Source organism: Daldinia vernicosa, assembly GCF_022497035.1.
Source record: "Daldinia vernicosa strain CBS 139.73 unplaced genomic scaffold F5Y00scaffold_89, whole genome shotgun sequence".
NCBI lineage: Eukaryota > Fungi > Ascomycota > Sordariomycetes > Xylariales > Hypoxylaceae > Daldinia > Daldinia vernicosa.
The window spans coordinates 7,981-71,059 of record NW_025954005.1 but is presented as its reverse complement, the minus strand read 5'-3'; the positions used below and the strand labels follow the sequence as shown (position 1 = coordinate 71,059).

The 63,079-nt window shown below is 45.9% G+C and overlaps 18 protein-coding genes across 18 annotated transcripts; 10 read left to right on the top strand and 8 right to left on the bottom strand.

Moving 5' to 3' along the window:
- Positions 1-2,832: 2,832 nt before the first annotated feature.
- Positions 2,833-4,922, bottom strand: F5Y00DRAFT_213711 (putative sodium/phosphate symporter). Its single transcript, XM_048005549.1, has 2 exons — positions 4,667-4,922; positions 2,833-4,579 (listed from the first exon to the last, which is right to left on the bottom strand). Exons 1-2 carry the CDS (start codon positions 4,743-4,745, stop codon positions 2,859-2,861), a joined length of 1,800 nt encoding a protein of 599 aa, XP_047859929.1. The 5' UTR covers positions 4,746-4,922; the 3' UTR covers positions 2,833-2,858.
- Positions 4,923-8,582: 3,660 nt separating this feature from the next.
- F5Y00DRAFT_249779 (uncharacterized protein) lies at positions 8,583-10,887 on the top strand. Its single transcript, XM_048009646.1, has 2 exons — positions 8,583-10,144; positions 10,196-10,887. The coding sequence occupies exons 1-2, from the start codon at positions 8,866-8,868 to the stop codon at positions 10,207-10,209; spliced, it is 1,293 nt and encodes a 430-aa protein (XP_047859928.1). The 5' UTR covers positions 8,583-8,865; the 3' UTR covers positions 10,210-10,887.
- F5Y00DRAFT_213662 (uncharacterized protein) lies at positions 10,194-12,003 on the bottom strand. Its single transcript, XM_048005547.1, has one exon. The coding sequence runs from the start codon at positions 11,577-11,579 to the stop codon at positions 10,683-10,685; it is 897 nt and encodes a 298-aa protein (XP_047859927.1). The 5' UTR covers positions 11,580-12,003; the 3' UTR covers positions 10,194-10,682.
- A 1-nt stretch (position 12,004) lies between these two features.
- On the bottom strand, positions 12,005-15,984 carry F5Y00DRAFT_213697 (putative copper-transporting P-type ATPase). The gene is made up of 2 exons (XM_048005548.1): positions 15,694-15,984; positions 12,005-15,639 (listed from the first exon to the last, which is right to left on the bottom strand). Exons 1-2 carry the CDS (start codon positions 15,798-15,800, stop codon positions 12,228-12,230), a joined length of 3,519 nt encoding a protein of 1,172 aa, XP_047859926.1. The 5' UTR covers positions 15,801-15,984; the 3' UTR covers positions 12,005-12,227.
- Positions 15,985-18,103: 2,119 nt separating this feature from the next.
- Positions 18,104-19,508, top strand: F5Y00DRAFT_213638 (uncharacterized protein). Its single transcript, XM_048005545.1, has 2 exons — positions 18,104-18,271; positions 18,331-19,508. The coding sequence occupies exons 1-2, from the start codon at positions 18,239-18,241 to the stop codon at positions 19,219-19,221; spliced, it is 924 nt and encodes a 307-aa protein (XP_047859925.1). The 5' UTR covers positions 18,104-18,238; the 3' UTR covers positions 19,222-19,508.
- A 536-nt stretch (positions 19,509-20,044) lies between these two features.
- F5Y00DRAFT_213644 (regulator of G protein signaling superfamily) lies at positions 20,045-21,620 on the bottom strand. The gene is made up of 3 exons (XM_048005546.1): positions 21,147-21,620; positions 20,406-21,093; positions 20,045-20,346 (listed from the first exon to the last, which is right to left on the bottom strand). Exons 1-3 carry the CDS (start codon positions 21,329-21,331, stop codon positions 20,110-20,112), a joined length of 1,110 nt encoding a protein of 369 aa, XP_047859924.1. The 5' UTR covers positions 21,332-21,620; the 3' UTR covers positions 20,045-20,109.
- A 659-nt stretch (positions 21,621-22,279) lies between these two features.
- Positions 22,280-23,271, top strand: F5Y00DRAFT_249772 (ribosomal protein L31e). Its single transcript, XM_048009645.1, has 4 exons — positions 22,280-22,421; positions 22,492-22,580; positions 22,662-22,736; positions 22,847-23,271. Exons 2-4 carry the CDS (start codon positions 22,494-22,496, stop codon positions 23,048-23,050), a joined length of 366 nt encoding a protein of 121 aa, XP_047859923.1. The 5' UTR covers positions 22,280-22,421; positions 22,492-22,493; the 3' UTR covers positions 23,051-23,271.
- On the bottom strand, positions 23,272-24,583 carry F5Y00DRAFT_249770 (ubiquitin-conjugating enzyme). Its single transcript, XM_048009644.1, has 3 exons — positions 24,070-24,583; positions 23,673-24,005; positions 23,272-23,618 (listed from the first exon to the last, which is right to left on the bottom strand). Exons 1-3 carry the CDS (start codon positions 24,174-24,176, stop codon positions 23,516-23,518), a joined length of 543 nt encoding a protein of 180 aa, XP_047859922.1. The 5' UTR covers positions 24,177-24,583; the 3' UTR covers positions 23,272-23,515.
- A 373-nt stretch (positions 24,584-24,956) lies between these two features.
- On the top strand, positions 24,957-27,235 carry F5Y00DRAFT_213610 (Pkinase-domain-containing protein). Its single transcript, XM_048005544.1, has 2 exons — positions 24,957-25,224; positions 25,285-27,235. Exons 1-2 carry the CDS (start codon positions 25,139-25,141, stop codon positions 26,819-26,821), a joined length of 1,623 nt encoding a protein of 540 aa, XP_047859921.1. The 5' UTR covers positions 24,957-25,138; the 3' UTR covers positions 26,822-27,235.
- Positions 27,236-27,595: 360 nt separating this feature from the next.
- F5Y00DRAFT_256379 (uncharacterized protein) lies at positions 27,596-29,270 on the bottom strand (the record flags this gene model as incomplete). Its single annotated transcript, XM_048010399.1, has 4 exons — positions 27,596-27,635; positions 28,006-28,267; positions 28,489-28,981; positions 29,106-29,270. The coding sequence occupies 4 exons, from the start codon at positions 29,268-29,270 to the stop codon at positions 27,596-27,598; spliced, it is 960 nt and encodes a 319-aa protein (XP_047859920.1).
- Positions 29,271-31,538: 2,268 nt separating this feature from the next.
- F5Y00DRAFT_249768 (DUF155-domain-containing protein) lies at positions 31,539-34,033 on the top strand. Its single transcript, XM_048009643.1, has 2 exons — positions 31,539-33,266; positions 33,321-34,033. The coding sequence occupies exons 1-2, from the start codon at positions 31,979-31,981 to the stop codon at positions 33,773-33,775; spliced, it is 1,743 nt and encodes a 580-aa protein (XP_047859919.1). The 5' UTR covers positions 31,539-31,978; the 3' UTR covers positions 33,776-34,033.
- Positions 33,954-35,811, bottom strand: F5Y00DRAFT_213546 (NAD(P)-binding protein). The gene has a single exon (XM_048005542.1). The coding sequence runs from the start codon at positions 35,397-35,399 to the stop codon at positions 34,077-34,079; it is 1,323 nt and encodes a 440-aa protein (XP_047859918.1). The 5' UTR covers positions 35,400-35,811; the 3' UTR covers positions 33,954-34,076.
- Positions 35,812-36,794: 983 nt separating this feature from the next.
- F5Y00DRAFT_274557 (MFS general substrate transporter) lies at positions 36,795-38,655 on the top strand (the record flags this gene model as incomplete). The annotated part of the gene is made up of 4 exons (XM_048013378.1): positions 36,795-37,220; positions 37,280-38,153; positions 38,255-38,360; positions 38,424-38,655. The coding sequence occupies 4 exons, from the start codon at positions 36,795-36,797 to the stop codon at positions 38,653-38,655; spliced, it is 1,638 nt and encodes a 545-aa protein (XP_047859917.1).
- A 704-nt stretch (positions 38,656-39,359) lies between these two features.
- On the top strand, positions 39,360-39,953 carry F5Y00DRAFT_267009 (uncharacterized protein; the record flags this gene model as incomplete). The annotated part of the gene is made up of 1 exon (XM_048012015.1): positions 39,360-39,953. The coding sequence occupies one exon, from the start codon at positions 39,360-39,362 to the stop codon at positions 39,951-39,953; it is 594 nt and encodes a 197-aa protein (XP_047859916.1).
- Positions 39,954-41,101: 1,148 nt separating this feature from the next.
- On the top strand, positions 41,102-43,591 carry F5Y00DRAFT_274555 (uncharacterized protein; the record flags this gene model as incomplete). Its single annotated transcript, XM_048013377.1, has 2 exons — positions 41,102-41,357; positions 41,448-43,591. The coding sequence occupies 2 exons, from the start codon at positions 41,102-41,104 to the stop codon at positions 43,481-43,483; spliced, it is 2,292 nt and encodes a 763-aa protein (XP_047859915.1). The 3' UTR covers positions 43,484-43,591.
- Positions 43,592-44,328: 737 nt separating this feature from the next.
- F5Y00DRAFT_267007 (uncharacterized protein) lies at positions 44,329-45,145 on the top strand (the record flags this gene model as incomplete). Its single annotated transcript, XM_048012014.1, has 4 exons — positions 44,329-44,409; positions 44,467-44,589; positions 44,646-44,747; positions 44,801-45,145. 4 exons carry the CDS (start codon positions 44,329-44,331, stop codon positions 45,143-45,145), a joined length of 651 nt encoding a protein of 216 aa, XP_047859914.1.
- Positions 45,146-47,146: 2,001 nt separating this feature from the next.
- On the top strand, positions 47,147-48,844 carry F5Y00DRAFT_256374 (XLF-domain-containing protein; the record flags this gene model as incomplete). The annotated part of the gene is made up of 2 exons (XM_048010398.1): positions 47,147-48,084; positions 48,253-48,844. 2 exons carry the CDS (start codon positions 47,147-47,149, stop codon positions 48,842-48,844), a joined length of 1,530 nt encoding a protein of 509 aa, XP_047859913.1.
- Positions 48,845-60,027: 11,183 nt separating this feature from the next.
- Positions 60,028-62,082, bottom strand: F5Y00DRAFT_213494 (uncharacterized protein). The gene is made up of 2 exons (XM_048005541.1): positions 60,956-62,082; positions 60,028-60,813 (listed from the first exon to the last, which is right to left on the bottom strand). The coding sequence occupies exons 1-2, from the start codon at positions 61,931-61,933 to the stop codon at positions 60,085-60,087; spliced, it is 1,707 nt and encodes a 568-aa protein (XP_047859912.1). The 5' UTR covers positions 61,934-62,082; the 3' UTR covers positions 60,028-60,084.
- Between the last annotated feature and the right edge of the window lie 997 nt (positions 62,083-63,079).

The window sequence follows — 63,079 nt, the reverse complement described above, 5'->3', positions numbered from 1 at the left end:
AATAAAATTTTTAATTATTTATAATTATTTAATTAATTATTAATTAATATTAAAAAAATAAAATTTATATATAAAAAACAATATTTAAAAATAAAAATATTTTTAAAAAATAATATATTAATTATTATATAAAAAAAAATTAATTATATAATTAATTATTTTATAAAAATATATAAATATTAATTAAAATTAATAAATTTTATTATTATATTAAATAATTTTACGTATAAATTAATTAATAAAAATTATTTATTAATAATATTTTAATAATAATATTAAAAACTTTTTAAAACATAAATTAATAATTTAAAAATTTATTATAATTTTAAAAATAAATATTTATAACTTTTTAATTAATTAATATATTATTTTTAATTAACCGTTTATTTTATATTATTTAATAAATTATAATAAATTTCTTTTTATTAAAAAAAAATTATAATATAATTAATAAATTTTCGTAAATTTATAATAATAACCTCGTTTTATAAATAAAAATATATTTACGTTAATAATTTATAAAACATATAATAAATATAATAAAATAAATATAACGTAAATTTTATTTATAAAATATTTTTAAAAAAATTTTAACATAATATAATTATTATAATTATAAAAAATTAATAATTATTATTATCGTTTATTAAATAGTTTTATTTTTTTTAAAAAAATTATATAAAATTATTAAAAATTAATATTATTATTAATTTAATTATTAAAAAACGTAATAAATTATTAACTTTTAAATTTAACGTTTTTTTTATTAAAAAACTATTATTATTATACGTTTTTATTTATATATATAATAAAAAAATTTAAAAATTAATTATTTTTATTAAGAGCAACATTAATCGTGTAGTATGCCCATTGCTACCCGTACAGTATGCGCGGTACGTACCCGGCTTTTTTCGGCCCCTTTTTAACGTTTACCTTAATAACTTTACGAATCCTCATCCAAATCATATATAAATTATATCAGAATTTAAAAAAGGAAATCGCCAAAATTACAATCTAGAGTGCACGTGATTCGGCCCCGGATTGGCTGTGTTATTAAAGAAGTAAGCATTTATATATATAAAGTGACTTTTTTACTAGTATTTATTAGTTTATTTTAGCGTATTTTATATATATAGCCCTATCTTTACGAAATAAATTGGTAAAAATCAGGGGTCTTTTTTATAATTTAGGCCATCCAGTTAATTATATTCCACAGTTTTTTCGGAATTATTTGGAGCTATATTCGTAAAGTTATTATAGATATAAGGTGTTGGGATTACAAGGGATAAAAGCCACTAAAAGGAGGCCTGGAACAGCCACTATAGTTAAAATTCATACTTTCAGCCGCATCCGGGTCAATATTGGTCCGAATCACGTGCACCCTGGACCGTAATTTTGCTAATTTCTTTATCTAAATTACGGTGTGAATTATATATAAATCGGACCAAGATTCGTAAAGTTATTAAGGGAAACGTTAAAAGGGATACGAGGAGCGATTTAAAGCTACCGGGTACGTACCCCGTTTTACTGCACGGGTAGCAATGGGTATATTACACGATTAATGTTGCTTTTTATTAATACATTTAATTATAAACGTTTAAATTTTATTATTATAATTTTTAATAATAATATATTTTTTATAAATTTTATTAATAATTATTCCGTTATTTTTAATTTTTTTTATTATTTTTATTTTATTAACGTTATATATATATTTAAAAAATATATTAATAATATAAAAAGTTTTAAATTAATTAAAAAAAAATATTAATATTATTAATTATAATACCGTTAACGCGTTTATAATTAATTAAATAAATTTTAATTATTTTAATATTAAAATAACAAATTATAAATTATATATATTAATATATATTAAAAATAAAAAATTAATAATTATAAATTAATAACTTTTTAATAATATTTTTAAATTAATATAAAAGTAACGTATAATTAATACGGTTTAACGTAATAACTTATTAAATTAAATTATTTTTTTAATATTTAAATAATTTTTAATAACTTTTTAAATATTTTTTTTATATTTAATAACTTAATATTTAATTCGTAAAATAATATTATAAAATAAAATATTTTTTAAACATTTATCGTAAAAATATATTTTTAAAAATATCATTTATCGTTATAATATAACGTAATTAAATTAAAAAAATAAACATTTTAAAATCGTTAAAAAATAAAGAATTTAATAATAAGTTTTATTTTTTAATTAATTTAAAATTGATATAATTATATAATAATTTATATGTGGACCTTATCGTAAATACGTCGCGTTTTTAAAATGGCCTTAATACGGATGGCCTTAATAACGGTGTTTTAACTTATAGATATCTAAGTAGGTTATAAAGTACCAATCTCACCTTGAGAAGCTATAAACACGTTTAAAAGGCAGCTACCTTCATAATCAACCCCTCAACAACGCATTAAATATATCTCCCCTTACCGGAAACGCGCCGAATTGGGTTTTTAACCACGTATTTAGGCGGCCCAAATAGCGCAATATAAACCCATAAACATCCTGACTCTTTCAACCAAGCTGGACTACGATCACTTCACAGGCACCAAAGACATAATATGTTCGAGCATGTCAAATTATGGAATTTAGCTGTATATTCTTAGGCATCCTAGGAAGGAAATCTCTTGTAGACACGACCCGTCCATGCAGGTCTTCGTTCAGCCTATCCGTTCATATAAACATAAAAGTAACCCGGTACTTTTTCCCATCCGTGCTCTATTTGGTATCTGCCATGCTACATTCGTACAACAAAAATATCACTAATATATAAAAGAAAATATCCAGGAACCGCTTTCGATCAAGAGCCTCAACAGTATTATGTTTATGCTGACGTGATGAAGTGAGGCGCGTTGATAAATAGGCCCATGAGTACACCACCCATGGTACCGGCGATAGGAATTGTGGCGATCCACGACAGGAGCAGCAGACCGACACGCTGGAAGTTGACGGCTTTAATGGTACCGTTGCAGAGACCGACGCCAACGGTGGCGCCCGTGATACACATCGAGGTAGACACGGGAAGAGAGTATTGGGAGAAGACGAGCACCGTGATGGCAGCACCCATCTCCATAGAGCAACCTCGGCTAGGAGAGTGATACGTGATCTTGTTGCCCATAACCTTCATGATGTTGTAGCCGTACGTGATAAGGCCGATGGAGATCATCGCAGACAGGACAGCGAGTTGCCAAATAGGAACCTGCGCGGTAGACTCGGAAGCCTTACCGGTCTTCCACGCGGAGTAGATGACGGCCCAGGGTCCAACAGAGTTTCCAATATCATTAGCACCGTGAGCGAACGAGGCAGTACAGGCAGTGAGGACCTGGATAAAAGAATATGTGTGTTCGACCTCGTTGGGGTACTTCTTTGCATGGGCGTAGACGCGCTGCATGCGCTTACCCTCGGGGGTGCCAGAGATACCGGACTGCGCGGCGTGGATATCGTAGTGGAGACCATAGAGCAGACCACTGGTGATAACCGCGGGAATGCGCTTCATGAGGATCTTCATATTGTGGAGTTCGTAAATCTCGCCAGCACCCATAGGGTTGTCACGGAGAGTGCGCATAGCCCAGCCCATAGGTCCGCGGCTCTTTAGGAGCTTCTCGTGTAGCTTACCCTCACTATCCGCAACGATTTCCTTGTAAGTGGTTTGCCTAGCCTCGATCGTAGCGAGCCTCTTCTCGTTCTCCTCATTAGAGCTCGAAGTAGCCGGGTGGTCGGAGACGGATTCGGAACGGGTGGAAGCGTGCTCTTCTTCCTCGTCTTGGATGACGGCATAGTTAGGAACGTTGGCAATATCCGAACTCTCGGGAGCCGGGCGTTTGAAGAGGAGGGGGCCCTGGACAAACATCCACCATTTGACCGTGTGATCCCGCTTGATAACCTTTGCGTGCACGAAGGGGACGAAGAAAAGGGCCGATAGGAGGGCGACACCACCACCACAACCCATAGTGACAGCAGCTACGTACCAACCGGGCTTCTTGTTCAAGTTGAGGTTGGGAGAACCCTTGTACACGATGGAAAGCGTGCAGACGGTGGCGGCAACGAGGAAGAAGAAAGGGGAGGAGTAGACAGCCCAGGGAATCGGGTTCTTGCGAATGTGAACGACGAGCTTGATGAGCATGAAGAATGCGGCACCGAAGCCTCCAGCGATGACGGGAGCCATTCCAAGACCGGCAAAGATGGCACCAAGACCCTTACCGTTGTTCCAACCCCACTGGACGTGCGAAGCGCCGACGGTTGCGACACCGACACCGGCGACGGCGGAGATGAGAGAGTAGGTTGATGACACGTGAGCCGAGTGTCGCGTGCACCACATAACCCAAGACGAAGCGGCAGCCAAGGCACAAGTGAAAGCGAGCATCTGAACGCCGGCGTTTCCGCCGAAAGCTGTGTAGGGGATGATACCATTCTTGATGGTATCGGCCGTGCGGGCACCGACTGTGATAGCTCCGAGCATTTCGAATACGGTACCGAATATCATGGCTTGTCTGTACGAGATGGATCTCGACGAGACACTGGTAGCCCAGGAGTTTGCAACATCATCTAAAGAAGAAACTGTTAACGCCTGAAGAGCTTTCTCGGATACACGCGTAGAGACGAATTTGATTGGTCGGATAAGAGATTACTTACTGGCACCATTGTTGAAGGCATCAAGCATGGCAAACAGAGTGCCAATGGCGAAGATGTAAGTGTACTGGTCGAGTTCCATTTTGACACGCGCGGACAGAGGCCGTCAATGTCGGTATCGATGTCGAAGATCGAAGGTCGATGGTCGATGGTCGATTTCTCCTTGATAACAAGTCGCTGTTTATCGAGAGAGAGGTAGAAAGAGAGACAAAGGGTGATAGGGAGAATATATAGGTCCTACCCGAGCCTATCTCCACAACGTATCAAGGTCGTTCAAAGCTACCTCATATGGCCTTACCGAGGGGCACCGAATCCTGACCAACACAGGGTTTACCTTGTATTGTTCACACTTCGCAAAACCATGATTTGTGATTTGGCCAGGAAAGCCACTTTCACGAGCGCGGCCTGTCGGCCGTTTTCCCATCCACATCTAGGCCTACCCGGCTGGGCAAGGCTTGTATCTCTTGCCAATGTCGAGGCAGAATTGGCTTACTTGGCGCATCTTGGCGACACAAGATAGGATTTCAATATCCGTGATAATATGCAAATCTGTAAGGGTTGATAGACCGGCGACTCTAGTTCGCGGCGAGTTCGCGGCTGAGGCTCTTGGCGGGGCACAAGACTCCAACGGACCCCAGGGCTCGCGTGAGCCAATGGAAGGCCTCAGAGGACCCCACGTGTGAAGATCTGCCGTTGTGAACGGTTCCCATGGAGTACGGGGGACCCCGTCTGCCCAGACGCCCGGAAAGCTACTGGCAAGGGGTCCTCGAGTTAAATGACAAGTCGGGCCAGCTGCTGATATCAACATCAAACGACAACAATTGCCTTCCCGCAATGGAATAATTCTAGAACAGAAATAAGAAGTTCAGCGCTCGTCACACGTCCAATGATATGCTTTCTTCGAAAGTACGCAGCACACACCTACGCGACGGAAGCACGTGTGACAGAAAATGCCTTGATCGAAGTTTACATATGCTTCTAGGACCTCGGTATGTATTTTAAGATTGATCAACTTGACGTTCTACGAGTGATACGTTAGTGAAATTATATGTTACCCACGTTTTCGTGCTCTTATCGATGTATTATACTTACCGCACACAATAGGGACAAAATTTCATCCCCCCTTAGTTGTTTAGCCCGAGAACTAGACAGATACTAGCGCTGAGCTATTATGCAGAGATGTCGCATTCAGTACCGTAACAAGCTTTAGCTTGGCACTTGGTATCTCATACGATAATGCTTAGCTGATGGTGTCGTAGCTTGTCAAGGCATTGGAGAACCGACGACGTACATCAAATTCTGACTCGAAAGGGACTTCGGTCACGAGGGCGTGGGGGGTGGTTATTCTGCGATTAAGCCACAGGACTTCATCCGAGCCACTAGAAATATCTCTTCGTCAATATTCGGAGGGTTATCCCGGATTCAGGCGGACTGCTCGGTCTGCTCGCTTAAGTAAAATCATAGTAAGGTAACGTTATACTATTAGTTAACTACTTGTTTATACTATTAATAAATTTTAATTTTTTGACTTACATATGAGATAGTGGTGTGGCGGTTTACTATATTAGTGTAACATGAGATGGGATCGTGAGAAATCAACAACACTAACCTAGTGAAATCATAGCAGTGCAGTTGTAAAGATGTCGCACGGCCACGTGCTCGTCCAAAGTCCAAGTTGCCAAGAGCCGTAGCTGTTGAGCTTATCCTTTTAGTAAGGTGCGACCGAGCCGCCAGGGCCGCTTGTAAGGTGGATATCGCGATGGTCTTGTTTGGGGCCAAGTCTGGGCGGTCCCGCATTGGCTTTTTTTAGGCCCGATCTTGGAGAAGGAGGGAAGTTTCATTACGCACGACCTTTAGATAAAATTGAGATAAACTTTCACGGCTCGGGTATGTATTTCCTATTTCAACTCCTATCGGCACTTAAATGGTAGTTCCTATGTAGGAAGTTTTTTTTTATTAAGATAGAAACGCGCATCTGTTGAATTTCAGGGATCAACTCCACTTAGGATGAAACTATTTATATTTCAAGTCAATCAATATTTCAGTTTGTGAGGATGTGAGAAACACGTGGGAACATAACTCTATTAAACTCTAAGAAGCCATATATCCTTCTGAGGCTAGATGGTCACAAGCTCTTTAACGCAAATATCTTAATAGTCTATTCGTACAGGTCTAACATAATCCATTTGGCGTCTAGTTGTCTCGAACTTCGACCTTCAAACGACGAAAAGCCTTTCAACCCAAAAATAACAATTAGCTCGTTAACCTAAATATACAGTACTCTTATGCTCATCCAGGATATATCTATTCACCACCCATATAACCCAGCAGAACGAGCGGGGATTTAATAACTCACACCGGCTGGTCTAGCATAGTCAATCATTATGGCTGTTGCTGAATTCGAAGACCTGAAAATTCTACGAATAGCCCTTAACATCATCTTATCTATGTCATATCTTCGACCTTTACGGGGGAATGGAATTAAAGTGGCCTTAAAAGTTTGTTGGGGTCGTGGTTTATATCACGTATCTCTTAGTCAAATTTACTCAACATGTTCTCCAGGGACATTTTCAGTCGCAGAAAGAAAACATGTATCCGTACGTTACTAATAAATGAAGTTGTCGCGACAATAAGACCCCTTATGGCACACATTAATAATCCTTGGGCTCCCACGCTGAATTTGATACACTACAAGAATTAACGAGCGTAAGACTTAAAGCTTTCCGGATATACGAAAAGACCTACGAAAGCTACATTCATAAAGACTTCCATTGCTCATTTTTCAAAACATCGTTAATATCATAATAGCAATTATGGTATTCATTTGACCTAATCTATCTGAAAATTCCAAGACTAGTACAATATATCTCTACCGCTTCGATATCCTAAAGAATGAAAAATTCTTCTATACCCATACTGTATACATAACCCGCCAACTCCTCACATACGATCGTGTTGATGGTTGTAAAGACACTCTTGTGGGGTCTGCGGTGGTACACACACTGGCTATTAGACAAGCTGTCTAATACTAGTTTATCGTATAGCACGATTGCGTAGTATGAGCAACCGGAAACAGTACAGATTACAATCAAACAGTTAATGAATGCATGTTTACCTGTAATTATAATTTTCAGTCGTGCTCATTGATCGTTGTTGCTTAGTTATAAGGGGTGTCTTGCTAACCACATGAGTTACCCGATGATATTCATAGCCTATATTTAGACTAGTGTCCTGGAATTGGGGTTTAGGAACCCGTTGCCGTTTGTATGTGTTGATTCAAATGAAGTTTGCGTTGATGTTCGAGAAGACGACCGTCGTGCTTGAGATACGAAACTTGGCAGGCGATATTTATCCAGGTTGCTGGCGTTATGGAATGAAAATGGCCACTTAAATCTTGAAGATGTGAGCGAACTTGATGAATTCGATGTTGCTGATCGTGGCATTTTCTCGTTCTCTTGTTTTTGTTTTCTTTTTAATAGTTTGAAGTTGATAGAACTACTCTTGACGGCGTGATATGTATAACGAACGATATGCCTTGACTGGGAGTGGTTCTGGTGGAGGAGGGATGGTTGAAAAAATTCACAAATTCTAGAATAAGCGCGGAGGTGCGGAAGTATATAAATGGGGTGTTGCATGCTGACAGAACTGTTGTCATAGGCGTGATATGTGGTCAGCTTTGGGCCGTAAAATCATCATCTGGAGACGCATTGTGAGACGATCGGGAGGGAGAGAGGCGACAAGGGCCTGTTATTGGCTGGAAAAGATATTTGCATCGGTTGTAGCGCCACAGCTGATCGCTTGCTTAGCCCCCAATATAGGCCAATCATTGTATGCCACACTCGTATTAACATGGTAAAGCAAAATAGACTCGCATATGCAGTGCGTCCCGTATGCTACTATAATCTGCAAGAATAAAAGAGCGGAATGAAGAGAGGGGTAAAATCTCGAGGATACAAGCATAGTACGCCTATAGCCTGCTTCTACTATACAGGAAGGCAATTCTACATAGAGGTAAGATAGAGGTAAGATGATGTGAGGCATAGTAAGGGGTCTCGGAAGTAGACTCTGAGGCTCTGCAGAAAGCAAAAAGAAAAATTCGAAAGATGCAATGGTATGTCCTATTGGATACTTAGGAGTTGCTATGTAGCCCCCTCGCCCGAAGACGTCGTTATTGTAATATTCGCAACCCAATAGTTGACAATATGGCGTCTTTTCAAGTTGGATTTTATGCCATAATTATCTTGTTGACGTGTAAAGTCATCCTAATTATACTTGAAGTTTTGTTTAATAATACGCGGAAGCCAAACGCCAGGTTCTTAGTCGTATTTGGATATGTATCGGCATTCCTAGCCCTACTACTCGGCTGCGTGTCCTTCGTAGGGTTGCGAGCAAAGGGGCCAGACGAACCTGGCCAGTGTGAAAATGCTGATGCTGATATAGTTGGCGATGGTGTTCGCGCGGCCGCCTGGACACAAGTTGGAATATTATTTTTTATCACTCTTACGGGAATATTCCATTACTATAAGACGGCTGTGAAAGAGATTGGTGGCGGGTTAATTATCACTCACGTGTCTTTGGCCATTGCGCTTCTTGTTCCATTGGCTCGTCGAGAACTCTCCCCTATTGACGCAATACTGGGGTCTTTGATCCTCGATGCGCAAGGAAATTCCCTCTCTATTCAACTAGTAACGAAGGAAACTCTAGCAGCTCGATGGCAAGTGGCAATAGTTTTAATAGCTCAGTTGCTTGGCCTGATTATAGAAGGTATCCTGGTGGGTAACTTCATTACAAATTTGCGTCCTACTAGAGACTGCGACTGCTTCTCTGCCTTCTGGTGGGCGTGGCTGAGTAACTGTCCGTCGGCGTCTCCGAACGAAATCGAACCTTTCTGGATTTATTTCGGTTATCGGTTTATCAACATTATTCACGGGGGCTACTTCGCCATCACGCGGACAGGGATTTATGACGATGCTGAGAAGTGGGATAGAGAAAACCCATGTGACCCTTGTGATAAATGTCGCGAAGGAACACCGCGGAGTCTTTCCTGCCAATGTCATCTCTGCGAAAAATGCCGTTATTGCAAAGTATGCAAGAGGAGGGAGCGCTGTCATCAGCATCAACCTATCGTACCGATACAGAACGACTCTTTCAACGCTATAATTCTACGAAACGGCGATATCTGCCGGGATTGCTACAGATGCGAAAAGTGTGGACACAGCGACCTTGACGCCGGCTACTCAGTACTGCTAGCTGGCGAACGATACTCTGAAAATTCAGTAACAGTCAGCATAAACTTCTTAGAAAGCAGCGTCCTCGCACTCCTTAGTATGGTCTCAGCCGAAGTCACGATGAATATTAATATGGTACAAAAAACATCACCTTTATATGCTGTTGGCCAGGTTACGGCTTTAGTTATAGCCGGCGGAACGGCTGCTCGAGCACTTTGGGTTTTCTTATACATGTTTGACGGGCGGGCAACACGTGAGTCATATAGCACCTAGGCAGCACCTCAGTGAGACTAACAATTCTTAGATTCAGCATATTAGGCCAAAGGAATACATTCCAAAGAAACAGTTTATTATGATATGTTCATAGCCACCAAGCCCATACGAAGATTTACGACATGAAACGCAACTTAACGAAGCTAAATTAGAAAAGGTCAGGGGGGATAAAAAGGTTGGTGTTTACACGAATATACTTTAGCACAACGGATGCGTATACAATTACATAGCTAGCTCAGAAAGACACGGATATACGATGTTGATATATATACCATCACACCTGGTAGCTCAATATCCTATCCTAACCAGGTAGTTAGGATAGCCTATTTAAGCTACGGCTGAGGTTTACTAAAGGCCCAATCGAATAGTACCAAGATTTGATAGGCCCTAATTGTCTTAGCTATGAGATAAAGAATAAACATGGAGTGGGAATTATGCAATACTTCGGACCAGAGCGATGCTACCTATACCCATGCCTATATACCAAAACCATATCTTCAAACTAGGCACCTACATCTCTACTCATTCTTCCCCCCCGTCACAGCCTCAACACCCTTAACAACCAACCACCTAGCCATCATAGTATGAAACCACCTCCCAACCCACCCCTCCAACAGCGTCGCCTTCCCCCCCTCCTTCTCCCTCCACATAACCGTCTCATTCACAAACCTAACCTCCCCCTCCCCTTCATCCTTCCCCTTCCCCTTCCCCTCTCGTTCCCTCTCCCTCTCATTCCTCCTCCCCCTCCCCGCACGATCAACATCAACAACATCAAACCCAACAACCAGCGCCCCCCCAACAACCGGCCCCGTCCACCCCTCCGGCGGCGCCAAATCCAACACCACCCGCCCCTTGCTCCGGCTGCGGCTCCTCACAACGTACACGCCGCACACGCGGTCCCCCGGCCGGAAGCGGCACGCGGCGAGGTACTCCGCGTCGAAAGTGCGCCTGTACGCCTCCGGATCCGGGAGCGACGAGGCCATGCGCGCCAGCAGCAGCGCCTGCGGCGTCCACGAGAACGCCGTCATAGTAGCGCTGAGATACGAATCCAGCAGGCCGCTCAGATTACCCTTCTTGGAGATGAATTCCGGCCGAAGCGACGACACCGGGACCAGGGCCGAAGTCACGCGCTCCCGCGCCACGACGTACTGCTCCGGATGATGCCGGACGTCAGACGGGAGCGCATCCTTGTCGCTGGCGCCTTCGGCCGAAGAAGCGGAGGACAAGGAATCTGGCGGTGAGATGAGTGCCGAAGCAGCGGTGTGCCGCGCAAGCGAGCGCTGGAGATAGACGATATAAGCAGCGGGGATAGCGACGGGGGCGAGCGCGATGAGGACTCGGATCGGAGTACTATTTGGCCCGCTGAGGCCCCCGAAGGGAGAGCTGGGGAAACTGGATAATCCCATTCTCGCCATTGTGAGTCACCCTGGCTATGTTATGTACGTATAACGTGTATGTAACTATGACTGATATAGACAGACACACTGATGTAGATCAAGTATATATAGGTATATATATATAGTCGGGAAAACCAGTTATCAAAATGTTTTATGAAGGTCTGTTCGATACTGATATTGCTAGGTTAGGTAGCAACGAGGAAAAAAAAAAACAAGACCTAGTACAGAATGCGGCTGCAATGCGGCTCTAGGGCTGAATCGATCGATATCTTCTTCATGCATCCAGGAACCCCCGCGCCGAATTTGCTGGCCAAGCATTAAAACACTTACGATAGCAGCACAGAATCAAGAAAATAACAGGGACTACCCGTGCGTAATATGCTGGTACTAACACACATCAGGCCTAGCCGACATAATTAGTCACAGGTACCGCAAAAGTTAGCTTGAGCACCTATTCCGTCCCGGCTTTGAGAATTTCATTGTTTAAATAATATCCTAATTTATTTATAAACATGGGGAACAATACTGGGAACAGCGAATATATATAGGTAGGTGTATGTATAGAGTAGAACGCTCCTCAACGCCATAATGCAATGCGTCCGTTGAAAATCCAAACGCGATCCGAATAACCCAAAAGGTATTTTAGCGCCGTATGCAAAAAGGCCACTATGCCTCGGGACGGTCCAACGTGTCCAATGGCACGTATCCTTCGTCTTTCCTCGACCTTCTACCCAGCACCCCTCCCGCAAGGTCCTGGACTCTAGTGACAATACCATCTAAGCCCCAACCGCGGCCGCGCTTCTTAAGCCCACCCTTATCCGCAAGCAAAGCTTCCTCCATCCATTGAGGCCGCTTCCAGAACTTCAGAAGTAGCGAGCTAACCACAACACTAACGCTACTGCAAGCCATGGCGGCACCCGCGGCCATAGGGTGAAGATGCCATCCTATGGGAAGAAACAGACCCATGGCGAAAGGTAGGCCGACGAGGTTGTACATACAAGCCCAAGTAAGGTTGAGTTTAATACGCGTGAAGATGGTACGGGCAAGGTGGAGGGCGGCAGGGATATCCATAAGGTCGTTTGGTCGCATGAGGACGACGTCCGCAGCTTCCATGGCTACGTCTGTACCGCTAGACATGGCGATACCAACATCGGCAGTGGCCAATGCGGGTGAATCGTTGATACCGTCACCAACCATGGCGACACATTCACCCTTGTCTTGAATTTCTTGGATGATGCTTTGTTTCTGGTCTGGAGATACGCCAGCATACACGTTGTCGTGCGAGATGCCGACAGACGATGCAACAGCCAACGCAGTAGATAGTTGATCACCGGTAACAATAGCGGTCTTGATTCCCATGCTGTGTAAAACCGCAATGGCCGCCGCAGCCCCTTCCTTGATAGTGTCTGCTAGGCAGAGATGACCGGCGTATTTACCATCGATAGCGATAAAGACGTTTGTCGTTCCGGCAGAAGAAGCTTTCGACTTATTTGCCTTGGAATTAATTTCTTCCGAAGCCTCAACTGCGTCTTCTGGTACCTCGACCTTGTTTTCTCGCAAGAAACGAACACTCCCGACAAGCACTTGATAACGGGTACGCTCGGCACTGGCGGGTTCGACACGCGCACTGATACCTCGCCCGACGACGGCTTTGAACTCACCAATGCTACCATCAATAGCTGCCTCAGGATCCAAGCCGAGATCGTTCCGTGCCGCTGCTAAGATGGCCTTACCAACTGGATGTTCGCTTCCCATTTCGGCCAGACCCACAATCGTCCACCAAAGACGTCGTCGCCACTCCTTGTCCTGCCAGCCGGATGGCATCTTGATGCTCGCAACACTCATCTTGCCATACGTAAGGGTTCCCGTCTTGTCAAGGACGACTTGAGTAATCTTAGTCGTAGCCTCTAAAGCAGCACCGCCCTTGACCAAAATACCGTTTTCTGCACCCACACCTGTACCCACCATAACCGCGGTAGGAGTAGCTAGACCGAGCGCGCACGGGCAGGCAAATACAATCACGGATATGCAAAGTTTGACGCAGACCATCAGCTTGCCACCGCTTTCAGCTTGTAAGAAAATCTTCGGTGGGTTGGTAAGAACGTGACTGAGAACCATCCACGTGCTGAATGTTAGAAAACCAAGAATCAGGATGGTGGGTACGAAGTAGCCGGCGAGAGTGTCGGCTAACCGCTGAATGGGGGCCCTGGTGGTCTGCGCGTCCTGCACGAGCTTGACAATTTGGCTCAGCTGCGTATCCCGGCCTGCTCTGGTCACGCGGAAATCGACTCGACCATGCCCGTTGACAGTGCCACCTATCACGTTGCTGCCCTTTCGTTTCTGGACTGGAATAGCCTCTCCGGTAACCATACTCTCATCTACGTAGGTTTCACCTCGTACGATAGTTCCATCGGCGGGAATCTTATCTCCCGGGCGGATGATCACAATATCGCCAACTGAAATTAGTTCGGTAGGAATAACCTTTGCCTCCTCTGCGTTACCATCGCGGGTTGGGGTCTCCGGCTTTTTCGATTTAGCCATGTCCCAACCTTCTGCTGCCTTCTCGGCAGCAATTGGATCGGCATATATGGTGGCCATGGATGGAGCTAGGGACATGAGCCGTGAGAGGGCCTTTGAAGTCTGACCCTTTGCGCGGTTCTCTAGGAATCGACCGAGTGTGATAAACGTGATAAGCATAGTACTGGTATCGAAAATAGTGCTCGGTCGATTATGCGGCGGAAATAGGAGGGATACAGCCATGGCGAAAACGCTAAAGAAAAAGGCTGCGGATGTACCTAGAACAACAAGGACATCCATAGTTGGGGACTTGTGCTTGATGGATTTGAAAGCCGAAACGTAAAAGCGCTTGCCTATGCCGAATTGGATGGGTATCGTTAAAATCAAGCAGATAACATCGCCGAGGAAGAGACCGGGAAGTAGTACTAAGCCACCGAAATCCAAGATAGGAATCATCATAGGGAAAACCATGCCGATAAAGAATACTGGGACGGCAAAGGATAGTGAGACCTGGAATGCTCTTCTCCACTCTTGAATCTCTCTCGTCTTTGCCAGAGACTCTAACTGCGCATTGTTATCATCATTGTCGGCGACTAAAGCATTAAATCCTAGCTTTTCCACTTCTTCTACAAGCAAGCGCAATCCCGTCAGGCTTGGCTGATGAGATACGGTTAGCCTAGACGTGGACGTGCTCAGCTTAGCCGAGCTAACACCGGGAAGAGCGAGCAGCGTATCCTCGATGGTTTTAGCAGCCGCAGCGTCCGGATCGCCGTAGATCTTGAACTGAGCCGTCGAAGAACCCCCCGAGTGATCTGACATATCGGCTAACGTTGATAGGACATTGGCGCCGAAACCTCTATCTTCAATGATTTCTGCTATCTTTTCCGGGGTCAATTTTAGGATATCGTGTGTAATAACGGCGCGCTCTGCTAGCAAACTGATGTTAAACCGCAGTACATCCTCAACACCAGCAAATCCTTTCTCAATGGCAGAGGTGCAAGCACCACATGTCATACCCTCAATCGCAACTGTAGTCGTAGCGAGAGTTGATGCTGCTTCCGAACTGGCCAATCCCGATTTCTTAACCGGTTTTGATTCTTCGCTCGAGACTAGAGTCGCGCCGAATCCTCGATCTTCGATGATTTCTATAATTTGATCGGGTGGTAGGAGAGAAGCATCGTGTTCTACGACGGCTCTTTCCGAGAGTAGTGAAATGCTGAAGTGTTTTACTCCTGTCACATCCGCGAATCCGCCTTCAATAGCCGACGTACACGCCCCACAAGTCATACCCTCGACAGCAATTGTCGTGACGGTCGTTGTCGGTTCATCTTTGCTGCCCTCGGCCTCGAATCTCGGTGTTTGCAATGGAGTTGGTAAATCGGTCGATAGAACCTCCGCTTCGAACCCGCGATCTTCGATTATTTCTTGTACGGTCTCGGCAGGGACTCGTTGTGGATCGTGCATTACTACCGCGCGCTCCATCACCAGACTCACCGACACGCTGCCAACCCCGTCGACACCTTTGAAGCCCGCTTCAACGGCCGAAGTACAAGCGCCACAGCTAGACGAGTGTAAGCTAATAGAACAATTAGACAAAGGGGCATGGGGTTCATACGTCATGCCACCAACTCTCAAAGTGGTGGTTGCCCATCGAGGTACTGGACTCAGCAAGGAAGATCCAGTTGATCCCCTCGCTGGAACTCTGATATTTTCTGGAGCCATATTTGATGAGCGCGATTGGACGGTGTTTCGAAAGGGGCTGACAAAGGCGCAAACTGTGTCGCTGGTCCGTCTATTATACGCTTCGCAAGTTTTCTATACAATGGCCGGCATGATAATATTGCTGTTCGACGATCCTCGTTGGATAAAGAACTTGCGAGAAAACAGGGTTAATTGGCAAGGCCTCGGCGCCAGGCGGAGGGGAGCAAGTTATATTAAATTCGGGATATGTAGGTGTGTGTATGTATTGCAGGTCACAACTGGCAAATGGCGAAAGAAGAAGAAACGAAGCCGGAATGTCGAACGATGCGATCCTTTTTTGGGTTTAAGAGCGTTTGTAAGCTTCCGGGGGTTAGGGAAATGCAACTTGAGTCAGTTAGTACCTAGGTAGGTAGGGACTTCGTACCTAACGGTACCTACATACAGTGGGAAAATATGAAGCGCCCTAGGACCAATCGGGTGGTTCATTGCATAGTAAATTGATGGAGCTAACCGTATAGGGAGATTATTGGTGTTTGACCGAACGCATATATAGCACAGTGCGACATGATGAACTGGACGGTGATTCAATACAATTACGAAGTGTGCCACGTCGAATTCATAACCTTCCCAACTCGGCAACTTCAGCAATCCTTAATGGGATCTCGGCTATAATATTTTAGATCTAAACACGTCCTCCAATGATTATTAAATGCTTACGGCTTGTCTGTTCTATACATATATTAAAAAATACAAACGTAAACATATTAAAAATTAATAACTTAAAGTAAAAAAAAAAGAAAATTAACAGCATTATAAAAAATAAAAATAAGTAAATATCTTTTAAAAATAACTATACTAAGATTTATTAAGTTTAATAAACCATTAATTAATATTTAATTTATTATTAAAAAATTTTAACGTTTATAAAAATGCGAATACTTAAACGAAGGTTAAAAAATATAAATATTTAAATTAATTTAAATATTTAATAAAATTTAAACGTTGTTACGTGTTAACGTTAAAAAATATAAACGTTAAAAATATTTTAAACGTTAAAAAAAATAAACGTTAAAACCTTTTATACGTTTAAAAGGTATAAATTATAAATAAACTATTATATACAAGGTATAAGACATGCAAAAAATAGATATATTCTTATATCGCATACTACTATTAGGTGTCGCATACTATTACTATTACACATACTTGGAATAAGATCATTTTTACTACTGTTACTTTTACAATTAAATCACGGTATTACAGCTTACGGCTTATTCAAATAGACTACGAGGCATTACAATACTGCTTGCTTTGTTCGTAATTTCAATTGATATGTCTCTCTTTCCTTCTTAATCTGTAAGGTCTTAAACGTTGAAAAGTCCTCTAACGTTAAAACTTTCCAGCGTTGGAGGCCTTAAGCGTTGAAAATATTTCAAGCGTTTAAACGGTTTAGACGCTTAAATTTGATTAAATGTATATATTTACTAACGTGTAGTAATACTAGCGTTTACTCACATATGACTATCGAATAATCATTGACTATATTCAACTATTGGTAAACTGTTTATTAAACCCTGCAAGTCCCCCTATGGAAATGCCGGCCCCCGGTAAGTTCGGACCGGGCGGAGTATGTAGAGCCTCTTTTAGATGTATAACCACTAAAATTAGGTATGCACACTACTAGGTACTGAATATTATCCGGCTGTCGTATGTAGTAAATTGTAATTACGAGACCACCTACCATTAACTCCGCGCAAGAACGGAGGATTTGACACTCCTATTTTCAACGGATACTTGAATTCACTATAGGCTACTTACGTGCTGACCAATTTTGGGCAATGACTACATAAACACACAGTATTTGTCATTTTTCTGGGCATAAATATTGTTAACATAAGTAGAGACTTGATTTGGTTCTACATATGGAGGATACAACAAATACATGTATTGTTGCAAATGAAATATGTACCTAAGGTATCTAAGTACTTGTCTAGTGCGGAGCGATAGGCAGCTAAGTCAAATGCCCCGCTATGACAATGGGGGCCTTAGCGCACCGTGGAATTGGAAGCTCAAACGTTCATGATACAATACAAGGTGCCTCATTAACAAATCAAGACTGCCCTAAACATCAAACAATAGGAATTCCCGTCTTACAGTCCCGCCGTCTTTTACTTTTACTAGACAACTAGACAGGTCTCTTTCTCCTTAGCTGGGTTCATGGGATCTGGTCGTTTCGGTTTACCCTCACCATATCCAGTCATTGTAATCATTCGAAACGAACAAAAGCAGGGATCTCCACAGTCTACTCTCCAGGCCGTGAATCTATCGTTGTTTCATCCTATACGGCAAGGCCAGCCGATCCGAAAGCTTAGCTATCTGGCCGTAGCTCCCTACCATTCAGTCTTGTGAGAGACTGACGTCGTTGTTATCGCCAGCGTAACGGCGAGGTTACCTTCATCATGGAGCAGACCAAGGCTTTAAACGCTCTAGAGGTAAGAATCTCTCGTATCTCTTCCCTATCCACGTACGCAGTAGCTAACTAGAGCCGTAGCCTTATCTAGCTCTCACCAAGTCCGCAGCCGCACCCCGAGCAGCAGCCGATCTAGTCACCCAAGCCACATCCAACCCAAACACCTACGTCTTCGCCGAGCTACTCCAAGCGCCTCAGATCCAGTCCCTCAGCCAGTCCCCAGAGTACGCACCGTACCTCTCGCTCCTCGAGATATTCTCCTTCGGCACATTCTCCGGCTACACGCAGCTCGCCGGAAAACTCCCCCAACTCAACGATGCCCAAACCCTCAAGCTACGACAACTCTCCCTCCTAACCCTCGCCCGCGACCCTCACAACCTAAGCTACGCAACCCTACAACAAAGCCTCGGGCTTCCCGACTCCCGCGCCGTCGAGTACCTAGTAATCTCCGCGATCTACGCAGGTCTCATCGAAGCGCAGCTCGACCCGCGACACCAGACCGTGCACGTATCCAGCGTCTCCCCGCTACGGGATCTAGCGCCCAACTCGCTCCCGTCTATGCTCACGGCCCTAGTCACGTGGTCCGATAGATGCACGTCCACGCTCGCCGACCTAGAAGCCCAAGTCGCGCAGATCAAATACGAGGCCAAGAAGCGACATGACGAGAAGACGGCTTGGGAGACGCGCGAGGCGAAACTTATCGAGGAGCAGCGTAAAGCAGACTTGGTGTCTCCCCCGCAAGGAGGCGCACACGGCCGCGGACAAGGCCGGTATCTAGATTCCGCAGTGGCGCGACTACGTGGTGGCCAGCGCAACGGCAAGCGTGGAAGTGGTAGCCTAGATGGGGCGCATGATTCGGACGAGGCCATGGATCTAGATGAGGAGGAACCTGATGAAGGAGAAATCGTCGGCGCAGGAGCGAGTGCGTCAAGTGCTGGGAAGAAGCAGCGGGCGAGTCGTCGAAGAATTTAGGAGGGTTACGGGAGGGTTAACGATTGATACTCATGGGATATTAGTTACGAGTTGATGAGTAGTGGCGTACGCTTTTTGACGAACGCTAGGTTCTAGCTACGACTAGGGGATTCTCCTTAATGGGGCTGACTGGACTTGCAGAAGAGAAGTCTCACGATGTCACGGGCCAAAGAAAAGTAAAAAGAATATCATATAGATCATGGTAGTGCCGGTAACAGACGAACTACTCGTGCCAAAAAAGGGATACCAGAATAAACCAAGCTTACGAACTATGTTTGTGACAACTAACGAAACTGGATATACGGAAATCATGTGTAGAATCAATGGCAACCTGACCAACCATGAGGTTCGACAGTCTTGACTGCTTAGCTACTTGTAGTATTGTACACAACGCTCAGCAAATCGATTAGCGAGGCAAAATGCCCGTGACAAAAGCGTGGAGACTTGTCCGTAGCCTCTGATTAAATAAATCCATTACTGGATAAAAGACGAAGAGAAAATATTCCTCCAGCAGTATGCTCAACCGAGCAATGTCGCCGAACCAAATAAAGAACCTAAGACACGACGAATCCATACGCCACGTGCCGCGCCCTGCCCCCTTTTTCCTCCTTCACACATTTATGATGGGCACGTCTCTTCCGGAAATGACAAGAACAAAAAAGAAAACTGGAACGATAGCTTGCTTGTGCTTGATGGTATCACACTCCTCTCCCACTCTAACCGTGGCAGAGTATTATTCAAGACTTAGAAGTATCTAAGTCTTTGTAAACCCGGGGCTCGAAACTCCTGGAAACAAAATGGGGTCATGACGTCGTAAAATGCAGTGCACCAATGGCAGAAAGAGAAACCGAATGCTTTTGCTGAAACAGATGATGGTATTATTCAGGTTTATAACCTATGACCGGGCACGAAGATGAAAAGCACGCACAATGCTGCATCAACTAATGCCGTCACGGCTAGAACCATAAGGGAACGCTGGATCAGCAGCTTGCGAACATACGGCTCTCTAATGCGGGTAAACTGCAACGGCGTCAACTCGCTAAAGCCTGCAAGTGCCATGATAGGATCCAAAGAGTACTGATAGGATGCGAGGAAATAAACGCCAATTGTAAATGGCAGGATTTCCTATGATTAAGGTTAGATAAATATCCAAGTTAGGTTTAATTCAAGTATGGAATACATACCCAGCATCGCTCCAGACGGGAACGGTCGAGGAAGATTAAGTTGAATCCTGTCCAGAAAGCTCCGAACAGAGCGACAAGACCAATAATCAATCTCGCAATGAGAGTAGGAGGAACTAGATTGCCAAAGGCACGAGCACGCAGGAAGCCCGGGAACGCATCTCGTTCCATCGCCTGGAACACATAATCCTTGGCGACGTCAAAAATCTCGGGATCGTCACGGTTCTCTTCCTCGATAGCTTGGGTAATCTCTGCCGCAATAGAACCGTCCAAGGTAATCTCGCGCTCGGCGCCGGGGAGCAGGAACGTGTAGAGGATCTTTTCCGCAGACGCTCGGATGTCCCGTCGGGCCACACTATGCTCGGGCGAATTCGAGTCGGTGATCTGATGTGGCGTGCTGGAGCTAAGCTGGGTGCTAGCTCGGGCTCTTCGCTCCTGGCTGCTAGCCGGGGAGTCGTGGATGCCACCGGGTATGGGTTGCTCACGCAGATAAGTGGAGATATGTGCATCCCGCTCCCTTCCCTGTTCGTCACCAAACCTAGCAGGTCCCGAAAAGTCGCCCATTGCTTCCAAGACTCTAGAAGATCGCTTAGATTCCTCCGTCTCTAGGTCAGGTGTGCCCACAAGGACGGACCGCCTAAGCTCCCGAACGTAGTGACGGCAAAGCGACATATGCTGCGCTACATCCAGCCTGTTTTTCTTTATCAGCAAATTAATCCTGACTATCCTCAAAATGCACCATACCAGAAATCTAAGTAATCAACGGAACGTTGCTGATCTCGCATGTAGATATAGAAGGAGAACAAATCGACGGGCGGATGTGTGCGACGACATAGCACCTCGAAGAGGGTAGGCAACCGATTTCGTACCGTAGCGTCGGGAGATAGGGACGGCTGATGCGCCTCCTCCAGAGTACCACTGTACGCCATCTTGAAGAATTCTTGCTCGGCAATTGCAAGAATTCGGAATAATTGACGGGAAGGTCAACGCCAAAATGCGTTTGTAGAATGATTATGAGCTGAGCTCTCCCTTGAAGGGGAGGCTGCAATCGTGTCTATTGTCGTCGCGTAAAGTATGATCGCAATGATGAGAAAAGCAGGATTGATTGAGGCAATTGTCGACTTGCAAACTCATCAGTTACTTGATCCGAAAGAATTATGTCGCTTCGGGTTGCTGTATACAATCGAAACGAGTGAAATTGCGCTCGGCGCAGGGTGATGACGACTGTATAGAATTGTCGAAAGGAGAGAGAGCGACGTGGACCGAACGTGGACGTTGGCGTTAGGCGAGAAACCGAAAACTGGAAACTGGGCAATCCACTGGAAAAGGTAGTGTAGAATGATTGTCGGCCGTAGTTGCTGGGTTTGACGCCTGGGCCACTGTGATTGCTTGAAAATGAGAAGTAGCTCGTAACTTTCAAATTAAAGGGCCAGGGGTTGAGAAAACTCGTGGCACAGAGGTAGGTAGTAATCAGCCACACTAATTCTTACCACAAAGGACATTAGATAGGTGCACAAAGGATCGTGAAGTTTTATTAAGAAAGAAAACTTGAAGGAATGAATACCTATATTTGGCAATTGAAATCTGTAAATAATGTATGTCAGCGTAGCTGCCTTACAGCTTGTAGCTACCATTTGTTGCTATCACGACGGGAGCTGTCACCCCTTAGGCTCTACCGGTTTTGGCTTAGATTCTTGAGATCAATGCAGGCGGATTACGTAGGTGCGAACCTTAGTACATGTACCTTAGGAGGTACCTAATGTGACCCATAAAATCTCTCACAGCTGTGAACCTCTGTTCAGGTCACACAGGTTTCACAAGCCACACTCCATCAGCCTGCAAATGCAGCACTAGCCACACACAAATCCCACAACCCTAAGCTTGATTGGTTCGGCTAGCAAATTGTTCCTTCTGCCCTCAGTTTCCCACATCAAGGTCTTGAATTTTCAATTTCGCATAGCTAAACAACATCAAACATCACGACCGAACTTTTTCGACCAACACCCAGACATTAATCCAGTAAGAACTCCGCGCGCCAACCATTCCCTTCGACTACAGAAATAATTCTAATCACGGTTCCTTAATTCAGAAATGTCGTCGAAAGGAAAGAAGCCCGCCACCAAGTCGGCCATCGAGCAGGTCGTGTCCCGCGAGTACACCATCCACCTCCACAAGAGAGTACGTCTACCGCGCGTTCAAACCGAGCGCTATTCGATGCAGAATTTTTATCGAAGGATTAAATGCTGATGGATTGAGTAGCTGCATGGTATTACTTTCAAGAAGCGGGCTCCTCGGGCCATCAAGGAGATCAAGGAGTTTGCGCAGAAGGCTATGGTACGACGAACCACCCATCCACACTTCTACTCCCAATCAATCCAATCCAATCCACCATATACCTCAACATAATTACAAGAGGACATCGGCCTGGCTAACCATATTTTTAGCAAACCTCCGACGTCCGCCTCGACCCTCAACTGAACAAGAAGGTCTGGGAGCAAGGTGTCAAGGGTGTTCCGTACAGAATTCGTGTCCGAATTAGCCGAAGACGAAACGACGAAGAGGATGCCAAGGAGAAGCTCTACAGCTACGTTCAAGCCGTCAATGTTAAGAACCCCAAGGGTCTGGTGACGGCCGTGGTCGAGGAGTAAGGGAAAGCAAAGGAAAAACATCGTTTCGTTGAGATACCGGCTGGGTTCAAGAAGGGCATGGTTTCGGAGTTACCTTCTGGCTTCATGACATTAAGATAAGATTCACTAGTTGATGAATCAAGAACCGTGAACAATATTTACTTATTTTTGTGACCCTCCCGCTCGCTAGTTGGAGATGCTATAATAGCATTTACCAACGGGTTTCTCACGTTATACGGACATATCATGATGCGTAAAGGCAATATCAAACGTTGGCAATTTGTGCAATGCTGCCGCATGTCATAATAAAAGGAAGTGCTATCTCCAGCCTGGAACCGCCTGTAAATGCAATGCATACGAGAAGCCGAGACAGCTGAGCCTCGTTACACAAACCGTGCAAGCGCTGACTCCATTCTCCATGTTGGTTGACCCTCAACCACCCAGATATATGAAAGTTTGAGGAACGAAAGGTATAATAAAGACCATCTAATCGTCGTCTACATCACGGTGACGACCCAGCACTTTCCTCTTGAATTCCTCTGCATCCTTGTCCCATAATTCAGCAGCCTCGCCATTTAATGGGGAAGAGCTATAATTGAGTCAGATTAGTCAAACCTCATAAGTTCAACGAAGAACAGCTTACTTATTCGGCTCTCCGAGCAGACTCTGCAGACTTAGCAGAACGGTCTGAACGTTGTACGCGGCGGTCCACTTGTCCTTTAGAATATCCAGGCAAATGCGGCCGGAGAAGTCTACGTTGGGGTGGTAGATAGGTGTCTTGAACAACACTGTCGGGGGTGCATAAGGATAATTGGTCGGGAAAGAGAATGATAGCTTGAAGGTAAGACCAGCATACGGAGTATCGTCAGGGCCCTCGATCGTCGCGGACCAGGACATCAGGTTTCCATCCGCCGACGGGAAGGCCGAAACACCAGGGGCAGGCGAGGTCATCAACTGCATAAGTTCTGTCTGCAATCTACGATTTATTAGTACAAGGTACGACCAACAAGTGCAAATTAGAGGCGATCACTACGGCATACCTTTTCGTCACACTCTGTGCATCTGGGCCTTTCCGTGTGCCGCCGAGCTTGGCCGCTTGGACACTACCAGGTGCAGAATTTTGGCTATCTTCGGCTGCGTAGTCCATCTTGGCTAATGATTAATCTTGCCCGTTGATAAGAAGGTCAAGCGAATTTCCAGGTAGGTAGATATTAGAGAATGCGACGGGATGGATAAAGGCCGAGTCAAGCTACTCGATTCGGCAGTACCCCTAGTCAATGGATTGCGGTAAGAGAGGAAATAGACGAAGCGAGTCGAACTGGAATGTAGTGGCTGTTAGCGATGAAAGATATGAAGTGCACCACACCCAATTGATAAAAGTTCCAGTAAGAGACAGAAAGAAACTCGAGGTTGAGGAATGCTATTTACGAACCTCTTTGATACTATGTTTCTTAGGAAATGGAACAATAGGAAAATGACGAAGATGCAAAATTTAGAACAGAAAAAGTAAGTGAGGCAGGATCTACGAAGTAATTGTGAATTTGTAAACAACGTTGGCCGCTTGTCCCCGCCAGCCGAACTCCTATGGCAACCGCGACGGGTCTACCTATTGACCCCTGTCAAGGTAGCGCCGTAGCGCCGTATCGTCTTATCTGGTAAGGTTATTAAACCCGAAAAGTCACCATTAAGGCAACAGCAGCAGCTCTGGCCATGACGACAGGGGTTTTAATGGCCTCTGCGGGGTGCATTGCCCGCTAAAAGACCTTTGCAGCCAATGAACGTTTGTCTTCGCGAGACAACCTCAAACAAAAACATCTAAACACTCCCGCTTGACTCAACCTCTAATTAGTAAATTAGTATTTCAACGCGACAAGACGCGTTTATAAGTTATCATGGTATGTTTTCAAATTTCCTCCTTCTCGAACCTGAATCTCAATTTATTGGTTTATTGCATCCCGCGTTGTTGAACCACATGTCCATATTTGATGTTCAGTCGCTACATGTCCATGCATGATTCGCTTAGCGGTTTACACACTTACATGTAGTTTCATCTGAGCAAATCATTTCGTCTAGAAGTTACCAAATAGGAGTTATCTTTACTAAAACAAAATGCTGCAGTCTCAATTAGACCCTCTACCGGATGACCTTCCCTTTCGATTCATATCCAAGACGATTGGAAGAGGAGCATATGCATCGTGAGTTCACTTACACCTTATTCCGTCTCCACTCACTCCGATTACTGACTAATATCTCAGAATCAAAAAGGCCATACCTTTGGATGCCCAATCACCAGTCTTTGCGGTCAAGTTAATTCATAAAGGTTATGCAGTTAAGCATGGCCGCATCTCAGCTAAACAGATTGCTATGGAAGTGTCCTTACATTCTCACATCGGCCAACACCCGAATATAATTGAATGGTTTGCGACAGGCGAAGACCATATCTGGAGATGGATAGCAATGGAGTATGCCGAAGGAGGCGACCTCTTTGACAAGATTGAGGCGGATGTAGGCGTCACGGAAGATATCGCCCAAGTCTATTTCCACCAGCTCATCAGTGGCGTGAGCTTTATGCACTCGAAAGGTGTTGCACATCGAGATTTGAAGCCGGAAAACATACTAATGTCAGACAACGGAAACTTAAAACTGGCAGATTTTGGCATGGCGACAATGTTTGAATACAAGGGCCAAAGAAAGCTCAGCACGACGATGTGCGGCAGTCCGCCGTACGTTGCCCCTGAGGTACTAGCGAGCGGCCGAGTAGACAAGAAGTCTAGTGAAGTAACTAAATACTCGGCCGAACTAGTAGATATCTGGTCGTGTGGTGTCATCTTGTTCGTCCTCCTCGTAGGAAACACACCGTGGGATGAGCCAACCTCGCAGAGCTGGGAGTACCAAGAATACAAGAAGACGAACGGCCGAAGTACGGATAGTTTATGGGAACGAATACCTGCAGAGGCCCACTCGTTGCTCAGGGGTATGATGAGTATCGAACCGAAGAAGCGATTTACGTTTGCTCAGATACGACAACACCCTTGGTACACCCGCCACAACAGATTCCTAACCGCGGATGGTCAGATCAACGATCCCATAAATCTAGCAACGAAAATGCTTGAGAACCTACACATAGACTTTAGCCAACAGGCTCCTTCATCACAGCGCCAATCTCAATCACAAGATAGTATGGATATAGATGGCGGCTCATCTCATAAGACATCCTCTACACAACCAGAAACACCAATTAACGATGTTCTATTCGACTGGGAGAGACCGGTTCTCCGTACCTTAACCGCGTCTTCCACACAACCTATCTCCCGAACAGACGCAACATTGCCAACGCAATCTAGTAATTTCTTCGACGCCTTGGCCGAGGAACCCTCCATGAGCCAGTTCTCGCAGACGCGCGGGGTGCCACTCAGCCTAACACAGCACGCACAGCGCTTCAAGGACATCGTCCCTGCGCATTCATTTACTCGCTTCTTTTCGCATATGCCGCCGCAGCTACTTGTCCAGATGCTCAGCGATGCATTGCACAATCTCAACGTGCCACTACCGTCGGGGCCGCCATATGTCGGCCAGGGTGATCACGTGTCCACTTATAAAGTTAGGACGGTGGACGATCGCAAGCAGGGACTTCACGGGGAGATCCTAGTCGACAAGTACTTTTTACCAGAGTCCCAGGAGCTGCTCGAAGTGCGATTCGTCAAGCTCAAAGGTGACCCGCTCGAGTGGAGACGTTTCTTCAAGAAAATAGTTCTACTATGCAAGGACGGCGTCTACAAACCGGAGGACTAGAAGGACCGGTCGGTTCACCCAAATATTTGATTTGGGGTTATGTAATATGATGGTCGTCTCGGATTAACAGGACAGAACGGAAAGGGTGGAATAATAACCGGAGTAGGTCTGCTATATATCTTTTTCGTGCATAGGGATACGGAAAATTATATAGCGGTTAGTGTTAGGGGGCTTGCTTATTGATAGACTCAGCTTAGGTAGGTATAGGTTTTGCTAGAGCTGGATGCGACGTTGTTATTGTATTCTTATATACTCTCTTGTATGCTAGGGGTTAGTCGCGTTGCTTTCTGCGAGATAGTTGCAAGCATAATAGGGGATCTTATCACTGGATGTGCCAACCAGGTAGCATGATGCAGAACAAGCCTCTTCATACTATAAAGAATTTATGATTAGTTTAAACACCGAGTGATCTGCCTTATATAGTACTAGTCCTCAGCTCAATCTTAAGAGGTAGGTAGTTAGAGGATGATTCTGTAGTTACCTATTAGCACTTCAGGAAATGACTCGGGAAGTTTCAAGAACCAATTAGTAACATACTCTACTATTCCTCCATATTCTTCTGCAGTCCCCAGAAAAGGGTATAGTTGTGCCCTCAAACCAAACCCTTGCACATAGACCAAGTAGCCTCATTAATTATTTCCCAAAGTAGGTATATTTTCTATGGAGCTACGTTATTCTAATAGCTTATTTTGCTTAATTTATGGCTTTCTATTATGCTTTAAGGACCCTTATAGCCTCTTATTCATTATAAAATGAATGTAATCTTACGATTTACTAGCCATCATAGAAGGAATAATACCACGTATTATAGACTCTAGCCTCACCACAGTTAGGCAGCTTAAGGCGAAAACGTACACTTCCATTCACAATCAAAAGATATTATGGGGCATCCATAGTAGGCGTGAAAGCTTTCTTGGTCTTATCTAGGGCGCGAGAAGATCTAATTACCTAACGAGATGACGACCACACGGACAAACCGCGCGTATTATTGATTAAGTCTTAACGCAGGTTCCCAGGTAATTCCATCCTGGATCAGTTTCCCGACCGCCGCAACACCGAAAACAAACGATATCTAATATCCTCACCCAACAAGGGAGAATACGCAAAACGACTAATACCGGACCTAGATCCATCCAGGCGGGCAATTAGGGTCTTGGTTCTGGCCATGCTGCTGGTACTCGTACTCGTTCCGCTCATCATCCAAGCGTTCGTAACCGCCATGCTGATAGCCGAGCCAGCGATCCCAGGCGCCTCGGATGGCGCCCATGCCTCGCTGGACGAGGGTTCGAGTCGCGTTGCGCCCGCGCTGGAAGGAGTGCCAGCCGTGGGGGTAGCAGTTGTGCCACTGGGTGGTGTTGGTGTACCGGACAACGCCTGTGTAGGTGCCGTCGTGTAGGAAGGTTACGCGGTCCATCATGAGGGTGGATTCATCAATAGGTTGAGTTACTGTGAGGTAAGGAGGTTGGTTAGTGCTTCTTGGAGAGGGTTTGTGGGGAGTTAGGTAAGTAGGTGAGTGGATAAGTAGGTAGGAGTGTAAGTATGTAAGACACGTAGGTACTCATAAATATTGAAGGGTAAGGATTTTATGATAACTTGAACGGGAAGGTTTTATCCATAAGGGATAAATGAGAGGTGGGAGGGAAGAGGTAACTGGAAAATTAACTTACAAGGTAGCTCATACTCATCAGCACCAAGAGGGTACTCCATCACCGGTCCAGCGGCGTCGCCGTAGTTAAGCGGTCTTTGGAAACCCAAGCGGCGCGGCCAAGCCGCACCAAGAGATCGGTCGTCAGTTCGCACGTCGAAGCCTATATCGTGAACTGCAGCTTGAATAGCTAGCCAAATCTCACGACGCGTATACATACGAACAGGGCCATGTAAGGATGTGCAAAAGACGAAAGGGGGGATCTGGTTAGCAGGATTCTCTCGATTGTACTGCGCGATCATGTTTTGCATCATAGATGGCTGTCCGCCGCCCAGTTGTTCGGTGAACGGGTTGTGATGGTGCTGCGCAGGGCCAGGGTCGTCGCGAGGATCTTGATAAGCCGAGTCCTGAGAGACCGGGGGCTTGGTAGATTCAGGAACGTTACTGGTGCAAGTGGCCGTAATAAGGGGCCCCAGAAGAGCGTTGAGTGCTCCGAATTCACCAACCTCAGAGTCCTGGGGACGGGATTGTGGTTAGTATTGTGCGAGTCTCTAAGACCACAGGGAGGTTTCTGGTATGAGTGGCTATTCTAGAAAGGAAAAACATAACACTGATAATATTGTTAAATTAGAAACTTACCTGTTTGAACATGACGATAAGATCGAAAGTGGGCGCCGGCTGGCTTTCTGCCATAGTAGCGACAGTGTCATCGCCTTCCGGCTGGCTCATCATCGCCATCGATCCGGAGACACAAATAGCGACGAAAGCCGCCAAGGTGGCAGCGAGATAGTTCGAGAGCAGCATCTTAGATACCGGGATTGTAAAACGATTACCAAAGTGAGCGTTGTTGTAGATCTCTCTTGGAAGCTTGGGGAGAAGCTAGAAATCCTTGAGGTTTCGTTGCACTTTGAGAGGTTGTTGCAAACTGGAAAAAAAAAAAGAAACTCCAAGATGGGAAGAGGATGGTGGGAAATAAATAGGTAACAAACTAGGAAGGGCACCTGGCGAATTTTTTCTGTGCTTAGTCGCTCTACTGCTCAGCAACCTAATGATATGATGCGATTGTTTTGGCACCTGGGGCTCCTTCTCCGCCTGCTCTAAGGTATCTATCTCTTAGGGCCCCTGTGGACGCATATGCGGCTATAAAGACGTCTCTAAAGAGGTTGAGGAGGGTATCCGGAGCTTGAGGGAGATGCGGGTATGCTGGATAGTGACAAGGCATTCCTTGAGACATCCCAGGGGTCTTTAGGTCCTATGCTACGTTATTTGCTTACGATAGGAGGGGATATTACTGGCTTGATCAAGAGAGAGGAGACGACAACAACGATCACGATGAAGATGGTGGTGGCGGTGTGGTTGTTTGTAATCCGTTCTTAAGGGATTTCATGTATCATAGGGCCAACTTGGTTAGTCTCAACATGACATAGGACTATGGACTTATTGACGATTCACTGGGAATTAACATGAAAGGGACATATAAAGAAATACAGTGGCCGTCTAAGATAGTTTCTCATTATTCAGAGTACAGCGTTCGTGATCTTCAGTGCTTGTGGAAATCTATATCTGGCATCTATTTTCACTGGCAAGGTAGCCCCTAGGACTAGGCGAATCTGTGTGGCTGAGCTTGGATTTGCTTGCATCTTACCCTATGCTTATTCTGGTGAAAGTTGTCACAGTATTGCGGTTCCTAGAAGGCCATTAGATCTATGAGTAGATACATTATACGGAGTCATGCTGTGCATAAATACGTTGTAACCCGTGACGAGGCCATGATGAATGCTGGTGGCTGTTAATGGCATGGTGATGGGAGGATGTTGAAAGGGAAGGATTCCACCCAGTCTGAGAGAATAGCAGATATAAATATTAGCGTGTGAGTTTCACAGGACTTGTCGACCGTCTTGGTAACTATGCCTGACGGATATTTCTACAATAAGCAAATTCATAGCTAAGAGCCTCATTGTTATGGTCAGAAAGAGGGACAGTCAACCAGCTCCATAAGGCCAACAATATTAACCTTATTTATACCTCCTCTTTTTAACCGTTTAGCCCTTACACTATGCTATCAGTCAGGCACAGCGACATAGTGTCACGAATGTGCTGTAGTGATTTCACTAGTACCCAGTGAAGTTTGTGTATCACGGCTATCTATATCACGTACGAACTGCAACAGTCGTTCTACGTGGTGCGCACCGAAGCTACAATCACAAGAAGTACTAGTAACGTGATGTGTACCTAATCTAATAGGTCTAGGCGTGAGGCAAGTATGAGTGCCTCTTAACATTTAGCGTAGTTATGCTGTTGAAACTAAATATGGTTCGTTGAAGCAAAGTCAAGCATATTCTAACTACTGGTTTTGGTATACTTCAAAGATCGTTCTGGAAGGCGGAGGAGCTGTTTTGAACATAAAGGTTAAGCAAAGGTTGAATATCAGATTGTGATATTTGCTCCAGGCAATAAATTTTATAATACCTAACGCTATAGCAGGGGGCATTCTCCGTTTCCTCCAGTGGGCATTAGTCCAGAATATATTTGTAGCAATGAGTAGAATGCTGATGGGCAAATTAGGTAATGTCCGAAAGGCGTGTGAGGATAGGTAATCTATGTAAATGGTTATGCCTATTATACTCATTATCTGGTTAGAAACTATGACTGGAAGTTCGACTATTGTACCGCAGAGGGGAGGGAGATCACTTATGAGATATTTTGATTCAAATGATATTGGAAATGCATGATATGATGTTGGAGTCTGAAGAACTTAACGGTGTCCTCGACATGAATTTCAGGTAGACTTAGGTAGACCCTTAAATAATATCTTCGTTCGATTTATCTTTCCCGTATATAAATCTGAAGTAATAAAAATTTATTATGGTAAGGCATTCACCATATTTATAACATAGGTATTTATCAAATCTAAAACTACGGCTCCTGACTCCTTTTCCTTTTTCAGGGAGAAAATAAATAGGGGTAAATGCTTAGTCATCCTATGTATGATGACCCATCAGCCCATAGAAAAATGTTTATCGATAAGTTCGGCAGCTTATCCGAGCTTTGAATCTTCCGCCAAACCGATACGTCATGAAAAGCTTCGATTATTTCCATCATTTTCACCCTTCTTGTTTATCATCTTTGTCTGGTTCTAAAGGTCCACCACACTAGGGTTTCATCTATTCATACTTGCGCGTCCTATTCGTTTCTTAGTTATTTTTGCTGTAGTAATACTTGGGAAGCCATAGCAACATTGCTCCGACCTCAAACCCAATTCGACGACCAAATATTTACGTTAACCAATCTTTGTGTCAAACAGCTATACCCCTGAATAAGACCATCTTGTCGAATATCGTACACCGATGCAGATACAAACACCGATACCGCGATAGCATTGAAAGGTCAATTGTGAACGAGTTCTTGAAGTCGAACTCGCCAAGAGTAGCTGTTGCGACAAGAATTCGAGTTGTACACTCAAAGACGCATATCACCAGATATACGCACATATAGCGATTCGCTAAACAAACATGGCGGCAAAAGGAGATTCCGTTCGTGGGGCACCCGGTCGTTCGCCAATGCGCTTCATCTCCGTCGATAACGTCTTACAATATAATTCCGAAATACCATCTGGCCAACCCCGTGTCCCTCCACAACGAGGCCCCCGTAGCATTCCCGGTGTACGACGCGTGAGCGGAGGTGGCCTTCCTAATCTTGCGTCGCGCACGGGGCAACACAATATGCCGTCACGGACCACTAGAATCAGTGAGAAGCTGGTTCTGCTGCCTGAGACGGCTGACGATTTAGAAGGACCTGACGAAGAAATCGAATCTGCTTTTCGCGAGGACGAGACAAGACCATTGAAGGATGAAGAACTTGACGTTTTGAGGAAAAGGGGTGGGCTGCGTGGGAAGAGTTATGCCGAACGATTACCTAAATTTGAAAGGACGGAGAAGTTGTCGAGGCTCACGGCCTACTGTACTGCACAGTCTTTTAAAATGAAGTCGACTTCGGAATTTCTTCGCAAGAAGCACGATGCTAAAACAAAGCTCTACGATGACTGTCTATATACTGTATACCATCTCCCGCTACTACCTGGTGTGGACGGTTGCCGCGTGAGGAGTCGACCGATACTCAAGACCCCCGGCACGGGCAAGACGGTTTTAGATCTCGAAATCGAACGGAGCGAACGAAGAGATGAACATATGGGCTATTACGATGAATATTCGTACAATGAACAAAGCGGAAGTCCCAGCCAGGGGAATGGTAGTTACCAATCTGTGTCCGAGGATAGGGGTCAGGATACCGAAAACAACCATTCCCAAGACTACCAATCCCTGAATCCTGTCAATAGGCTCGCACCTGATGCTAAGCAATTTGCCGAGATGTTTGTTTTCTCATACGGTGTTGTTGTATTTTGGAACTTCACCGAAGCGCAGGAAAAGGCTATTCTAGCAGATATCACATTTGCAGAGACTGAGAGTGGGACACCGCTAGTCGCGCGACCTCTTGACCAGAGCGATGTCGAGACGGAAGAGTTTCATTTCGAATACAATGCGGACGTAAAGAGGCCGCGTATTTTCAACGATATGATCACGTTACTGCCGCGGTCGGATCATATGGTCAAACTTACCATCAGCCACGCTATCGCACAGAGCACCAAACTCTGCTTCTTTGAAGAACGGATGTCCGAAACCATGCTAAACGCACAGGATGTACCGAAGCGGTTAGCTCTTACTGGAGAGTTGAATATGACGAGGACTGAGATTGTGAAGATTCTCGGCCGGCTGTTTAAGAGCCGTGTTGACATCAACCTCTGTAAGTCACATGAACCCTTTAGATTGTATAACTAGGACTAACTGATCCCACTAGCATCGAACATTCTTGACGTTCCTAATTTCTTTTGGGACTCTGAACCTACTTTACACCCACTTTATGTTGCTATCCGTGAATATCTAGAGATTGACTTGCGTACGAAGGTACTCAACGAACGATGTCGCGTCTTCCTCGACCTTGCCGAGATATTATCAGACTCTGTCGCCGACGCAAAGATGAGTGCCATAACGTGGATTATTATTATTCTCATTATCGTCAGTATTCTTGTCACCGTCACTGAAGTCGGTTTGCGGTTCGGGATACTTTCTAAAGGGCGAGGTGAAAATAATGACGTGTCAAATCCCCAAAACGCCCTCGGCGAAGGGTGGATTGCCGTTAGATCCAATGCTACACTCGAGCAACTAAGGCAATGGGGCGTGAACTTGAACGAGGAAGAGAAGGCCGCCGTGTGCGGTGCGGATTACATCGGGACAACGTTCGCGGGCGTCTAATTATTTTTTACTCGTGGTTTTCTCCTACAGCACACGAGGTGGTGGAAAATAGGCGCAGGGGAGTAATGATTTCGATACCCATACACAGGGCCTATGGCGCATTTGTCTCTTAGCATTGGAAGTATGTCTGCATCACCTGCATCACCTTTCAATGTGAATTAACAGTATTTTGATAGCCGAGGCCCAAAACCCTCACTAATTCCCTGTTATATCAGGTGCTTCAAATCTATTCTGAATCGTCTATAAATTGTGAGACATTTATTATATGATACTAATTAACTTAGTTATATAGCCGTTCCCTTCACGGTATGTTCAATACGTCGTCGACGTTGACTACTTGTCCTGTAGCAATGGACCGATTCGCGGCGATACCGGTTAGAATGGACAACGCACCATCAACATGGCTCGCAGCTCGCATATACTCATCAGTCGTGGGCTCGCCGAAGAGGTCATTAAGAAGCACAGTATCACCGCCACCATGAGCACCAACACCATCCGAAATCTCAATCTCCTGCGGTTTCTCAAACAACTTGCGCAGCGTGATCGTCCGCTTTTCCAACGACCCTTCCGCCGCTTGATCGCCCCCCGAGTTCACATAACTATTCTCCACAACTTCCATCTCCAAACGTCCCCCGGTCCCGTTAAAACTCACCCTAAACCCCTCCCACGGCGCATACGCCGTCAGCGAATACGTTAGCACGGCGCCGTTGCGGTACCGCACGAGCAAATTCATCGTGTCCTCGATACTAATCCCGTCTCCGAACACGCTCTGGTCCCGGTAATACGCGTCCTCGTGCTCCGCGTCGAGATACATGGCTTTGAGCTGCGGGTGGTCTTCCAGGTGCAGCGCAAACGGGTCCCGTCTAGAGTTTTCGTTGCCGTGCGCGCGCGCGTAAAACGCAGATGGAGCGACGCCGCGGAGCTCGGCGTTCTCGCGCCCGTAGAACTTCAGGTCGCCTTGGGCGTAGACGGTCTGCGGCCGCGTGCGCAGCCAGAAGTTCACTAGGTCGAAGTGGTGCGTGCTCTTGTGCACGAGCAGCCCGCCGCTGTTGCGCTTGTCCCGGTGCCAGCGCCGGAAGTAGTCCGCGCCGTGGGAGGTGTTCAGCATCCACTCGAAGTGCACGCTGGTGACGGTGCCGATGGCGCCGGAGCGCAGCAGCTCGTAGACCTTGGTGTTGTGCGGCGCGTACCGATAGTTGAAGGTGACGCGCACGCGGCGGCCCGGGTTCCGCTCTACGGCGTCGATGATGGCGCGGCAGCGCGGGGCGTCGATCGTCATGGGTTTCTCGGTGACGACGTTGCAGCCGAGGTCGAGGGCTTTGGTGATGTAGATGTTGTGGGTGCGGTCGATCGTGGTGACGATGACCTCGTCGGGCTGGGTCTCGCGGATCATGCGCTCGAAGTCGGCGGCGGGGAACGTGGGAACCGCGCCGTGGCCGAAGGCTTCGAGCTTCGCGTTGGCGAAGTTCATGCGCGTCTGGTTCGTGTCGCATATGCCGACGATACACGATGTTTTGGCGTAGTCTTTTGCAATGGCTGTGTAGAAGAATATCGCGCGGCCGCCGGTGCCTACGATGGCGTACTTTTTCCGTGAGGGGCGGAGGGGTGCGGTTATATCGACCATTGTGGTGGTGTGTGTGTGCGTTCGCCCTGAGAGAGATGCGTTGGATGCCAAGATCTCCCTTGAGCTGTAAGTAGTATGAAAGTTGTTTTTAAGACGGATGTGTAAGTCTTGAGCGATGAGCTTAATGGTGAAGACTTCACTGAGGCTAGAGGCGATAACCTTAGATATAGCTATTTGTAATAACTTTCATATTATTCACCGGCTGTGTGAAGAACTTGATATTTCTCGAGAGGGGGATGTTCTATCACCACTTCACTCGAGCCGTTATCGCTGTCGGGAAAATACCCTGCGAAGTACACATCTGACGGGTTGGAGAAGGTTGGGGTAATGTTTCCACTGCCCCTCCCTAGAAGTTAGGGGTTGATAACTCGCTGTAGTCTTCTTGGTTGAGACTTGGCAGTTGGCCGGTCTAGTTGAAAAGGGGATGCCGTATAGCGAGCGAGGTCTTCTCTCACATGGCTATTTGAACATGAAAGCAGCGCTGCTAGACTATTTCTAGCTACAGAGTCTCAAGCCTACATGTCTCTAGTTAGCAAGATATCTGCCGAGGATGGTGGATGGGGTTTAAGCAGCAGCGGGGATAATCCATGAGTTGGATTTCTTCATTTAGCCGTATCTGGGGTTTGTCTCCGCCTCCACTGGACTCGCGATGCGGGGATTCTGGGGTCGAACTGATATGTTATAGGAAACGAGCTGTCCTTGTCCAATGGCGCGTTATTGGTCTCCATTCTCGGTTACCCCCAGCGGAATCCTTTCAAGCCAACTGCTGTCTTGATTTAAGTTGGAAGACGATACAATAGTCTATTCCGGGTAAACGTACCTTTGACCTTGACGAATCTTATATTTCCACTAATAGGAGCCTGTACCGACACTTACCAGCTACACCGTTAAACGGTGCTCTGTTGATTTCTGATAGATGTCCCGTTTGATATCCAGCTAAATGATGTGGTTGTAATACTGATCATTGTGTAACGGCAAGTATGTTCATAGGTTCTCTCGTAGTTATGAGTAAAAACGATAAGATTACTCTCGAGTATAGGCATATGATAGGTATTAGCCTGTTGCGATGTGCGGATTATCATTCAATAAGGTTCCCGTCTGAAAGAATGGCATGTATTGACATGTGTTGACATATGAGGTAGGCATCCCGGAAACACTTACACGCCCAGCCTACCGATGTTCCCCTAACAAGGATCTCCGCAACCCCAACCTGCCGTCTTCCCAGGTGTCTGGAATCACCCTTCGTATGAGGAGTTATATATGACCACCACCCTTGTCTGGGAAGTGATCACCAGCTTTATAACCAGCTACATCCCGTCGTCAATGAAATTATCTTTATATTCCCTCGCGCAGATGTTAGCTTGCTGAGTGTTCTGGTAATTGGATTTAGACGATATGGCAGACAATACGCCGAAAAAAGTATTAGCAGCGACTGATGCCGCCGACGCCATAACGCCCGTCGAAGGAACCACTGAGCGTGTCCACGCCGTCAGCTTGCGAGCGGATAAAGCTGCCCAGTTTATCGCCGAGCATGGCGAGGTCACCTTCACGTACGAAGAGGAACGCGAGGTTCTCCGACGTATCGACCTACGGATTCTCCCTCTCATCCTCGGCGCCTACTTCTTCCAGCAGTTAGACAAGTCTTCCCTTTCATACGTGTCTATATTCGGTATTATGGAAGATGCCCATCTTAAGTCGATAGAATACTCATGGCTTGGGTCTGTCTTGTATCTTGCGCAGCTCATCTTCCAGCCTCTTGCCGCTTTTCTGCTGGTGAAGCTTCCTACTGGAAAGGTGATCGGGACAGCGGTAGTCTGTTGGGTATGTGGTATAGTTATATATTTACGAAGTATACATGTATACTAATGTCTGTTCTATAGGGCGCCTGTGCAGCAATTATGGCGGCGTGCACTAACTTCGGCTCGCTTTTAGCCATGCGTTTCCTCCTCGGCTCGTTCGAAGCTATGATCGCTCCTTCGTGCTTAGCAGTGACACAAATGTGGTGGAGGCGATCCGAGCAGACGCTCCGTGCTTCCTACTGGAATGCCATGAACGGTGTGACATTCATCATTGGTAGTTTAGTAACGTATGGTCTCGGCCATGTCGCCAGTAAGAAGATATACCGCTATCAGACAATATTCATCTTCTGCGGTGCTCTTACTGTCCTCTTTGGAATCACTTTCCTCATATTCATGCCCGACTCGCCTATGGAGGCCAAGTACCTGAGCGAGCGCGAGCGTAGCATTGCCGTCCAACGTTTGCGCGCTAACCAGATGGGTGTCGCGAGTCGGCAATGGAAATGGGATCATGTTATTGAAACGTTTACGGACCTCAAGACTTTACTATGGTTTATCCTGATCGTCGCAATATCAATTGCGAGCGGAGGTATTAGCACATTTGGGAATCTTATCCTAAAGGACTTCGGCTTTACCAGCTTCACCGCAATTCTCTTCAGTATGCCAACGGGAGCAATCCAGGTTGCCATTATTATCGGATCGGCCTGGGTCGCTACTAGGATAGGGCGAAAAGGAATTGTTATCACGGGGCTCAGCTGTCTCCCGACAATTGGAACGATCCTCATGTTGACAGTGCCCCGAAATGAGAAGAACAAAGGAGTTCTATTGCTAGGCTACTATCTAGTTCAGTGCTTAGGGGCCATTACTCCTATGGTCTATGCATGGTCTGCCCAGAATACAGGAGGTGACACTAAGAAAAAGACCAGTTCGGCAATGGTGTTTATGGGAATGTGTACTGGTTAGTTGAATGCACAAAGCTGGCGGCCTTCAGCTCTTTCACCTTCGATCCATCTCTTTGTTATCAGGGTTACCTTGTTATAGTATCTAACTCTCAATTAGGAAACGTCATTGGCCCCCTTTTATACAACACAAAGGATGCTCCGTTATACCGCCCTGGTCTCATCGCCAATCTGGTCATGTTTGTCACGGTTGGCATTCTTGGATTGTGCGTCACTACGATCCCACATCCCTACACTATGCTTTAATTCCTGACTAACTAATGAGGTAGACTCATTCCGATGTACCTCATGTTCTTAAATAAATGGCATGCTAAGAGAAGAGAAGATCTCGGAAAGCAGGGAAATATTATCGATGAGTCTATGGTGAGAAGGAAAGATATGCAGGGTAGCAAGACTGTCGAGCTTGAGCAGAACGAACAGGCAACCAGGAATATTGAGGATGACAACGGCTTAAACGATCTGCCAGATCTAAAGAATGAGGATTTCATCTATGTATATTGACTTACACCGGTAAATTTTCGTTAGGTAGATATTTAGAACATTGACGAATCCGCACGGAAATTATCGTCCAAGAGCTTGCGGAAGGAAGAAAACATTGGCAATTGTGAATTGTTTCCTTGGTTATTGAATTCAAAATTGTCATAACAAATAATAATAACATTGATAGCAATCTATCTCGTCTCGCTCTCCACGTAATGATAACCGATTAAAAACAAGCTCTTTATCTAGTAAGATATTTTTATACTAACTTTGTTTTTATTATTGTTGTTGAGCATCAATTTCTACAAGAGAAAGAATAAGTACAATAGGCTATTTTGCAAGATAATCTGATTGTACATATTCCATGGTTTCTTTACCTAATACTTGTGACCGGCTCGCAGTGAACACAAAGATGCAGCATCTGGATAAAAGTAAACCTACGTCCATGCATCGTAGAAGTTACAGGAATAATTCATAGTCTTTCTCGAACCACATTCCTTAAGTATACTAATATCAGATCAGACTGTGGCAGGAACCACATTTTACTGGGAACTATCAATCTCAATTTGATACTAATAAAACTCACTTTAGATACAAGAACTATCAAACAAAAACCCGAAATCCACTATTTGGGCACGTATCTAGAAGATAGGTGTAATAGAGAGAATAACAAGGAAAGCAAAAAAAAAAAAAAAGAAAAAAAAAAAACCGACGATTGAGCAAAAATGTGTTACGTTTACATAGTACGCAGATATATCTGCAATCACCAGGAGATCTCTCCGGAAGCGCAGCAAAGCGGCTTTTGTCTACTCGACCCGGAAGTTTGCAATTCAGCAGAGCTAGGGAGATACCGTGTCTGCTATGTCACACTAAACCAGTACTGCGGACGGTGCCAGGGTGTCGCTAGCAGCATGGCTAATCACGCAGGGCAATGGAAACCCGGCACTCGGCGGCCCCAGGCCTCGATGAAAGAGAGAACTAAGCAGAGTGGATTATTGAAAGGACTGAGGGAGAGCTCTAACACGCCGGTCCACTCACCCAGCCCCAGGCGCGTGAGCCATCTCAACAATATGATACAGCGGAACCTAAAGGCAGCGCTCCAGCGCAGAGAAATCTACGTGCCTCAGACATACGCTGATATCCTGAGGTACATCGAGTCTCTTCCGCGGTGGCTCAACCGCAAAGGGCTGATTGCCTTAATGGAGCCCCGTTTCGCGCAGATATTTGACGAGGAGCTGCAGAATAGCCTGCGTCCCACGCTCAAAGCCGTGAACTGCGAGGGTATGCTTGAGAATGTCATGGTTTGGACACGGGGTTGATTTACCAACGGGGTATCGAGGTACATGCGAGGTGTAGTTATGCTCATGAAACATTGGTATGAAAGTAGACTGGTCTGGGTAAATGTTTAATGGCAACAATCGGATTAGCGTAGGAGTTGGGTAGTCTGTTAAAATGTCGTCCGTGATATGGGAATACGCTTAATCATAAGATATTAAGATCAAAAGGTGCAGAAGGAAAGTTGATTGAAGTTGAATGTTAAAACAGCTAGTAAATTGAGCGATTACCTTGTCTTGCTAGTCGAACAGCTACGTGATATAGAGATACTACTTTACTGACGAAAGCCTTAAGGCAAAGCTCAATTGCATACACATACATTGCGAACGCGTGATAATTTGAAGAGTACCTAATTTATACCTAGCTGGGTGTATTCGATAGATCAAATGATAACTTGGTCTTGTTCAACCCGAAATATGTCAAGTGTGGGTAGACCCAGCCAAAATAAATATGACCAATTCAATCCGGCGGTCTTGTAGTAATTAAAGCGAGACTGAGAAACATTGTATATGCCTATCGAATATACTATAGTCGCGAAAGTTCTATTACGAAATTACCTTTTAGTGGTACAGTGATATGTTTGACAATACTTTTGTGTCCCGAGAATTGTCGCACGTACGGGAAGGACTATATGCCTCTAAGGAGCACTTCACTTGGTATCTGGTATATAGTTATAAGTATGCTATTCAAATGGACACGGCAAAGCTTCCTGTTGATTGTAGAATATCTAGAAGTATCATGCCGTGGATATTCATAAAATAATATTGAAAGCGTAACAATAAAATAGAAAGTCCACGTTACCTTGTCCGCTTTGTACACTGACAACACTGTAATTGATAAGTGGCATCCGAACGCATCTCGTTCAATAACAACAAAGCGTATATCTTAACTGTATAGGTAGGTATCTTCTCGCACTAAATGTCCGCTTTCAGACAAGAAAGTCGACCTTGACAAAACAAAGAAGTGGAAAACATAAGGGGCATGCTTAATAGACGCGTTGAGGGAACGGCGTATTAATAGTCACTCAGGTATATACACCCGATGATCTTCGAGTTACAAATAATAGCCTATTTTACGGTTCAGACTAAACCAATTCATTCATTCACTTTTTCGACTAAAATTAAATAAAAAAATGTCAGGGCGCCGTGCCAGAATTCCAGACCCAAATAAGGGGATGGTAAAAGATAATAGACGTCTTGGAGGCGATCCGGACAAGCCAAGTATACGATTAGCCAGGACCAGTGTAATTGATATATATCCACCAAGGGAAGGGAAGATTACTTACAGGGAAAAACGTTATCCTTCGAACACCCTCGTAGGCAATCTACCCAATGAATGGAAGACAACACCAGCGGTATTTAGAGGCGTAGATGCGCTCAATTTACTCCGTAAGTAACTCCTTACAATTATTTTTTAGTGGCCCAATACATGTATTTTACCCTTTTAATGCGAGTCTTCATTACTAACAAGACTACCAGAGTCTGACAGGCGGATGTTCGTAGACTCAGATTGCTTAGATGTTTGCCTAGAGCAGCTTCAGACATATTTACCGAACTCTGTTCGAGAAGATATCCTTATAATGCCAGCGACTAAGGAATTTTTTTCTTATGGTGTAGATGAGTTCAAGGAGTGGTTTGACAACAACCTGGAAGGACTTGACGAAGGCAGAGATCGTTTCGTTGCTATCCGTGAACAGCCGTACGTTTTCTGGCCGATAGACGCCAGTGAGGAAGGTGACGAACCTCGCTGGATGGTAGCTGTTATCTACTTATTCCCGAAATTCGACCTTGAGGATACCGAACCCAATACCGCACCCTACGCAATGATTAAAGAGATGGCGATCATAGACCCTTCGTGGAATGTTGACAACGGAGCAAAGGCCGATGGAGTTATATTTCAAAGGATCCACGCCATCTTAGAAGAAATAGGCATAGAATTGTCGGGAAGGATCCTATCTCCCGTACAGATATGGATCCCTCCGCAGAATCCAGTGGGCTTGTCTCGTGATGACGAACTTTACGACGGCTTCAGTTCTGGATTACGCGTCTTTAGCCATATCAAAGAAATAATCGATCGTATGACGTGGGCTTATGGCAAGAGACCTAAGAGATATGAGTATGATGCCATATGGGGTGATCTAACTGCGTATTTTAATCCCGACCGTGTGCGTATGGAGATGATAGGCTTAGCATCAATGGCCGTGAATAGAGCTATGAGATACGTCACGCGGGTGGCCATAGAACCAGTCCAAGTTTTATACCATGGAGAAGAGGAAAGGATGATACATTTTTCGGCTTTGGAACCTATGGATCCATTTAAGTATAAAGAATGGAACTCAAGCGAACCCGGATATGATAAAGATGGGAATCACCGTTATTGGACTGATGAAGAGATATATCAACGTCTTATAGAGGCAAACCGTGTACAGGACATAGACGGGAATGCAAGCCAGGCAGAATCACCGCCCCCAGAATCAGGGGAAGAGGAAGAACCAGAAGAAACGGAAAGGCCGGAGCCGGAAGCGCCAGAAGAAACGGAAGGGCCGGAGCCGGAAGAGCCAGAAGAAACGGAAGGGCCAGAGCCGGAAGAGACGGAAGAGCCAGAGCCGGAAGAGCCAGAAGAAACGGAAGGGCCAGAGCCGGAAGAGACGGAAGAGCCAGAGCCGGAAGAGCCAGAAGAGACGGAAGAGACGGAAGAGCCAGAGCCGGAAGAGCCAGAAGAGACGGAAGAGCCAGAGCCAGAAGAGACGGAAGAGCCAGAAGAGACGGAAGAGCCAGAGCCGGAAGAGCCAGAAGAAGAATCAGAAGGTGAGGAGCCGGAAGGTGAAGAATCAAAGGACGAAGAAAAAGAGGAGCAAGAGAAAAATAGCAAGAAAGAAGCTGTAAAAAAAACCGTTCGTCCGAATATTGGATCACAGACTCACTCTAGCCCTTTTACTCCAAAAGGAAACAAAGGTGAACTCCATGTCATACAAGAAGAGGAAACCCTAGAGAGAGACACTGACTCTGATGAATCATTGCCCCCTATCACAGAACTCTTTTCTTCAACACAGGGCAAGAATGTGATAAGGAAGGACACGCCCGGCACCAAGACTACGCCCGGCAACAAGACTACGCCCGGTGACAAAAGTACTCCTATTGTTATCCAGGACACATCCGGCGAAATGAGCGAATTTGGAAGTAGTTCCATTGAAGCAAACCCGACACCCAGCGTCCGTGGAAATCAAACGGGAAGAGGAAGAGGAAGAGGAAGAGGAAGAGGGGGAGGAAGAGGAGGAGGAAGAGGAGGCGGAGTACAAGTGGAAGAAACGTGGGAACATAGGACGGCATCAGAGACTATTCAAAGGACTGGCCCCGTAGCCCCGGCTCCTATAACCCTAACGGAGTCGGAATTAGCAGGAAGTGGATCGTCGTCTGACGAATCGGATGTCGGTCAGGCTCGTAAGAGGAGGTCTACTGGCGATGGCGATTCGGGCTCTTCACCCGAAACGCCGCCCAAGAAGAGGAAAACTTGATCGATCAGTCTTTAGTTTTGGAAGTGAGATGGCGATGAAGGGGCTTTGAATGTCTGGTGGGTTGCAGAGTTAAAATGAGATGGATTTGAGGTGTATTATTACTATGGGGCAATTTAGTACATATATAGGTAGGTTAGGTAGATTCTAAGGTGTTTACGTCGTTTCGAGTTGGGGGTTTTATCTTACTTACTATATCTATATCTAGTTGTCACATATAAGGCGTAATTTCCGAGTAGCAATTGCGGCATCGGTTTTTGCGATATAAGTATTGATATGTTAGGTACATAATGTCGGGCAGTCATGCATTATGATACATACCTATGTAACTCCTATATGTGCCTGCCCAAACGCTGTGACTGCCCACTAATAATACCTCCTGCCATTCCGTTGAGAAGGTGCTCTTAACATTATTTGAACGCAGTCTCTCGGCGCTGTGGTACGTGCCTGCCCCCTTTAAGAAAACACCACTATTGTCGACGACGTGATAGGGTATGCAGCCAAACAAATTAAAACGGGTACCTGTTCAATAGTTTAGGAGGGTAGGTGTCTAGGACTTCAATAGGGGAAATCTTTGAGTAGGTAACTTGCTCAAATGGAGACTGGGAAGTTACACTGAGCATATTATTTAAATATGCGCTTTCCTAAGCTAGTTTCTGGCCTTCCACCGGGGAAATATATAAGCATCTCCATTCTACCTACCATCTCCCAGTTTAACCTCTTCTCTTCCAATAACCACCCTTCGTTCTATTCACCTACAATTCACCTTGAACCATTCCTCTACGCTACTCGTTAACCCAACCCTAAGAACGATCCATACCACAAACAGCCCGCCCATAGGTCCCATCATGAAGGTCGTCATCTCTCATCTGATCAGCGCCATTAGTGCTGTTAGCGCTGCTATTGCCGGCGCGAAGGCCGTGGTCACGGTAAAAAGCCCGCCTGTGTTTAATATAGCGATGATTCATGCTGACAGTTCTATGTAGGATGCAGTTGATAGCCTTAACGTTACCTCCATCCTCCCTGAAGGATACACTGCTATTCCCTTCTCTATGGACGTTTCTCTTGAACCCGGCGGTGAGGTGATGACTTTTAACGGTACAGTCACGGTATGTTATGATCATGCAGATGCCTTAATATGACTTTTGGGTTTAACATACTGTAGGACATCCTCGCTCAGATCCAGAGCATCAAGCCTGACTTCACCTGGGACAACTACGGATCTGCTGCACCTTCGACTGGAGTTTCCAAGTACAAGCGAACCAAGGTAAGTATCTACAGGGTCTTTGGAACCCCTTTGATATTGACATATGCCAATAGTCTAAGATTCTTTGCAACATTCCCAATCACGACCACGGACTACGATATATCCTTTTATCGGGTTATGACTTCTTGAAGAATATCCACACAGATTGCAAGATCGACGCAGGACCCAAGAAGTGCGCTATGCTCTATTGTATGAAGGGCACCTCGATTTGGATGTGCAATGACAACAGTACTCCCATTAGTCGAGACTGTGCCTACATCGCTACCTATGTCCTAGATATCATTGGCGCCGAAAACTGCCAGTCCCGCGGCAGTATGGGACCTACGACTTGGACTCAAGGGCAGGAGTTCGACACAGACAACTTCAATGTCATTGCCGGTGGCGGTGGCTGCTCGTAGTGGTTGCGAGAGTTGGGATGTGCCTACCGAAGCAGGTGGCCAACAGCTTTGCCATTACGATATTACCGCACTGAACTAATTTCTTTGGTCTTCGTTGCTAATACTTTGAGTTGAGATGGTAATTGAACGATAAGGGGTTAAGTTACTGCAAGAGAATCTAAAAGGATCTCTCTTATGTACATGTAGACCTTTAGCCTTAGCTACTTTCGCCCGTTGATTCCTTCTACTTGAGTCTAGGTCCGCAAAATAGAGATTTGACTTATTGAGTAACATATGAATGTTCCCAGCCATGCCGTATCGTGAAATAGACCTAGTAGAAAATAATTTTGTATGGATTGCCATTTTTGGCTGTCTAGAGTTTGGTTGAGATCACTTTGTCATGTCTATAAATCTAGTATGGATCTGGTCGTCAACCAAACACTATCTTGCTTTTTGACGGGTTCATATTCAGGGCGCTTTCCACGATTCCTACCTATGATGACAATGAGAACGTTAACGTCTATTGGTTGCTATAAGCTAGGTAGCTACAGCAGGCGCATCTATGGCGCTTTAGACGTCTAGGGTATTCCCTTAGGGCAACAGAGCTAGAGTTTCGCCTGACATGAGAGATCTTCTACTTCCTGCCTATACCATCCCCAGCCCTTACCTGCCTACAGCATTACTCTACCTAGTTAGCGCCGGCGCCAGGTAGCCGACTTAATCAGGGGAAAAACCGTCGAAAATGCCTTTTTATAACGGAGATGGAATTATCCTTAGCGCCCAACAGTGCCCAAGGAAAAACCTGAGTGGGAAGAGTTTGGTCTAACTACAATAATCCTTACCTGAATGTTTTCAAAGGTGTAGCATTCATGTACCATCGAATGAAAATCTGCTGAGGGAGGCTTACAAGCGTCGCCTGGAAAGACAACTGTCTAGCACTGACACACACTATGTGCTGCGACGCGGGTATAACTTTAGGTACCTAGGCTAGGTAGTCATCAGCAAGCTAAGTGGCGTGACTGGACGAGCATGCGTGGGCAGGTAACACAGCGGTAACGAGCGCGGCAGCAACTAGAACAATACCGCATCCAAAATGGACATTAGGGGAATAAGTTTCTTCCCCTCCAGTTCCCGACACCAGCACCGTACGAGAGATATTTCTCCGGTCCTCAAGACAACGGAGATAATCTCCGAGGAGACAGGGATCTGACCATGTGGAATGCGCGGGTTCGCCTGTGCGACGACGTGCAAGCAAGTAGCCTGCGCGGATGGGTGGCTGCTGGCGATGCGGCTCGGTGCGCCCCTGCCGTTGTGATGATGGGTATATTTGGTAGGTAATGATTTATTAATCATTTATAGATGGCTAGGCGCAATATATGAAAGTACATAGGTCGTGACGTTCCAGAATTCTTCTACGTCTGTCGTTCGGCTTCGCTTTGACAGGGGGAGGGACCGAGCTCGTCTGCTGGATGTCGGGCCGCTGGATACAGACAGTTGAGATGTAACCGGCGTACCGACCTCAGTTCATATACGCGCGTAAAAATTTACGCCCTGGATATATGTGAAATGCTGGATAATCAGGCTACACACTGGATTGCTGTGGGTGTATGAGTGTTGGGTTGCACTTTGGCTGTGTTGAAAAATTATGTCGTGATTTATGTCGCGTTCGTGTTTTCGTCAGCAGAGCCTCAGATTACATAATATTGACAAGTTGTGTTACTTCGTAGTTACATATATCTAGTTAATACATAGGAGCATGATAGTTTATCCACGTGACTCAGAATACAGTGTCTAAAATAGGCTTCGGTAGAATACACACTGTACGTGCCTAACCTCCAGCTTCAATTAGGTAGGTACCAATAGTAGGAGGTAGGTACCTAACTTGTCGCCTCCATTCGACGGCTCAACGCTAAGGCGTTCAAGTCGTCATCTCTCTTCTTTTACCTCACGTTCATTTTTTATAACCTTAGGTACTTTAAGCAAATATTCAATTCGGCTTCTTTAAATTTGGAACATTTCATTATGGCGCAAGCCTCAAAGTGGCATCCGTTGCCGACATTTCCAAACCTCCCTGCTCTCATGATCTCTCTGCAGGCTGCTTCTTCATCGTACACACTTCACGTTACTGATCTCGCCAATGTGTGGGTAGAATGCCTCGACAGAAAAGGTATAATATTGCGAAGCCTACAAGAGAACACAAGCATAGATTTGAGTGACGGCGATCCTAATCAGTGGACCGTCTTTTTCTCTAAGCTTGACGCAGCCTTCGATCCCACGTCACCAGACCACCATACGACCAGCCTTAGTATATCCGCCTCGACGGCAGGTACAACGTCTGGAGGAGGTCTGGCTCTTCACGTTACATGCGTGTTACCCGAACCGCTCAAGCCGCTCAAGTGGCCTGTCTACTTGACAAAATGCCCACCCATTGGCCTAGCCTCAGAGCTTGTCTTACCACTCATTCAAGCCCACCATGTCCGAACGTTGGAGGCCCAGGATCTCATAACGAGGCTTAAGGAAAAAGATGCTGTTATCACAAAGCTTGTCGATAAGCTGGAAGCCAACAAGGTCGGCTTAGAGTATGTCTTTAATTCACTGTCCACCAAGCGTAAGCCGTCCCGGGCGGTTTTCGAGGAGAAGGTCAAAGGCCTAGCAGCTTTCAACGAATCCGAATGGAAGTCAAGTGTCACTGCGAACCAGGAGCTCCCCCGGGACCTGTCGTCCCTGATTCATGAGGTTTTTGCGGAAACAGAGTTGCGTAATAGTGTAAATGCGGAGATCTCCCCCTCCAGTCAGCTTAATGACTGGTGGACGAAGTTAGGATCGAGCTCAACTACCGCTGTCAAACCTCGGAAGGAAATTAGTAGGCAGTCACGAGAGACTCCTCCTCTAGAAACCAAGACAAGTAGGGAAAGGGATGATGACGACTTTCAAGTACAGGCCACTCCGCCCCATCTACAGTCAATTAGGCGAAAATATGATTACTCCAGAGCCGCTGGTGATACTACAGATGATGACGATAGCCCCGTAGAGATTCCCGATAGTCATCCCACTGTGGCGCAAGACAAGCCTCGTTCCCGAATCGGTTCAGTTGGTGGGAAGAAGCCCGCCAAAGATATATCGGCTAGCCAGTCTTCTCGCATTGTCCCTATTGATGATGACGAGACCCCATCAGAGTCTGACACAGAACCAGTGCTACCAGAACCCCAAAGGCGGCAAAATACCCGGCTAGGGACCATTGGAAAATCTAGAGAGCCATCGTCCCCTCCAGTAAAGTCCTCATCTCCTGTACCACCACCCCCACCCCCCAAGGACGGAGATGAAACGGCATCTGGCTCGGATTCCGAGGATGACGCCGGACCATCCAAAGCCCGGTCTCCTTCATTTGTCCCGACTGAGAGGAAGGGGGTTGGACTGGGGCGAATAGGCGGTAAGCCTAAGACTCGAGTGACACCAGAGCCGTCTGAGGAACCGAACGTAACATCCCCCGGGACAAGGAGCCCTCAAACCACTACAAGCCCCGCGAGGCCCGCAAGTCGAAAGATTGGGACCATCGGGACGAGATCTGATGCGGATAGCAAGAGACACCGTCCATTTTCGCCTACCACAGTGCCAGAGCCCGAGACGGAAGAGCAGAGGACAGAGCGCAGGCGGGCGGAATTAGCGAAAGAGCTTGAACGTAAGGCGACTGCACCGACGAAGAAGAAGAGGAGATTTTGATTCACATCCCGGTGGTTAAATCGGCAACACTCGAAATCGATACCCATATTGCCATCGCGTTGAGATTGGACACCATATATTCACTGAAAATAATACTCGGAACCACTTTATTACATATTTGTTCAAAAGATGTATATGTTCTTTTCAAACAAATTTTATACTGCAAGCTTGCTAGCGCCTATGAATATACTCCCCAGATATAACTTGCAGCTTGATTCATCCATTTAAACATACAAGAGGAATACGTCTGTCCCTAAGAGCGCATTATCAAGACGTCCCATTGGAAGTGCGTTGAATGAATAGTAATGAAGCAGAAAGTCGGCAGAGTTTCGCTCTATTCAAAAAATCTACACAATCATCTCAGGAATCGACAATCTACCGTCCTTCAACCCGAGAACATGATCTCAAATTTACACTCTCTGTGCTCTTACTATCCCTTAGCTATAAGTAACAGACTTGCCTCTTTCGGTACGGTATAAAGAGCAATGAAAAAAAGACTCACTATAACTTACCCATCATAGAGTATCTAGGCTAGGCCAGTTGTGGTAGGTAAAGTTGACCAATATAGGCATATGCGGTCTGGAGTTACGTAGATATTGTCTTGTCACACTTTAGCGACGCGATATCACTATACAGAAAGCAAGGGGATGCAAAATTCCCCGCGAACTGCGAGAATAGGGTATAGGCTCTAGGATAGCAATATGTCGAAAATGGCTCTTCATTTCCTAAATAGCTTCATTCGCGTCGAGACCGTTTTGACGGTCAACCTTTAGGGCACGATTGCAACGGCTAGCCACTACACCCCGCGATTCCTGCGGGAGGTAAACCGAGTCTCTATCTTCCCTCACATTCTACGGTATATAAAGGCTATGATACTAACTAGAAATGGGTATCCACTTCGCAATCTCGAAAGGAGGTAATGGGGTAGCCATAGGTATCCATACCACAAAGCACAATAGTGGCTAGCGTAAGAAACTAATAACTGCCTCTCTGCAGAACGACTAGACGCTGTGTAACTAGTCCAGCTTTTCATAGGCTGTGAGCAATTCTCTCTGTCCAGTCATCCTACTACCGGCTCGATTCGGATTCTTCCTAAGCCATGCCGTTGGTTTACTACCTTGAGGCACAATACTTTGCAAGTCGACTAGCACTTTGATAATCTAGTACGAGTAGAATCAACAATGTTGTTACTACGTACCGTGCAAAATGAGAGAAATTGAGGCACTCGGAATTATCACTGCCCCAGTTCACGTATCACAAGACTAGCCCTCTCGAACAGAAGTATCCACACGTATCTCTGTGATGTATTGAGATGGGAGGCAGATAGAAAGACGCTACCCGAGAGGAAGAAAGAAGTCGTTCTACATAGCACTGCCCCTGACCGCTCCCGTTGTTCTTTTCGCCCCGGAACGTGGACAGCCTCTCCTTCGCCACTCTTCTGCTACGACTTCGCGGTACAGATCTACAGTATAGGCTTTGTGCTAAGGGCATCGCTGTCTCGGGACTTTTCGGTAGCCAGCGAACCACTTAGACGGCTATGCTACTGTAGGCAATGATGTGTACATACCTAGGTACCTAAGTAAGTACGTATGTGCGACGAGCCACCGATCCTGGCGCTGTCCTCCGCCTCTTTGCCGTGCGTTGGGATCAGGCGGTGCGATGTTATAGGGATAATCATGCTACACGCTGTCAAAATCGCGCACGGGCTGGGAACTCCGCTGTTGGGCTACCTACTTAGCCCTATAATAGGGAACCCGCAACATCTACCCGTTCCCCTAGGGCTAAATTGGGCGTTTTGAGAGCCGAACGCGCTGCACTAACAATCTAGGTACTAGGCTATGCCGTCTCTTGTCGGTAGGCTAGAACAGATTTTCATTGATTAGTTCCCTGTCTATCGTGAACATCGACCGGGACCAGGATTAGAACTTATTGTTACTGTTTCTTGGTGGGTCGGTACCTCTGCCGATGATACACAGGGATGTTCCGATATAATAACTGCTAATCTAGCCTAGGCATCCCGGATTGTTGAAAGAGTAGGTAATGTATACCCCTAAAGGTTAGATACCCGGATCCCTGTCGGTATTTGATACGTGCGTATGTTGTAGGTAACGGCAATGATGACGATGATGGACTTATTCACGGAAGCTTTCGATGTTCAGGTATGTCAGATACGGCAGGTATAGCATTGCTACATACAACTATAGAGAAAGTATCACAAACCCAGCCCGCCACGTGGCCTTCACGAATAAAGCGTTGTTGGAAGTAAATACTCGTCGCCATACGACCAACTGGGAATGTTTAGGGGCTTAAACAGTTAGGCTAGACGCTAAGTGTGGCCCTGGAATTTCCAATAGCGAGATCCCCAGAGCCGCTGGATCGATCCTCTTAGTGCCATGCCATATAAAAGCCACCAAAGTTCTCCTTACATGATTCGTAATTACATACAGGGAGGATTTACAGGAGCTCGCTAGGAGAGCCAGGTAAACGTACCTAAGATACCCGAGTTAGTTAGTAATTAGCAGTAAAATGCCAACCATTAGCCCTCGCAGGCCCTCCTCCGTGCAACCCCCAGTACACTAAGCTACCCTACGCGGCTCCTAAGACGGTATCACCTCCATAAGGGTATAGTTACTGGGCTGAGATCGAGGGGACGAGGACGAATAAAAACGGCCAGCAAGGAGATTCTAGGTACGTATGCGATATAGCCGAGGATAACCATACGTGACATGAATTCTTACGCTTCTACTTTTCCTCGTTACACCGCACTGCCAACAGCGTCTTTCATCTTTTCTGGTGGCATAAAAGAGGAGGATGGGGTAAAGAAAGGGGGCAATGGTACGGGTTCGCCTATGGATAAGACGCGTCTAGCCCTAATAACGCTTAGAACAAAATAGTAAGATTCATTGGATGGTGAAAATATGGAGGCTCTGCGGATAGAGACTTGCTACTATCATGGGGGACTAAGGGGTGAGAGTTGATCACCTACATTGGTATGCCGTAATCAAAGTGAGTTTTTATGAGTTTTTAACTCATTCTGCAATCCTTTTAGTACCGTTTATACTAGCACAGCTACAGCTCATTGGTTTGTCGGTACATTACCCGCGAAGATCATTTAAATAATTTATTATAGTTGTACGGGCGTCGTTTTCGTTTTCGTTTTCCGTTATAGCGAGCGAAATCGAAAGTGTATCAAGCAACTTATAACACGTTAGCGCAACAACCACCTCGTATTGTATCAGGGTAACTTGCGACTCTGCCTACTAAGTAAATATCTACTGGCTATCCCCGGCGAGTAATAAGACGAAATTCATAAAACATTCTAATGGCTAGCAACCAAATTATCTACTAAGAGCCGCACAGCTCATCAGATGTCAACCATATTATCTGCAAGGCAGACAACCGACTAGTCCTAGTTCTCCAGGCTAAGTTAGCTATGACCAAGTGTTCGGCAACCCCCTAGTTATACCTATATTTTAGCGTCACAAGCCTTTGGATTAAGTATGAGAACTTGAGAAGAGCAAGGTTTATTCGTGGCCGGGGTTAAAATACATTTAATTAGAAGAAGAGATTGCACAAGGAGTACTGTTAAACTTGATAAAATACTACGTTCGACGACAAGGAGTAATTATGAATCATATCAAGTTTACATTTTCCGTCTGTATATCTGTCGTAACAAGCATTAGGGATAGTCCGCCCACGAATAATGAAGACGATGACTAGAGCTCAAAGTCCAAAATGCTAGTAAGCTAGAAGTGAAAATGGCTTAGAAGGACATATATCACACTCTCCCCGTAGTTCCTTATCTCACACTAACAAGCGAAGGCGGTTCGCGTATCCGTAACAGCCTTCCGAGCGAATGAAGAAGCTAATCCGCATCTAACGGCTCCCTTTGCGGCTCTAGCTAGGGTTTATCACATATCCCCTACAGCACGAAGGGCCTGTCTTCTGCAGAAGAAGAGACATTAGGAAAATTAGCAAGAAAGTACGCAGTCACAGATGCAGAATTGAAGCTAACTGGCCGGCTCGACACATTGGGCTACCTATTATCTCGAGCTACGGCAGCTAATACTGGATATTTAGGTACCCATGTTCCGGGTTGGCGACATAGCGTTGGTTTCCATTGTCCTTACAGATCTATCTGCTCAGGCCTCGAACTACACTCAAGCCTCGTATGGCCATTCCTAACGAATAGGAGATTGATGGCTTGGAGCTAATGGATAGAGAATTTAATTCAATGGGTACCCCGTATTCTAACCGACTACTTCGACGTAACCTCTTACCTCGGCAGCGCGGACACGATACTCTTTGCGGTAACTTATGCGCAGGAAACTGGTTTCCCAAGCAAGTATCAAGTATAAGCCAAGACGCATAAGAGGTAGCTGAGGGAAATGTCTGCGACAAATCGTTTGAGAAGACGCCACAAAAAGAGGGCGGCGAACCAGGAGTGGGGGGGCATAGAACGGTTCTCATTTGGCTTACGCCAGACGGGCCACGGCAGATGTCATCGAGGGTTAATGTTACGTGAGTGATCGCGGAGCTTACAGGTTAAAGAGGATCGTTATACAGCAGTTCCACCCGAGGTCTATTAATGCAGAGAGAGCATATGTAGGTATATGCATCTTTTCTCCGTGAAATACCTGCATACTTATATGCCAATGACGGCGAATACACGTAGGGATGCGGGTAACACACTGAACACTCCGGGTTTGTCAGGGCAGAACCGGAAACGTTGCATACGGCCTTAAATCGCATACTCTTCCTCCCGGGCTGCTTATTATAATTTAGGTAGTTACTCATGTCCGATGATTCTTTTTCTTTTCATGCACCGTAATACCCTCACGCCATTTCAACGCGTGTGTACACAAGTGGATAAAAATACTAGATAGAGATGCATGTTTCCGGCCCTAATGTACCACCATGACGGTACTCCGAAATCCAGACCCCCGTAGTAAGTAGCGTTGCGTCGCGTCGCGAACGGCGGGAGATAGTTTCTAGAATACCTACCCAACGACCTCAGGACGATCCGTTCTAAATCCGAAATACCTAGAATACCTAAGACAAGCCCATACTACGCGCATTAAGATGAAACACGACGAGGCAGAAAGGCAGCTCAGTACGAAACCGGCAATATGGAAAATTAGAAAGAGGCAAGTGATAAATTCCAGCGACCCGGTTCGTGAAAGTGCCGTGCCATCCTCCAATGTTACGGATGTACGGATTCGTCAATCGGTAAGACAGTCTGTCAGTTTCCCATATCGATCGAGATAATGCAAGAAACTACAAAAACGCGCTCCCCGGGGAAATATTGCCGATTATATTAGTAGAGACGGAGCCGTGGACCGGCCATGGATTGGGGGTTAGTTTATGCGAGGGTGCTGAGGTTGAAGATGTTGTGGAATGAAAAACGATAGATATATTGAAGATATTAGATGCGTAGGTATTAATAAGGATTACATCTTGCAGAGCTGCAAGTTTTCCTCCGTGGACAACCTATCACATGGGCGAACAAATCCCCAAAGGAAGTCCGAAAGAAGGCCTTATTAATCAAAGGTCAATATCGAGGTGAAATACCCACCTCCTCCTCGTTGAGAGTCCGTCTGCAAGACTTCTCGTACGTGAAGCAAGTAGTTATCACTATATGCGAAACATATGCAGACGCAGACGCAGGCGCAGACGCAGAAGAAGCGCAACACCCGCAGAGGTTCCTACATTATCGACATGTTCGCGCTATGCTCGCGTAGTTCATTACGTACCTCATAGGAATAATATGATGTAGCCATGACCCAACCCCTACCCATTCATTGCCTAATAGTAGGATAAGTATCTTGTAAGATACGATACCTGTTTTTGGCATCACTTGCAGGAGTCTGTTGAGAAGGAGATAGGTAATAAGAATACGAATACTAAATATTACGGTATGGTAATAATTACTAATTAGACAGGCCTGTCTGATCGGCAGCCTCAATCTATTTTACCTCCTTTTTATCAGCGTACGGGGCCTTGCTTTCTACGACAGTAAGTGGTTCGCAGATAGTCATCATCACAGCCATGCCTACCTATACTTATGCTCGACACGAATACAACACAAAGCAACGGTAGCAGAAAATGTATAATAGTTTCGTAAGTAGGTAGTTGTATAACCCAACAAAGAAGTATGTATGTCATCAATCTACCTACCACAACATGACTCCCTATGGCTTTCTTAGCTCCCGTCAGATATGAAGGTCAGTCTTTGGTGTTCCCGGTTTCGATGCGGGACTCTTCCCCGGTCGAGAAGAAAATCTCACGATACTTACCTGCCCACTAGCTAGCTCTCTCAGTCTGTGCACCTGTCATTTTTGTTAGCGTGCGCGTGGATATCGAATAAGCTTCCCCATCACCCGCGCGCAAAGGTACAAGAGCCACGCAGCCAGGCCGTCCAATGGAAACTGCACAAAAATAGACTGGTTGATACATACCTACATAGATTTCATACCCAATTTATCTGGTCTACACAACTAGCTGCGTTGTTGAAACGGTAGGTAGGATCACCCGTAACCTGTCCCACGATGACTTGATTTGCTCTAAGCCGCCTACAACGCACTGGCTCTATACACACACATACCGCACACACGTACACACAAGAACATACAATGTATAGGTGGAGAGATTCCAGTCCCACTCTGGGGAAAAGGAGAGGGTTACAAGAAAGGCGGTGATACTGCCTTTCCCCCCCACGATGCCGTGACTCTCTCCCGATCCTCTCTTCTGAGAAATTCTGTTCAACTAGGTAAAAGGTGCTATAAAAGGCGGAGACGGTGCGGACAGGAAAGAGACACAAAGGATAGATGGATGACCCTAGAAGACGCCGTGGCACGGGTTCACCGCAGCAGCCGTTTGTGTTTTGCGTTGGGTAAGGTAGTAGGTAGGTATACCTAGTAGCTACAAGTGACTACCTACCTTACCTACACCAATCAGCGTCTTCTCTCAGCGTAGTGATACGTGGTATACAGAGATACAGACAGACAGACAGACAGACAGCCTTAAACACATACTATGTCACACAGTCCGGTCGAACCAAGTGGGTAACCCGCTCAGGAACTCGGTATAGACAGCTAGCTACCTAATGTATGAGGGGAGAACGTCAAGAGATGAATGATGGGATAAGCATGCGACGAGGCAGAAAAATGACTACATCTAGTAGATAGGTACACACATAGCCTATCATACCTAGCACACTGGTGTACTATACATACATACATACATACGTACATATTTAATACTTAATACCTGCATATATCAGCGTCAGTAACGGCATATGTATGTACAAAGAACAGGGGCGATGGGGCTCTTGTTCTATCTAACTTCCCCATGCTCGTCGTGCTACGCACCTCTTCCCAGCACGCCTCCACCGAAACCCACCGTGTAGATGAACGAAGACGGGGTCGGGAGCGGCAGCAGGACAGGATTGAGGCATTTTCTCCTACTTGCTCTATCTCTCTACATATCCATCCATCTGACACGAAATCTCCATCCTCCGAACCAGATTCTGGACCTCCTGCCCCTCTTTTCAAATCACTTCTTTCGAGAGTGGTGGACTTCAGATGAGACCGATGACTTGGGATAATAGCCCTGTGTGTTAGGGGCGGGCAGCCTAGGTTCTGTCTGGGTTAGTGTATATGTGGTTAGGAGCACTCCATACCTACCTAGGAGGTATGTAGCACTATACATTAGAAGGACTTGGGTAGGTAAATATTTACTGTGCCCCTTAAAATCAAGCACCGTGTCTATCTTAGGTATCGGTATCTAGCGCTTAGGAAAACGCCCTCTAGAATGCCGGCAAGACGTTTCTTGCCATGGGGCAGATGTGTAATCGCCTAGTAGCTTAATTTTTCAATAAGACTGTCTAGAGCCCAGATCCTACCACACGACAGACTAGGTAGGTAAGGTACCTAACCTATCAAGGACAGACCACGGGATATTTGTACGTACAAAATATTTCCCGGTTAGCGTGTGACCGAATTATACCATGTACAGTACGATATATCCCAACTAGCCGTCTCTTAACGACGAGACAATTTAGGTACCTGCCATTGGCCCGGAACATGCTGCGTGCCCAAGTGGAGTTTTGTGCTCCGCTGCAAATGAGGGCCGCGAGGAGCACCTCGTGGAAGATTAGGGCGTAGGGGATTTTCCCTGTACGCCCTCTGCATGGCGGATCCGCCATCTAGAGCAGAGTGTACCTTACTTACTTTGGTACTATGGAGAAGGGTCCGTGACAGAGAGATACCTAACCTAACTTAACCTGATGCATGTACAGTTAGCCACTAGATGTTGTACTAGCATCTGATATCCAAGTACCTCGTATATACCTAGTACTTACACATTACACTTAGAGCCAACTGGACGACGAGATAAAATGATAATAGAGGGAAAGTCGTCTGAAGAAGCTATCACGATCAAGCGCCGCCGTATCTTAGTCTAATTAGATTCCTCTACTATGACCAACTAGCTACCTATCTATCTATAAACCATCGCATCTCCACCCAAGAGACAGGATAGTTAATGAGGTCCCTAACCTAACCTAACTTGACCTAACCTATCTTACCCATGACCCGACACGCGACAACCCTCAACTAGCCACCAGACTAACACCGCAAACACGCGAGCCTAAGCCATCCATCCAGTCAGTCAGTCAGTCAGTCAGTCCCAGTCTCAGTCCCAGTCCCCCATGAAGAAAAAAAAAAAAAAAAAAGAACAACCCTCGTCTCCTCCCTAAACCAAATTCAGCACTAGCAGCCCTGTGACAAGAGCTTGTCTTAGGATTTACCTACCTACCTATCCGTTCTGGGGGTGCCGAGGAGAAAGCGTTAGTTTCTAGTCTAGGTTAGGTACCTAACTAATTTTACTCCCGAGTTCTAGATATTTCTTTTCTAGTTTTAAATGATCGTTAGCTTGTTCTATTAATTTTACGTTACGATTTATTAACCCCCGGGAGCAATTCGTAGAGGAGGTAGTCAGGTAGACACGGGTAGGTAGACTTATTTATTAGGGTTGGCGACATGCATTCCGCTCTATTACACGCGATTAGCGCCGTATCAGGCTGACCGGCTGGCTGGTTGGCTGGCTAATCGACTACGTGGGCTCGTATCATCAAAGACGTCGTCGGAATTACTTTGCTGCTCTTGTACTAAGCGAGAATAGCCGCGAAGGGCAATACTTGGGAATTTTGAAACGTGCTGCATAAGTCACTCGTAGACTGACTTACTTGGCATAGTAACAACAAAATTGTAACGATAAATCAAATTATCATGTAGGCTATAGTGACTTTACATCCTCTCATACGTCGCTATCCTCGTCCGTTCACGATCGTATCAAGCACCTACCTACACTCCCTCCACCGCCCCCACAAAATCAAGCACATAAACTTCAACAATGCAATTGTCTTCTATGTAAACCCCCAGCAGCGAGGATACCCCTACCGCATCATTTACGGGAAAGCCACCCCCCCTCCCAAAATTAAGCTACATATGTTAGTGTAGGTAGGTACCTACCCATTATCCGATCTACACCCCCCGACCCGTTACGGATTACGTTAATCCAGAATATACCCAGGTTCCATAAGTAGTCAGATAGCGGTACCATCTCAATCAAATGCGGGTCTGACATGACTTAAACCAGGTAAAAACCAAGAGTGGAACAAGCCAAGGACAGGGCAGGGCATGAAGAACGGTCTGGGACCCGAGCACCCCCTCACCAACCATGTCGATCTCGTCCCGGCAGTCTGGGTAAGGGAGAAGCCGCTTAGCCTAGTTCAGATGGGCTGCCCTCCAACTGGCCAATGATAGGATACGACCGTAGAATATGCAGAAGTCAAAGAAAAATCCGGGCACACACACACACCACACACACACCACACACACGAAAGAAAGACAGGCGCATCAAAATAGAAACTTAAGTGGCTTGGATTTGTTGGAGTACTATCGCGTACTAAATCTAGGTAGCACAACGATACAGAATAAGCACACGCAACTTGAGCACTTCGTACCTCCCATCTCATCCATCTCATCATCCCCCCCCCCCTCCCCCTGCCATGACTGACTTAGGTAGCCTAGGCCAGATCGGTGTATGTGGCTCAGCGCTTAACGCACAATACCATTCTACCAGTCCTAGCACACAAAGCAACGCAACGCAACGCAACGCAGCAGGAATTCTTCATCTGCCTTCTGAAAAACGCACCCCCCCAAGACTATCCCCTATGTCCCTGGTGTGATGAAACATTGAGACCTGATCACAACCGGTCGTAAAGAATCTCGAGGCGTGAAAATAATTGACGTGTGGTATTCGCGTTCCAGTCGCCCGGCCCCCCTAACACCGCGCATCTCTCTAGCTATTTCGTAGAAAATCTTTTTTTAACTGACACTGCTTCCTCCCATCCTAATGTCTCATGTCCTCATGCGGAAACATGAATCGTGAAGTTAAAAACACATCCTGCTGGTGTACAAAAAGAAAAAGAAACGCAACGAGGTATGCAACGGAAATATTGGAAACAAAAAGCACCGCGGATGATATAAACCATACGCCAACGATCCTATGGCAAGAGGCGTCTAGAGAAAAGGAAATCAGAAAACAAAGGGGTAACTGATGACTCTTAAAACACTCTTTCCGTCTGCTGGTATCTCGTGCGCAATGCTACGCGCGACTGTATTATCCCGTGCTATAAACCGTCCATATTCGTGCCTAGTTCCGAGTATAATATTTCGTTTCGGTTGGTACCAAAACTGTATCTATGGCCTTTTGAATGCTTTAGGATCGGTCCGTATCATATAGTCGCAAAATGATTGGTAGACATCGACATCGACTTCGGAGATCAGCAGAGACGCGACTAAGGAAATTTCGGATTGTAGTTCGCATTCGCTTCTGCGACAATGGTATATCGATTCACGCTTGTCGGTAGTATTTGTAGTGATGTGTCATACGCAAGAACAAGTTGTACAAGTAACTTCTTCTTTCTTTCCACGTGTGGTAGATGGTATAGAGTAACCTCTAATAAGAGAGGTAACAAGGCTGTGGCGTTGCGCCCAAGAATTGCTTTCCCGCGCCAAAATAAAGGTTGGTCCATATTTCCAATCCTTATCCTATTTTAACTTTATTTTTCCTCCTTTACTTCCCCCCTGAAATCAGCTGTCAGCGGCCCAATAGCAATGTTACAAACACTAATTCCACAACTAGGGCCGGTCTTTTGTTGGAAATCAGTGTTACTATGACTGGAATTGACCACCTGGTACCGGCTGGCTCCAATAAGTATATGAAAGCCTGTTGTTGCGGTTGTCGTCAGGGTCTTCAAATAGGGGGTTAAAATCAGGATGCATCGTCGTAGGCAGTCCTTGGCCCCCCTGTACGTTAATAGGTGCTTGGTGGCCTTGGTATAGCCCTGTCACGCTCTCAAGGGCGTACATATTATGGTGGCCGGCCTGACTGTACTGGGGAACGTTAGACCCGAAAGAGAATTCGTGGCTTGCGCTATTCGTCGGCAATACCATCGATTGCATTGTGTTCGACGCTAACATCATGCTCTCGTGACTAGGATCGGGGGGTGTCATCGGCTCGTCTCTTGTGTGGGTGGGAAGAGAATACTGCATTCCCTCGTAGACGACATTTTGCATTTGTCCCTGAAGGTTGCTAGTACTGCTGCTTGGTGTGAATATAGGGCCCGGGTTTTGTCGGCCTAGAATCGCTCTCTTGCTTGCTGCCGCCTTCTTCCCGCCCTTGCGGCCGGACATGGCGCGCGCTGAAGCATGGGCGTTCGTCCGTGAGGCGTTTCTGGATTTGGCGCGGCGATTAGAAGTTCCCTTACTGCGGTAGCGCGTTGTACTCTGTACGCCATTTACAGCCCATTCCTCTAGAACCCATTGGGATATCTTTTTTGCCTCTCCCGACCCGTTTAGAGGGTCATCGGAACTCGCTTTTCGTTCGCGTCTGACAAAAGCCTTTTTTTGTTGGGAAGGATTAGTTAGTCGTAAATCCAGTCAACAATTAAAAATCCCATAAAGATTGTCACCAAAAGCAGGAGTATGCTTAGGTAGGTGCGTGCTGTTATAGTATCATGCGTGGAAATTGGGGCGAACTTACATGGTTCATGCTGAGATTATGCCGGATACTATTTTGCCATCCATTGCGTTTGTTCCCCTTGTCTGTCTTTTCCTTGTCCGTATTCTCACGGAACCATTGATAGATCTCCTGTAGCGTCATTGCGCGTGTGCGCCGGCTCATAAACGCTTGATGGATTAGTTGCGCGTAAGGGCCATCTGCCTTCTCTGACTCTTGCTCGTTCTCCTCCACCCCCTGACCTACTTCTTGTGAAGTTTCATCTTGACTATAGGAGCTGTACGATGTGTCTAGTCCTTGTTCTGCCTGAGGTGATTCACTTTGGACCATAACAGCCGAGTTGGGCTCTTGGTGGCTGCCGGTAATAGATGGTACCTCGGGTTGTGTCATATTACTTGTAGCTAGGTCGACTGGAGGAAAGTTGGGATTCTCATACGCTGACGTAGCCATCTGTGGATGCAACTGTTGCTCATGCTGCAACTGGGAGCAGCCTCTGAAGTTGTAAGCGGACATTTGATCTGATTCTTTAAGAAATGTCTGGTGGATATTAATGTGCTGGGCTTCTTGGGGCGACCAGCTCCTTGGACTAGCAACTGAAGGGTGTCCTGAGCAAGGCGCAAGTGGCTGAATACCGCGAGCACCACTCGTGGGTGAACCTTGGTAGGAATAGTTATCGAACTCCTCTTCACAAGTAGTAGAAGGTGGCGTTGGCCATACACCCTGCGGTGAGGAACTAGCTGAGTGGATCTGAGAGTGCTGGTAGGCCGGAATTGACGTATTGATTGTCATGGGGAATAAAGCTGAAGATGGGGCTTGCGGTTGGGCGTGGTGGCCTACTTCCGCAACCTGTGGAGCCGGAGAGGGAATATAGTAGGAGTCTGCACTGGGAAGATCCGCCGAGTTACCGGTTGATTGTGTTGCGCAGTTTCGTCTTTGATTAGTTGCTGGATTGCAAGACGGTAAGCAGTTGACGGGCAAGCCGTCAGGGAATCTTTGTTGCATTCCGGCGAGTCCAAGACGCTGTCGACTAAGAAAGTCAGGCTTGGCTCACGACGCCGCGATCACCAACGAAGCGAGAAACAAACCAAAGTAGAAGACGTTGAAGACGCGAATATTGGTCGAAGGTAAGTATGCTTTCCAAATGGATTACAAACTTGAGTAGAGATGATATGAAAAGGATAATGGGTAGGAGGTAAGAGAAGGAAACTCGGGTATATGTGAGGAGGTAGAAGAGGTACGCAGATAGATATGTGTTTAAGTGCGTACTTTGGGAGGTATGTAAGTATGCGTATAGGTAAAGTCTAAGGTTGTTGTTGAATTTTCCGGCTATGCAGACGAGTTGAAGGAATGATGTATGGATGTTGTATGGAGGTTGTATGGAGTATGGAACTCAATGCCGTGCAAGACGAATGGGCACCTTGAAAGCCAATGTAGGTACATAGGTCCGTACTAGATGCAGAGAGAATGGATAGAACCTTGTACAGTACGTAGAGGTACGTAAATGGGTACGGCTGGTACGGCTGGTACGGTACTAGGATGGAAGGAGGGTGGACTGGGGTAGGAAATCGTACTCTCATCAACATGAGATTAAGAATTATGTACTTAATGACGGACCCATATGGAATCCTAGTAGCTACAGATAATCCAGTAGATCCCAGGCGGTGGCACCTGGCTGGTTACCTAGGACATGTACTCTGGTACCTACTGGATGTATGCAAAGTTGGTACTTGCATCCGTACATGCCTAGACAAGATGTAGAGACGATGTAGAGATGATTGGGAAAGCCCTAGTCGTCCCCTCTAATCTAGGAAAAAGGGGGTACGTACCTATTACTAGCTCGTCGACAAGGAAGCTGGGAAGGAGAGAAGCTGCTCACAAGACCCTAGTTCAAAGTTGAGTTGGCCAATGCAAAAAGGATCAGTGACGTGGGTGGGTCCCTAACGGTGTAAACTGCTCTCTGTCTTCCTGTCAAATGAGCCTTAAATAAATTTCTGGATAAAAGTCTGCGGAGCTAGAACCAGCTGGGTAGTTGGGCAAAGATTTTGAGTAGACCGAAATGGGGCGCCGGTCAAGGCAACTTTGCACTCCCACAACACCGGGCTATTGTGGCTAGGTATTCTGGTATTATTGTAAGCCAGACGATGACAA

What these genes read in the sequence shown, in the direction of transcription:
- F5Y00DRAFT_249768 (XM_048009643.1), top strand. Translation starts at nt 31,979, where the DNA reads ATGGCGGCAAAAGGAGATTCCGTTCGTGGGGCACCCGGTCGTTCGCCA. An exon ending in CCGTGTTGACATCAACCTCT is followed by an intron (nt 33,267 to 33,320) that starts GTAAGTCACATG and finishes TGATCCCACTAG; the next exon opens with CATCGAACATTCTTGACGTT.
- F5Y00DRAFT_249772 (XM_048009645.1), top strand. Translation starts at nt 22,494, where the DNA reads ATGTCGTCGAAAGGAAAGAAGCCCGCCACCAAGTCGGCCATCGAGCAG. An exon ending in CCATCCACCTCCACAAGAGA is followed by an intron (nt 22,581 to 22,661) that starts GTACGTCTACCG and finishes TGGATTGAGTAG; the next exon opens with CTGCATGGTATTACTTTCAA. An exon ending in AGTTTGCGCAGAAGGCTATG is followed by an intron (nt 22,737 to 22,846) that starts GTACGACGAACC and finishes CCATATTTTTAG; the next exon opens with CAAACCTCCGACGTCCGCCT.
- F5Y00DRAFT_213494 (XM_048005541.1), bottom strand. Translation starts at nt 61,933, where the DNA reads ATGCAACAAAGATTCCCTGACGGCTTGCCCGTCAACTGCTTACCGTCT. An exon ending in ATAATCTCAGCATGAACCAT is followed by an intron (nt 60,814 to 60,955) that starts GTAAGTTCGCCC and finishes CAACAAAAAAAG; the next exon opens with GCTTTTGTCAGACGCGAACG.
- F5Y00DRAFT_213644 (XM_048005546.1), bottom strand. Translation starts at nt 21,331, where the DNA reads ATGGCGTACAGTGGTACTCTGGAGGAGGCGCATCAGCCGTCCCTATCT. An exon ending in GTTGATTACTTAGATTTCTG is followed by an intron (nt 21,094 to 21,146) that starts GTATGGTGCATT and finishes AAAGAAAAACAG; the next exon opens with GCTGGATGTAGCGCAGCATA. An exon ending in CCCGTCTGGAGCGATGCTGG is followed by an intron (nt 20,347 to 20,405) that starts GTATGTATTCCA and finishes CCTTAATCATAG; the next exon opens with GAAATCCTGCCATTTACAAT.
- F5Y00DRAFT_213711 (XM_048005549.1), bottom strand. Translation starts at nt 4,745, where the DNA reads ATGGAACTCGACCAGTACACTTACATCTTCGCCATTGGCACTCTGTTT. An exon ending in TGCCTTCAACAATGGTGCCA is followed by an intron (nt 4,580 to 4,666) that starts GTAAGTAATCTC and finishes TTTCTTCTTTAG; the next exon opens with ATGATGTTGCAAACTCCTGG.
- F5Y00DRAFT_249779 (XM_048009646.1), top strand. Translation starts at nt 8,866, where the DNA reads ATGGCGTCTTTTCAAGTTGGATTTTATGCCATAATTATCTTGTTGACG.
- F5Y00DRAFT_249770 (XM_048009644.1), bottom strand. Translation starts at nt 24,176, where the DNA reads ATGGACTACGCAGCCGAAGATAGCCAAAATTCTGCACCTGGTAGTGTC. An exon ending in GCACAGAGTGTGACGAAAAG is followed by an intron (nt 24,006 to 24,069) that starts GTATGCCGTAGT and finishes AATAAATCGTAG; the next exon opens with ATTGCAGACAGAACTTATGC. An exon ending in CTGCTCGGAGAGCCGAATAA is followed by an intron (nt 23,619 to 23,672) that starts GTAAGCTGTTCT and finishes ACTCAATTATAG; the next exon opens with CTCTTCCCCATTAAATGGCG.
- F5Y00DRAFT_213546 (XM_048005542.1), bottom strand. Translation starts at nt 35,399, where the DNA reads ATGGTCGATATAACCGCACCCCTCCGCCCCTCACGGAAAAAGTACGCC.
- F5Y00DRAFT_213638 (XM_048005545.1), top strand. Translation starts at nt 18,239, where the DNA reads ATGGAGCAGACCAAGGCTTTAAACGCTCTAGAG. An exon ending in AGGCTTTAAACGCTCTAGAG is followed by an intron (nt 18,272 to 18,330) that starts GTAAGAATCTCT and finishes CTAGAGCCGTAG; the next exon opens with CCTTATCTAGCTCTCACCAA.
- F5Y00DRAFT_213610 (XM_048005544.1), top strand. Translation starts at nt 25,139, where the DNA reads ATGCTGCAGTCTCAATTAGACCCTCTACCGGATGACCTTCCCTTTCGA. An exon ending in GGAAGAGGAGCATATGCATC is followed by an intron (nt 25,225 to 25,284) that starts GTGAGTTCACTT and finishes CTAATATCTCAG; the next exon opens with AATCAAAAAGGCCATACCTT.
- F5Y00DRAFT_213662 (XM_048005547.1), bottom strand. Translation starts at nt 11,579, where the DNA reads ATGGCGAGAATGGGATTATCCAGTTTCCCCAGCTCTCCCTTCGGGGGC.
- F5Y00DRAFT_213697 (XM_048005548.1), bottom strand. Translation starts at nt 15,800, where the DNA reads ATGGCTCCAGAAAATATCAGAGTTCCAGCGAGGGGATCAACTGGATCT. An exon ending in TTGAGAGTTGGTGGCATGAC is followed by an intron (nt 15,640 to 15,693) that starts GTATGAACCCCA and finishes ACACTCGTCTAG; the next exon opens with CTGTGGCGCTTGTACTTCGG.